Source organism: Kogia breviceps, chromosome 11 (genome assembly GCF_026419965.1).
Source record: "Kogia breviceps isolate mKogBre1 chromosome 11, mKogBre1 haplotype 1, whole genome shotgun sequence".
Lineage (NCBI taxonomy): Eukaryota > Metazoa > Chordata > Mammalia > Artiodactyla > Physeteridae > Kogia > Kogia breviceps.
In genome coordinates this window covers 88,647,031-88,717,011 of record NC_081320.1, presented here as the reverse complement: position 1 = coordinate 88,717,011, position 69,981 = coordinate 88,647,031, and the positions used below count along the sequence as shown (strand labels likewise).

Genomic DNA, 69,981 nt, shown 5'->3' with positions numbered 1-69,981 from the left:
TGTATACTGTACCTGTTGCAAATATTTTTCTTAGTTGGTTGATTGCTTTCCATCTTGTTTATGGGGTCTTTTGACGTGGTTGAATTTATTGATATCTTCTTTAATGGCTTTTGTGTTGAGTGTCTTATTTTACAAGCTTTTGCTATCATAAATCCATGAAAATATATTTTCTTCTAACTCTTTTGTAGTTGTTTTAACTGAACTTTTTATCTTGAGATAATTGTAGATTCACATTCATTTCAAAGAAATAATACAGAGAGATCTCGTGTACTTTTTAAAAAAATTTATTTAACTTATTTATTTTTGGCTGCGTTGGGTCTTCATTGCTGCATGCTGGCTTTCTCTAGTTGCAATGAGTGGGGGCTACTCTTCTTTGCAGTGCACAGGCTTCTCATTGCAGTGGCTTCTCTTGTTGTGGAGCTCAGGCTCTAGGCGCATGGGCTCAGTAGTTGTGGCACACAGGCTCAGTAGTTGTGGCTTGTGGGCCCTAGAGTGCAGGCTCAGTAGTTGTGGCACACGGGCTTAGTTGCTCCGTGGCATGTGGGATCTTCCTGGACCAGCGATCAAACCTGTGTCCTCTGCATTGACAGGCGGATTCTTAACCACTGCGCTACCAGAGAAGTCCCCACCCCACTTTGTTTAACTATACCTCTGTTGAAGGACATCTGGGTTGTTTCCAGTTTGGAGCTATTACAAATAAAGTTGTTCTGAACATTTGTGTACAGATTGTTCAAAAATGCAATTAGTTCGAATGACCATTGCATGTTCCGTTTTTTAAGAAACTGCCACACTGTTTTCTAATGGCTGTACCATTTTATATCCCCACCTGCAAGGCTTAAGTGATCCAATTTCTTCACATCCTGGTGAGCAGTTGATGTTGTCACTATTTTTCATTGTGACTATCTTGATAGGTGTGTAGTGATATCTTGTGTGGTTTTAATTGGCATTTCCCAATTAAACATATAGCTAAGTATGTTGAACATCTTTTCATGTGCTTATATTCTCTTCAGTGAAATGTCTGTTTATGTATTTTGCCCATTTTTTAATTTCATTATTTTTTTATGCTCAGTTTTGAGAGGTCTTTATATATTCTACATACTAGTCCTCTGTGAGATAAATGTTTTACAGATATTTTCTCCCAGTCTTTAGCTTATCAGCTTATCCTTTCATCCCCTTTACTGGATCTTTCACAAAGCAAGAATTCTTTTTTTTTTTTTCTATATGCGGGCCTCTCACTGTTGTGGCCTCTCCCTTTGCGGAGCGCAGGCTCCAGATGTGCAGGCTCAGCGGCCATGGCTCATGGGCCCAGCCGCTCCGTGGTATGTGGGATCTTCCCAGACCAGGGCATGAACCCATGTCCCCTGCATCGGCAGGCGGATTCTCAACCACTGCGCCACCAGGGAAGCCCCAAGAATTCTTAATTTGGGGACTTCCCTGGTTGTGCAATGGTTAAAAATCCACCTGCCAATGCAGGGGACACGGGTTCGAGCCCTGGTCCGGGAAGATCCCACATGCCTCTGAGCAGCTAAGCCCGTGAGCCACAACTACTGAGCCCACATGCCACAACTACTGAAGCCCACGCACCTAGGGCCTGTGCTCCACAACAAGAGAAGCCACCGCAATGAGAAACCTGTGCACCACGACAAAGGGTAGCCCCTGCTCGCCACAACTAAAGAGAAACCGTGCACAGCAACGAAGACTCAATGCAACTAAAAATAAATAAATAAAAATAAAATTTTTAAAAATATATTTTGTTCTGTAAGTGATCTAGAGTTTTTATTATGAATGGTGCAAAGTAGGGATCAACCTTGATTTTCATTTTTTGCAGTCATTTCTCCCAACATTTTTAATTGAATTTTTTTCATTCGTTTGAAATACCAGCTTTATCATACACTAAATTCTTATGTATTCAAGGGTCTGTTTCTGCACTCACTGTTCTATTCCATTTGTCTATTTGTCTATTCCTATGTTGTTTTAAATTCTATAAGTTCATAACATGTTTTGATATCTGGAACGATAAGTTTCCCTTCACTGTTCTTCCTTTTCAAAATAGTCTTTTCTTATGCATTTTTTCTTCCGTGGGAATAATAATAACAACACTGTAATTTTAATTAGAAATCTTAGTGAGATGGTTTATTGGGGCTGTGCTGAATTTTATAGATAATTCCCACAATATGTAGCTTCACAATATTGAGATAAGTATTTTGGGGTGCACAATACAATAGTAACTATGTATTACTATCTCTAGAACTTTTTAAATTTTTTTGCAAAACTGAAACACTGTACCCAATGAACAACTACCCATTTTCCCCTTTCCCCAGCACCTGACAACCACCACTCTACTTTCTGTTTCTAAGAGTTTGTTTTAGATACTTCATATAAATATAAGTGAAACTATGCAGTATTTGTCTTTTTGTGACCGGCTTATTTTACTTAGCATAATGTCATCCATTGAGGTTCATCCATATTGCAGCATATGACAAGATTTCCTTCTTTTTTAAGGCTGAATAATATTCTGTCACATGTATATACCACATCTTTATCCATTCGTCCTTCGGTAAGCATTTCAGTTGCTTCCAGCATTTGTTTCATATAAAGGGGAAGCAAATCTTCCTTAGAAGTTTCCAGCGGACTTCACTCCAGCGGTCACAGCGGCCACAGATGGGCCATAATCCCTTGTCCTGGCTGAAGGGAGGGTGGAGAAGGGGGCATAGCATTTCTAGCCTCTTTAGGAGGGGTTAGGCTCTTCCTTCCAGCCAGGAAGAAGGTGTAAGAGTGCTGATAAGAGTACGGAAGATAACAGTGTAGCCACAGTGAGAGTCTGAAACCTCCCATAAGTGGTTAAAATACCTATCCCGTCACCGCAGCCTACAGCAGGGAATACAATGACTGTATTTAATTTTGCATCTATTTATGACAGGTGATAGTGGATGTAAATTTTCCTTTAAAAATAAATGGATTTAAGGGAGTTTTTTAAAGTAAATTACTAAAGAAAAGAATTAAATTAAAAAAATAATACAGGTACTATAAATCAACTATTCTCCAATAAAAATTTTTTTAGAAATAGTACACGTGCTGTGCCAAAGGTATGGCAAACATCTTAAAGGTATTAGGAAAATCATCCAAGTTTGGGATATGGGGTAATGGGGAGGTTTAAAAGAAAGAACACATTCAAAGGCTCAGCCCAGTGCCTGGAACACAGAAGACTCTCTCAATGACTTTCGACAATAGCTGTGGTTCCCTTCAAGTTAAGGTTGCCAGATTCAACAAATAAAATCATAGGATGCCAAGTTAAATCTGAATTTCAGATAAACAATGAATGATTTTTTTTTTTTTTTAGTACACGTATGCCCTGTGCAATATTTGGGACATAATTATACTAAAAAAATTACTCTTTGCTTAACAAAAATTCAAATTTAACAGAGCCACCTGTGTTTGCTCTGGCAACCCTACTTTATACATACTTTCCCTGGAATGAGGAAGAGCTGGGACATAGCTTGGAGATGCTGGGACCCTCCACCACCAAGGAGTTGGGCAGAAGCTAATCAGAGAAGGTGGCAGTTCCTTGGGAGGCTGGAGAAGCCCTGCCCGGTGGCCGCCTCCACTCTTCAGCCAACCCTGAGACAGCCACCTGGACTCTCCAGCCACCTCCCCACCCCCATCTCCCCGATCCTTCCATCCCCCGCTCACACCCCGACTTCCCCATTCCCCCCTCGCACCCCATCTCCCAGTGGCTGTGATGTGGGCGGGGACCAGCAAGTGTTGCTGGGGCAACATATTACAGACAGAAAGGAACTTATGAACACACAGGAGTCTGCTATGTGACTTTAAAGGCTTACCGCAGGGACCTGGGCCCATAAACACTCAGATGAAGAGGTTTTATGAGCGTTGGGGCTACACCCATCCCTCCCTCCCCCTCCCCCCTCCCCTGCCCTCCCCCCTCCCCTCTCCCCTCCCCTCCCCTCCCCCCTCCCCTCCCCCCCTCCTTCTCTCCCCTCCCCCCTCCTTCTCTCCCCTCCCCTCCCCTCCCTCTCTCCCGCCCCCCATCTCCACTCCCCCTGTCTGCACTGAGCCGGACCAGGGAACCCCTTCTGTCCAGAGAAGGGCGGGAGCCCGGTCCATGTGCTCTGGAAGCACAGGGGCCTCGGGATGTATCCCATCCTTTCTCCATCCTTTCTGGCCATGCTGAGCAGTATCCCTACACACACGCGCGCGCACACACACACACACACACACACACACCCCACACACAGGGGCAACTACACAAAGCACACCTCCTCACCTCGATTTGCTGACTCAGTTCTTTTGGGGCAGCTGTGTGTGTGTGTGGGGGGGGTGTCCTTCAACCCAAGACTTTCAAGCAGTCGTCTACATCTCTGGGTTGACAGACCAGCTCATTGGTTATTCCCAGAAATATACCCAGCAGCGGGGCAGGGAGATGTTGTCAACTATAAAAGCCTGGGTACGTGAGTCCAGCGCCTCTGTATCTCATAGCAGACCCCACTTGAACTCTCCAGATCTCCTGATGCCGCCTGCCAGTTACCGTGAGGGTGAGTTGGATTTAAGTGGGATTCACTCCAGACGGCAGGAGAATATCACGATCTCCAGGGAGAAGAGCCTCAAAACTCCGTGGATGCTCGCGCCTGGCAAATGGCAGCCGTGGTTCACACCAAGCCAAGAAGAAAGAGATTCGTGAGTCCAGGGCGTCTTCTGCGTGTCCCATGGCATTGCTTGGCCCCATTACTCACACCGCAGACCAGGGTGACACAGCCACTGTCTCGTGCTTACTCACACTCTGAGTATCCCTTGGGTGTCTGGGGTCAGGGTGCGGGCGGGGTGTGTCTTTCCCAGACAGATTGGAACCCCTCTCCGGCAGAGAGGTCCTCTTCTTCCTTTGCGGCTCCATGGAGACCCAGTAGGTGCACAGTGCTAGCTGCCTGCCCTGCTGGGAGCTTCTGTCTGAGCATACCTCGCTCCCGCAAGGGCGCGTGTGCGTGCACACGTGCACACGCACAGACGTACACACACACCCGTGTCTGGTCCACACACCTGCTGTTAGCAGCCTTATTATTATCGCACACCTTACTGTCTGTGCATCAGGCTCATACGGGGAGCCCCGGAGCAAACCCAAGCAGCCCTTTATTTCAAGGTCACGTCTACCGGCCCAGGCAGAGGCCCCCCAGGAAAGGAGGTTCTGCTGGGGCACCTCTGCTCCATTTCATTCACCCCCCTTGTCCTCGGGGGCGCCTCACAGGACCCTACTCTTGCAGGTCACAGGGAGCAAGCCCCTCCCTCTTGGCCTCTCTCTTCTGTCCCCTCCCGAAACCACTAAGGTCCTTCTCCCTTCTTTCTGGCTGGACGCTGACCCTTTGTCCCCCGACCAGTGGCTTGTGTCGCTCCATCTGTTCTCACTCGAAATGTGCCCAGAGGGAGGGAATTGACTTCAGATCCCAGAGGTAGGTCTCCAAGATAGATGGTCCACTCACCTTGCCACCGTGGGCCACCTATCCGCGTACAGCCAGTGTGGAATTATGCTTGCTCAGTCTCTCCCTCTCTCTCTTCACCTTGAGGTCAATGCTCTATTCATGACCCTGGCATTGCTATGTGCCAGGGATACCGGTGTTTGCCAAGCCCAGAACAGGGGATGTGGGCAATGTGGGAAGAAATAAAAATTCCCATCTCACGACGTGGGGACACGTGGGCATGGTGGCCCCCAGAAGCCTGCCCGGCTCGTCTTGCTGGGTCTCCTGGGTCTGAGGATGAGTTACTGTCCCAGCTGATGGGGGGTGGGGGCTGCTCTGAGAGCGCCTGTGCCCCAGCACTGCAGCAGGGGGAGGGAGGCAGGAGCGCTGTGCTTTGTGGCCGGCATTAGACTGAGAGCTAAAGCCCTTCCCAGCTTATAAAGCCCCCTCACCCCCCCCCCCGAAAGCTCTGTGGCAGTTCCAAGCAGCAGGTGGGCCAGGAGCAGAGGGTCCGGAGGAACCAAGAAAGCCCCCTAGGGAGCTGTTCTCCTGCGATGACCCCAGATCCCACCGTCGAGTGCACGCCCCACGGGGGCGCCAGGGGGCTGATGCTCACCACCTCTGGGCACACCTGCTGTGAAGGAGGCCCTGGGAGGGCTCTCAGCCACACGGCCAGGGGATGTCATCCTCCTTGCTCCCTCACGCCCTTTGCAACGAAAAGATCCCAGAGTGAAGGGCGATTTCAGGCAATCAACTTGCACTTGGGCTGCACCAGTTACGGGCCACACCCTGTCCCACACACAGGGACAGAAGCAGCTCCTGTCTCAGGAGCACAGGGTTCCAGGGCCCTACCAGCGTGGGCGTGGACACTGAGACGCGGCTGTGACACACAGCACAAGGCTGACCTGTCTTTCCATCAGGGTAGCTCCGTGCTGTCAGGGGTCAAGACATCCTCTGGAGTCAGGAATTGGGGGGATAAAGAAAGAGAGGGGGTGTGTCATGGCCTCCGTGGTGGGGACACCCTGGCTGCTGGGCGCCCCTCCATCAGCCCAGCCTTGGGTCTGACAGGCTATTTTATGTTGATAGTTAATGTTTTATAGATATTTCTCCAGCAGCAAGTTAAATCGCATATGCTCGGGCAGACATCCAGGCCCAGGGCAGGCAGGCCGATGGAGCAACTGGGCCCTGAGGCTCTGGTGGGCAGGCCTTCCTGCGGTAGAGCTCTGTGTCTAATAGGAAACGCAGGCTGGGGGTGGGGCTCAGGGCAGCCTGGGTTGCTTCCTTTATGGTCTCAGAGCCTCGGAGGACTCAGCCTTTTCTTGGAAAGGGTCTTCACGTGGATTTTAAGTTCTGGGTCTGGGCAAACCGTCTTCTGGGAAGACAGCAGTCAGAGCTGATGTCAGACTGTGGCTCGTACGACCAGCTGGGCAGGAAGATGGAGAGTCTCACCCATCAGTTGTGACCGGGTAGGGGCTGGGGGAGGCTAGCCGCCGAGCAGGCAGCGCACGGGGGGCTGGCGGGAGCTCTGGCCATGGGACCCCATCCTAGGGGACCGGCAGGACTGGGCAGGTTATTGCCGGGGGATTGGTCATGGAATGCGGGGCACAGAACAGGCCAGGACCTCTAAACTTGGCCTGAAGGGAGGGCGCCGCCCCCGCCCCTGGCCTCTTCTCCCAGCAGGCGGAGGGGGGAAGGGGGCTGCTCCCACTCTGGTCCTTCAGCCACCAGCCCAGCAAGCGTTCGGGGGGCCACTTAAGCTCATGGCCACCCCCTGCCCCGGTTCTGGCTATTCAGCGAGATGCTCAGAGACCTTCAGCATACGTTTATTGGCCACTTAACTCGTGCCAGCCTGTGTACTGAGTTTTCTGGGGGTAACAAGATAAAGTACGAGGCCTTCCCTGAAGGCCTTCCTGGTTGTGAGGGTGCGGGAGCAAATAGCTGTGTGATGGTCCAGGCGTGACAGAGCGCACAGCCGAGGCACAGAGGAGAGGCGCCCCGCCTCGGGGTGAGGGCACAGAGCCCAGATGCTGGAAGGGCAGGCTGTGGGTCCCAAAGGGACCACCGTCACCCAGCCCAGCCTCAGCGCATTGCTCCCAGGCCCTCCTCACTGTCCCCACCCCTTCCTGGGAACCGGTGGTGGCCAACAGCCAGCAAGACAAAGAACGCCCTCCCTCTATGTGCTTTCCCCACAGGGCCTGTGTCTGGTCCAGAGGCACACACAACACCCCCTCCCCCAAGGAACCAGCTGATTGGCTGGCCTGGGGTGACTAAGCTTTTGCACCTCCAGAAACCCCGAGTGACTTAGCTTAGTTAAACAGACGTGGTAGTGACCGCACCATGACCGACAGTTGCTCACACTGGCCCGATTTTAGGTCACATGTATTCGGTTTTCTTGAGTACCCACCACGTGGAAGGTATCCTGCTAGGTGATGCCTACAACTTCCTTTGAAGGTAGGCAGGGTGTTGGCTTATCATCTAATGCTACATAACTAACCACCCCAAAACTTAGTGGCTTAAAAACAACGGCAACCTGTATTTTGCTTGTGAATTGTGCAAAGTGATCAGGGCTCAGCAAGGCCAGCTTGTCTCTGCTCCACTTGGCTTCAGCTGGGGTGGCTCCAGGGCTGCGGGGAACAGTCATCTGGAGCCGCTCACTCACCTGCCTGGCTTCCGGCCCGGGGAATACCTGGTCGCTGGGGGCAGGGCAGCTGGGACTCCTCCCTCCCACCCCAGAGTCATGCCTCCTATCTCTCCAGCATGGCCACTTCTGGGCAGCCAGACTTCTGACGTGCAGGCTCAGGGCTCCTGGGGCGTGTATCCTGGGTGAGAGAAAGCCAGGCAGACGCTATACCCCCTTTTCAAACCTAGCATCTGGAGTTACACAGCCTCGTTCCTGCCTCTGTTCATTAGAAGCATCTCAGCAAAGCCTGCCCATACTGAAGGGGAAGACAGTTAAGATTCCACCTGTTGATGTCAAAGATGTGTGAACATGACTGTGAATGTGTTTTTAACTCACCACACAAGACAAAGGCTATCGTCCCATTTTAGAGAGGGCCTAGGGTAAAGTGGCTCATCTAGTTCACGAAGTAGTTTGGAACCAGGTGAGGATTCTAAGACACATCCCCTGGCTCCAAGCCCAAGCCCTTCTTCTATCCAACACCTGGCTCTGTGACAAAGGGCTCAGAGTACCTTGGAGCATCTGACGATATCTATAGACACTCTTCCCAGAAAAAAAAAAAAAAAAATGCACATACATAAAAAAGTGTGTCTATAAAAATTTGTGGGGTTACCTCCTGTTTTCCATCCATCCAGCACACAAGAATCTAAACAAGTTGCCACTTCATTCTAACAAGTGAAAAGCTGGACAAAGTGAAAAATCAACTCTCCTTAGAATTTTCAGAGCAGTGGGGTCACTGAACAAGCCACCTTCCCCAAAGTTGGAGAGACTGACAAGCAAATCCAGGAATCCCTGCAAAGGTGGGAGCAGGCACCGGAAACGGCCCCTGGGCTGGAAGCAGTGCTGAGTAGGGAAATTGAACTGTAATTGACAAATTGCTAGAGGCTCAGTAGAAAATCTGCAGGGCGACCAGTCAGGGGAGCAGGGCCACACTTTTGTGAGATTTATCTCCAAGAGCTCTCCAAGTAAATAGCAGAGAAAAATCCCCTCGGGCTTCCGGCTGGAGGAGGGAAAAGGAACTTATTCTAAAGGTTCTTCTTGCCCTCAGGGGAAAGTGGTTGACCAGAGCCTAACTTGCTGGGTTTTAAATCAGAACCTAACTGATCTGGGGGAAGGGAAACACCCATCTCCAGTCCGCTGGAGCCGTCCTGCCCCACTTAAGAGAGAAAAAGACTAAGAAACAGAGTCCAGAGGCCTAGGCTCTCTAAAAAACTGACACCTAGTCACAGGCTATGGAACACTTTCCCATCCCCACACCTCACTGCCACATCACTAAACACCTATTTACAGCAATACTTTTTGCCCAGTACATCATGCCTGGCTAGCAAGAAAAATCATAAAACATACTAAAGGGCAAAAACCCCCACCATTTGACGAGACACAGCAAGAGCATCAGAACCAGACACGGAGGGGGTGTTGGAATTTTCAGAGCAGGCATTTAAAACAGCTAAGATTAAGATGCTAAGGCTCTAATGGATAAAGTAGACAACCTTCAAGAACAGATGGGCAATGTAAGCAGAGAAATGGAAATTCTAAGAAAGAACCAAAAGAAATATGCTAGAGATCAAAAACGCTAACAGAAATGAGGAATACCTTTGATGGGCTTATGAATAGACTGGACACGGCTGAGGGAAGAATCTCCGAGCTTGAGTTTATCTCAGGAAATTTGTGGGGTTGCAGAACAGTGTCCAAAAATATAAGGCTGTGCAAAACAATTCTGACCTCAGCCTGCTTCCAGTACAGCCACCACACCCCGAGCGGCCAGCAAGCAGGAGCAGGTTTCTGTCCCTACACGTCTGGCAGACTGGAGACCTCTCCCCTATACACCTCTTGGAGGAAAACCCGAAGTCCCTTCCTGCTCCTGATGTGGGTGTGTTAGGGGAACCACCGACTGAAACTGCCTGCCCTGGCCAGGCATGATAGCCACCACCTGCATGAGTTATCTTACAGCAGGAGGTCCTGGTAAGGAACACAGAACTGACAAGCTACCGCCAACCGGAAGAATTCGAGAAAGGTCAAAAAGAGAGAGGAGGGGCTTCCCTGGTGGCGCAGTGGTTAAGAATCCGCCTGCCAATTCAGGGGACACGGGTTCGATCCCTGGTCCTGGAAAATCCTACATGCTGCGGAGCGACTAAGCCTGTGTGCCACAATTACCGAGCCTGTGCTCTAGAGGCCACGAGCCACAACTACTGAGCCCTTGAGCCACAACTACTGAAGCCCGCACGCCTAGAGCCCATGCTCCGCAACGAGAGGCCACCGCGATGAGAAGCCCGCGCACCGCAACGAAGAGTAGCCCCCGCTCGCCGCAACTAGAGAAAGCCCGCGCGCAGCAACGAAGACCCAACGTAGCCAGAAATAAATCAAAATATTTTAAAAAATAAAAGGAGAGAGGAGATGCCAGTCCCTATGTCCTACCAACCTCCTAGAATCCTTCTTGCTAGAATCAATCTTGTCTGAGCAATGCACGTGCCACCGGGAAGGACCCTGAGCCAGAATGATTAGCCAGAGACAACCTGGAAACTAACTCTATGACCATAAAACCCAAGACTGCGAGCCACGTGGCAGAGCAGTTCTCCTGGGTTCCCTTACCCTGCTGCTCTCCGCCCGGGCACCCCCTCCCAATAAAGCCTCTTGCTTTGTCAGCGCGTGCGTCTCCTCAGAGAATTCATTTCCGAGTGTTAGACAAGAGCCCGCTCTCGAGCCCCGAAGGAGTCGCCATTCCTGCAACAGGTGGACTCCAGCGGCCTGGAAGGAGGGAACCAGAACCCAGACTCCCCTCGTGGCAGCCCCAGGGCAGCCACACAACAGAACAAGAGGCTTCCTAGGGGAGGTTTCAAGTTCTGCATTTGACACGATGAGGGGTAGTGCAGTGGGTCCCCACCCTCCTTTCCTTCTGTTTACACCTGAGGGAGGAACAGGCGCATCAGCTCTGCAGGAGGGAGGGGGGTTGCAAAGTCCTTTGGGTGATTGGCATAAATGACGCCCACCCATCCTTGAGGAAGAGAGAGCATGTGAGAGGAAGACGTAGAGGCTTTATACGTGGAAAAGTGGGGTACGCTCCCTGGCACTGACCGATGACTTTCAACAAGTCCCCCTCTGGCAATGTTCCCCTGATCTGTACTTAGAGTTGGAGTGACATGGGACCCACATGTGCAGGATGCGGAAGGGGAGGGCCCACCTAAGCAGACGTGCTGGTCAGATTGACAAGGAGTTTCCTGGGTATCCTTTTAGGCAAGTGGAGGGGGTGGTGATGAAAAAGAAAGGAAACCTCAGGTGCAAGAGACGTTTGTCTAAAGGGGGGGGGCGGGGGAGCATATGTGACTGAGCAGGACCTATGGGGCCTTCTGGGGACAGACTCCTCCCCCATATCCTCAGACTCCTCCCCCATATCCACAGACTCCTCCCCCATATCCTCTGCTGTAGCTCCTCTCTGAAGTTCCCAGATAATAGTGTCTCATGTATATTTCCTGAGTATTTCAGATGCTAAAAACCACCACCAAATGGAAGAAGTTAACTCCTTGATGATCATGAGCGTATCCCCCAGACCTACTGGCACCTAAGGATCGATAAGGTTAACCATTCTGTCTCCTCACCATCAACCAATCAGAAAGAACTGTGCACGAGCTGATCACACACCACGGGACACCCCTCTCTCACCTGGCCTTTAAAAATCCTTTGCAGAAACCCTTCGAGGAGTTCGGGGTTCTTTGAGCATAAGCCACCTGTTTTCCTTGCATAGCCCTGCAGTAAACCTTTCCCTGCTCCAAACGCTGATGTTTCCGTTTGTTTGGCCTCCCTGTGTCGTGCACACAAACTTGTGTTCGATAACACACAGGACCATGGAGGGATGTGACCACATCCGGTCCCCTGCCTGCCCCTTGGGCTAGTTTTTGAGGCTGTATGGAGAGAGGGGTTATAGACAAAAACTGAAAATAGTTTTGTTTCCTTTCATTTTCTTGAAATAAAGAGCTTTCTGAGAGCCTGGACATCAGCAGCTTAAGGCCCAGGTGACGAAATGTGACACAGTTTGGAAGGAGAGCAGAGCTGGAGGTGTGGCCCCTCCCAAGGGGGCCCGAAGGGACCGCTGCCCTGGGTTGGTGGCTCAAGCATTTGACACTTTGGAACGAGGAGCGACTAAAGTGGAAGGAGCCGGTGACAAAGGTTTCAGGGGGCAGGTAAATGCTGCCAGGCCTGCTGGGAGAGAAAGCTGCAGCGCCCAGCAGGTGTGGCTCGTTCTTGAACAGACCTGAGCCGTAGTGGGATGGGGTGACTCCGCACTGCCCTGCAGCCCTACAGTGGAAGGGGGAGCCATGCTCACGTGGCCTCCTTTGTGCCCACAGGATGGTGGGAGCTGAGAAGTTTCATCTCACTGGGGTCCTTGACAGAAGTTTAATAGAGGGATATACAGGGAGCAAGTGAAGTTGGGAAGATCGAGGTAGTAAAACATCACATTCAGTTGGGAAAGTAACATTGAACTTGGCCTTGAAGGACCAGAAGGGCTGAGGCACACAGAGATAGAAGTCAGGTCGTTCCAGGAGAAGGAAACACCTGATTTGGGGAAATGAAAATGCACCATTCTGAGTGTGGTTGTGGTAAAAGTTCCTACAGGAAGGGTACAGATCTCTGAAAGGAGGTTTTGTAGGGCTTCTCTGGGGATGCTGTGGTGTCACTGTCAGGTTGAGGTGCTGGATTACTGTTGGCCTTCTTCTGAGCATAGGAAATGCACCTGAACATTTCCTGGCTGACGCGGACATCCTCCAAAGTGTGACTTTATTCCTGGTGTCAGAAATGGGATCGTTTGTCCTTGGATCCAACGTAGCCCAGAGAGGTTCAAGTGGACAGAAAGCGAGTCAGCCTCAGCCTGGGCTGAGGGGCTATCAAAGGCCCATGGAAGAGAGGCCAGGGCTTGGGAGGGCGTGCAGCCAGCCCTCTGAGGGAGACAGTGGGTCCATGTCAGACCGGGTATGGCCTGGGCTGACCCGGGAGCCCTGGGCACCGGTTCACGCAGTGAGAGCTCACGTGTGCATACCTGTGCACTTGTCTTCAATGTACTGTGTCCCTGGGGTTCTCCCTTGGGGCTCGAAGAGGGCCTGGGAGCCTCAGCCTGACACTGCTACTAAGAAGAGCCCGAGGAAAGCCTACCTCGACTTCCTCATGACACTAAAGAATTGGTGGCGTGCCGAGGCGCTGCTGCCAGACAATCCCACGTTGCACAACATTGCTGGAAGCACCAGAACCGTAGCTCTGCCTCCCCTCTGCTTTCCGGATCTTTTGTGAGTGCATCTATATGGGGCAACCGATTCACCCCCAGAACCCTAGCTGCAAGGGAATGTATAAATGTAGTTTGATCTTTCTCACCTCTAGTGAATGGGAAGGCACGTTAGGAAGGGAGAATGGGTGCCGACAGTCCATCAAGCTGTTGGCATATTTGACATGTTAAATTTCCATTTTACAGATGGTGACACTGGGGCTTAGAGAGGAGAAGCGTTTGAATTAGTCACCCTGCTAGCAACTGGCAAAACCAGGACTTAAAGGACTTAAGACAGTAGAGAGCTGGCAAAGTTTTGAAAACCAGTTCTCCACGTGTCATTCCAACAGGAATGTTGGTTGATATTTTTCTTTCTGGTAATGAATAAAACAGAAGTGAAACAACAAAGACATATATTGGAGCTTCACCCTTTCGTCACTGACACGAGTGCCTTCTTTGCTGAATTAGATATTTCCTTAGTTTCTTATGCTATTCACAATGTAATAACTACAGACACGACACACATTTTAACCTGCATTATTAACATTTTCTCCAGTGCTTTCTTACATCTAGACAACCAACCAAACAATAAATCAAGCCATGATTTATAGTTTTTGCTACTTTCCACGGTGTAAATATTCTCACTGTGGCTGATTTCAAGCTACCAAAGTGACATTATGGGAAAAGAGTTGGTAGGAGATGTAAAGCGGGATGCTGGCTGTTATATAGGATTTCCGTCTGCAGACACAGTAGTTGTAGATGACCTCAGAGTGTAGACAATAGTAAAATAATTGGGGAGTGGTGAGTTTTGAGTGTTTGTTATCTTTGTTTTTCATACGATTTATTCAGGTTTAAGTTAATTATTAACAATGGCCACGTTTATTAACTGGCTTGCAAAATCTCCAAAAATTTCACAGTCATTCTCGTGAAGTGTCCAAGCCTGGTACAGCACACACTGATTTAAACCCAGCACCTCTGACACAGAAGCCCACGCTCTTAATCCTACCCAACACAGCTAAAGGTACCAGAGGTCCACAGGTAGTAAGTAGCGGAGTTGAGATTTGAAACCAGTCTGGCTCCAAAGCCACGTTCTTAACCACTATCACTGGGATAATTGTCTCCAATATTTTTCTTTGGCTCTGGAAAGCCATTCCATTAGCCACTGGTGGGCCTGATGGGGAAGAGGAGGAGAAACAAGGAAGGATGTCTAGCTGAACTGTACCCCTCTGGACCCCAGGCCATGGGAGAGCCATGGAACTCAGGCACTGTCAAGCCCTGTTCTGCCACGGTGGAAAGGCAGAGAAGCCCAGGGTACCACAAAGTCTGCAGTGAGTTGAGACCAGAACCCAGGTCTCCTCCATCATTCTCAGGCCAAGGCACTTCCACAGCCCCTGCGACCTGGGCCCAGTGGAGACTGGGCAACAGGAACCACCACTGCAGACAGGCGTGAACTGGGAAGAAGCTGCATGAGACACACAGAGGAGAGTCAGCCTGAGGCCTGTGGTGTGCCCAGGCCTGTGCCAGACCCTCTGTGTAGACAGCACGTGGGAGGAGAGCAGCCATGGGCCAAAGGAGGCCCTGCTCACGGTGGCACCATCCAGTCCCACTGTCACTAGCCACGTTTCACAAGTTATATTTAAATTAATTAACATTAAGTAAAACTTAAAATTCAGTTCCTTAGGTCCAAGAGCCACATTTGGTTAGAGGTGATGGGATTGGATAGTCAGATATAGGACATTTCCACTGTCACAGAAAATTCTGGGCCTCCCTGGTGGCGTAGTGGTTAAGAATCCACCTGCCAATGCAGGGGACATGGGTTCGATCCCTGGCCCGAGAAGATCCCACATACTGCGGAGCAACTAGGCCCATGTGCCACAACTACTGAGCCTGCGCTCTAGAGCCCGCGAGCCACAACTGCTGAGCCCGTGTGCCACAACTACTGAAGCCCACGCGCCTAGAGCCCGTGCTCCGCAACAAGAGAAGCCACCGCAATGAGAAGCCCGCGCACCGCAACGAAGAGTAGCCCCCGCTCGCCGCAACTAGAGAAAGCCCGCGCACAGTAACGATCACCCAATGCAGCCATAAATAAATACATAAAAGAAATCTATTAAAAAGAAAATTCTACTGACAGCTCTGGCCCTAGAAGAAAGCCTGGTGAAATGAAAAACTCTGGAATTGAGCCAGATGCGGAGGTGTGTTTCTTGGAGGAAGAAGACCTCGAAGGACCAGCTAGCTGGCAAAGGGCCCCACCCAGGGCCCAGGCCTGAGCCCCTCTCTTGGGCTGCCTAACCTGACCGGACGCCTGTCTGCTGCTCCCCACACCCACCCAGGGCGAGGAATGTGGCTGGTGGGAGCCTGCAGGCAGCTGACCAGGAGGCAGCGGTCATGGGAGCAGCCGAGCCTCCTGCGGCCCAGGGGGCTGGGGCCAGCGAGGGCCGCCGCCCACCTGCCTGCATCCCAAGCTCTGGCATCTGGAAACCCAGCACTGGGAAGAGAGCTGATTCTGTGTGCCTTTTGGAAGCCGCTCGCCTTGGTCCTAACGTGGGGGGGGGGGGGGTCCCAGGAGGGGGCGGGCACCGAGTGTTTATTTTGCGGCATCTTTGATGCTCCTGGGAGCCTTTGATGTCAGAGGATGTCCCTAGCCAAGCCAGCCATGTGCTGTTTGCTCTGGGGTTTTCCTTTTATTCGTTTATAAACTCATCTTGATTGGTTCTGTAAAGGGCAAAAGAAGGAAGCCAGCGGAAAAGCAATGCTATATAATTTATAGGGGAAGGGGAGGTGGGAGGCCATTTGTGGTGGGCTGGGTGCAGCCGAAAGCTGAGACTGTTCATCCAGCTGACGCTTCAGGGCTTCAATGCTCGACACCGTGAAATCTCTTAGAATCTTTACAGAATCTGTGTAGACTTCTTGTGGATGAACCTAAAATCCTTAGGAGATCTTAATGGAGTCCACATAGAAGATGCCCCCCTCTCCACACACTCCTGTCCTCACCAAGGGAAAGAGCAAGTCACCTTGAACTGCGCCTTCTTTCCTCAGAGAGAGGCCACTTGACAGATCTATTTCTTATGTAAAGGTCGGGGCTGGAGTCCGCCAGTGTCCAGGGTAAGGGGGTAATGCGACCTTTTGTGGCCTGACCAGGGTAGGCCTCTCTTCAGGGCCTTTGACCTGCAAACCTGGTCCCTCGGGAAGAGAGGAATCTTTTGCATAAGAATCCCAGGGCTTCCAAAAAAAGAAGGGACCCCAACCCCTGTATGAAAACTCATCGTGGTGATCTGGGTACAAATGGCCCCTGGAATAAGAGCCCCACAAGGCAGGTTTGGTTTGTATTGCTTCAATGTGTTCTAGCACCTAGTCCTGTGCCTGGCATGTGGTAGGTCCTCAGTATTTGTTTCATGAATAAATGAATGAAGCTGTGCTGGCAGGAAAGGACTCTAAGGCCCAGAAGGGTACCCACCAGGAAGACAGGGCAAACATGAGGCCAACTCAAGGCCTGGGCCAGGCACTGGGTACTAGAGTGGACTGGCTAGAGATCTGGACAGACGAGGCCTCCCTACTGGGCAGGTAGAAGGAGACCTGTCTAGGGTGGGGAAAGCCAAGGAACGGGGTTCCACAAGCACCAGGGCAAGGTCTGCCTTGATGGCATCCTGGTGGTAGGTGGCCAGGACCTGAACAGGCCAGTCTCCAGCCTGTCCTGGGCAGCATGTGGGGTAAGACAGAGCCAAGGAGTATGGCCTTGTGGGATCTGGGACAATTTTCTGGTTATTTTTAAAATTTCATCTCAGGCAGTATGGCTTGCTTTCATTCTTCAGAGTTGTGGCTCGGCGAGAAGGCCCCCAGATCAGGAGGTTTGTAGAGACGTGCAGAGATAGAAGCTCCCCCAGCAAGCCTGGCTGTGTGGAGCTTGGGTTGCCAGAGAGGAAAGAGATTCTGCCTTTTCCAGGCAGAGAGGGCAAGACTCCTTTACTGGGAGCCCTGGGCTCTGAGGAGACCCTCCTGGGAAGCAGCAGTACTGACTCTGGACAAACAAGTTGAAGTCTGTGTATGTCTGTCTGTCCATCTGTGCGGGGGAGGATGGCACCTCCACTGTTGGCAGCTCTGGCTACACACCTTGGCCGAGCCCCAGCTCTGCACCCTTCCCCGGGCATGGCTGAGGATGGGTGAGAGCCTGCATTTGGGAGTGAGTTTTTTCAGTCCTGCAAAAGCAAAGTAGGTCCTGGATATGTGTTTGGAAAAAAAAAAAAAAAAAAAGAAAGGAGGGAAGAAAACAAAATTTTTTAATAAATAAGATAAAATAAAAAATAAAATAAAATGGGAATTCCCTGGCTGTCCAGTGGTTAGGACTTGGTGCTTTCAGTGCCCAGGCCCAGGTTCCATCCCTGGTTGGGGAGCTAAGATCCCACAAGCCGAGCAGCATGACCAAAAAGTTAAAAAAAAAAAAAAAAGAAAGAAAAGAAAGAAAGAAACAAAGGAGGAAGGAAAGGGACAAAAACACCTTCAGACAAGGCTGAGCCCACACTAGCCCACAGCAGGTCTTTTACAGCAAACACCAAACTTCCTACTTCTGCCAGCAGTCAAATTCCCGTGCCTGGAATGGAGAGCTAGAACTTAAGTGAATGAAGAAACCACGTCCAGGGCACTCCCGGTGCCTCGCTGCACGCGCACACCCCCGGCCCCACGCGCCAGCATGGTCTTTGGGCAGCAGGAAGCAGGTGGATGGCCTCCTTGGGAGATTTGGTCGCCAGATGTAACCTCAGCAGCAGCAGGAGAGGATAAGGCAGAAGCAGGTAGAGCCATATCATGGGGGGCCTTGAGGGTCAGCTTGAGTTGGGATTTTGTGTTTGGGCACCGGGGAGCCTCTGGAGGTTTTTGAGCTGGGGAATGACCCTTAGGACATGTGTGTTAGGAGGGTCCTGTTTAGGGAAACCAAATGTTCCAGTGTGCCTGGCTCAGTCCTGGTTCCCCTGGACCGTCTTTATTTTTTGTGGTACGCGGGCCTCTCACTGTCGCGGCCTCTCCCGTTGCAGAGCGCAGGCTCCGGACGCGCAGGCTCAGCGGCCACGGCTCACGGGCCCAGCCGCTCCGCGGCACGTGGGATCTTCCCGGACCGGGGCACGAACCCGCGTCCCCTGCATCGGCAGGCGGACTCTCAACCACTGCGCCACCAGGGAAGCCCCCTCCTGGGCAGTCTTGATTTATATGCCTGCCATCCCCGTCCACTCCCCGTGACACTCTCAAAAGTATCCTGATCTTACTTACTGGATATTTTATGATATTAAGGAGTTAGTTTTAAGTTTTTAAGATTGGGTAAGAGCCTTGTGGTTATGTTTTAAAAAAGAGTTCTTGTCTTTTCGAGATATATGCCTCAATATTTACAGATGAATGTTGTCTGAGATTTGCTTGCAAAAAATCTGAGGGGAGGGCTGGTGGGAGGGAATGGGTGGGAGCAGAGACAAAACTGGCTGAGTTCATCATTGCTGGGGTTTTCTGTGGACACGTGGGTGCTCGTTAACTCGTCTCTATTTTTATATTTGTCAGAAATGTTCTGATATAAAAAGTTTTTAAAAAGTGTGCCAGATTGAACAGAAATATGGTCACTCTAGTTCACTCATCCGAAGGGATTTTGCCCCCAGGGGACAGTTGGCAGCGTCTGGAGACGTTTTGGGTCATTCTATCACAGCGGGGGTGGGGTGTGATTGTCATCTCGTGGTACAGGCCAGGGGTGCTGCTAGGTGCTCAGGCAGCCCTACAGCAAAGCATTACTCGGCCCAAAGCATCCGTCGCGCTGAGGCTAAGGAACCTAGGCATGTGGAATTGCCTGCAATTTACCTTAAAGCTCTGCTGTATGAACAGGAGGAACGTGTATCCCTGTGTGAGTTCACGGTAATTTATGCTCTAGGGATGACTTATTCACACTGAAAGGAATTCACACTCTAGAAGTGGCTAGCCAGGGCTTCCAATATAGTCATCTAAATCTGCTCCCCAGAATTCATTAGCTAGCATAAAAGGTGTTCTAGGGAATTCCCTGGCGGTCCAGTGGTTAGGACTCTGCGCTTCCACTGCTGGAGGCTTGGCCCGGGAAATAAGATCCCGCAAGCCGCACAGCATGGCCAAAACAAAACCAAAACCCAAACCAAAAGGTGTTCTAGATAATTTGTTATTGAAGAAATAAGTGATGTTCAAGAAACTTGTTTGGGGACGTCCCTGGCGGTCCAGTGGTTAAAACTCCGTGCTTCCAAGGCAGGGGGCACGGGTTCGATCCCTGGTCGAGGAACTAGGATGCCATATGCCACACGGCGCGGGCAGAAAGGGAAAAAAAGAAAAGAAAAGAAATGTGTTTGGCTGGAATGATTGTGCGAGCAACTTTGTCTTTGCTTAAACAAGACGGAAGGATCCAGCAAACCCACTGCCTCATGCCCCTGGACCAGTGCTCCGGGTCTATTCCCACGTGGTTCTGGGCTCTCCTCTGGGCCCAACCATCCCCAGTTCTACTAGACGTCTCTGTCTCCTGGTCCAGCTAGAAGGTGGGTTGGTCCTGATGACAGAACATAGGCTTATTTGGGGGGGGCACTGAACTTTTCATGCAAGCGCTTGACAAAGAGAGGGGACGCCTCCAAGCTTAGTGAGGGGGTCAAATGACTGTTTCGGTGCTTACTTGCTATTAAAAATATGTCACTGTGGCAGCATCTGGTCTGAAATGTGCTTTTATGTAACATATGCTCCTTTAGGGCATCGCCTAAAGACTCAGAGTCCCAGTCTAATCCTTGGGGACACCAGTGTCTACCTAAGTCCCTGATAGCCATCGAACAGCCAGATTGGCTGCAATCAGGAGGATAAAGGTGGTGGTGTGTGGAGGGGGGAGATTAGAGGGGGAGATTAGACCCCTGTCACTTCCTTCGGGAATTTTCTGACATCTTTCATGTACCTCCTTGACACCAGCACCACGTATTACACCTCTTCCCACCCCCCCAGGGTGGGTGCTCCCAACGCCTACGTCTGTGGCTTCAGCCGTGGCCGGGAAAGGTCTCTTTGTGCTCAAGGCCTCCGAGGCACGACAGTAAACGTGCAGAAGAGCTCCGTGGCCAGAATCTGGCCTCTGGGCCTGGGATTCATCATGGTGGCCAAGACTGGTTTTCGGCTTCCTTTCACCTGCTTCCAGCTGTAGCCAGGCAGGAACAGCCTGCCTCACTGTCCTGTGAAACCAGGGGCCTGGCTGCTCAGAGCCACACTCCCTGGGCTCCCTGGCCACAGGTAGTAGCCACGCATTTAGAGGCAGCACAACAGCACCCCTCCTGGCTGGAGGGGCTGGGAGGCGCCCCTCAGGAAGCCTTATTCTCAGCCATCAGCAGCTCAGGGGAAGCGAGTGAACCAGAGCATATTCCAAGGGGCTGCTTGGCTGGAGAGAGGTGCAGTGGGCTGAGGGCACTGAGTGTTTGAAGGAGCTGGGGGAGGGAGGAAAGGGGTGGGCGCCCGTGCCAACACATGGACGCAGGGAGGGTGGCAGGAGAATCCAGAGGGAGCTTTCTAGAGCTGTCATGAAATGAACTGCAGCATTCGGGAAGAGCGCTGACGCCCTAGCCAGCTCTCAACACAGGCGTGTGCGCAGACACACACACGCATGCACGCATGCATACACACCCCTGAGGTCTACGGGCTGCATTAGTTGCCCTCGTGGCCCTTCCTTTCCCAAGGTCTCAGATCACATATCGGACAGGGATTTTCCTAGCTGCTAATCCCACGGTGTGTGCTGGCTCCCATGGGGCCCCCAAATGCTCCCCCTGGCCCAGGGGCAGGCTACCCGAGTCCCAGAACTCTCCCTCAAGGTATGCCTCTGAAATAGCAGAGGAGCCCCTGCAGGGGGCAGAGTCCCTCCCTGGAGACGTGTGCTCCTCTGCTGGGGGCCATTCAGCCGGAATCTCTGGCACAATCCCGCTGCGACTGTCTTTGCCCCCCGCTGCACCGTGGGGAGGCTCGCGGTGGGCTGGAGAAGCGGTTCTAGGCCTCTCACGGCTCCCCTTCCCCAAGCCATGCCACGTCAACACAGACTGCCGAAACGCCCCAGCGTGCCTCAAGGCCCTTGTCCCTCCTGCTACAACCCAAGCCCTGCCTGTCTTGGGGTCCTGGGGCCCCCAGGCCCCAGCCCACAGTGGCGCTGGGGTTCTGCAGGCCTGTGCACGGCTCTTCCTCTCTCCTCATCTGTCTGGGGTTCTCTGAGCATACGAACTGGGCTGGGCCTTTTTCATCTCTGACTTTCTCACGGCAGAACCCGGCCTGGAACCCCTCGGCCCATTCCCACCCCCGCCCCCATGCTCCAAGGATGTCAGTGAGTGCGGGCAGAATTTAGCGCCTGACGACTTCAGATTCGCATCTCTGATCTGCAAACTTGGCAGCGCTGGGTCGCAGAGAGAACTCGGGATTCGGGCCCAGACGCACCTGGGCTTGAATCCCGGCTTTGTCACTTACACCATGTGACCATGGCAGGCACTTCACCCCCAGAGCTGGGTGTCCTCATCAGGGAAGTGGGGACAGTTGTACCTGACTCACAACGAGCCGCATGAAGGGTGATTACACAACGTGCACCAACAGCCCAGCCCAGCCCAGCACCTTGGCTTCCTCTTGGGAGTTAGCAGAGCCCAGGGATGAGTTATTTTAGGCCTGGTTCTGGGCACTGGGGTTTCTGTGTTGTTGACACAGTAAAAGCACTTTATATATATATATATATATATATATAGTAATCATCACAATGGTCCTTTGAGGAAAGTAGCAGCAGCAGCAGCAACAGCTTTTTACAGCCCAGGAAACTGAAGCACAGAGAGACTATGATTCTTGGCCAATGTCACACAGCTGGTAAGTGGCAGAGCTGTGGTTTGAACCAAAGCCTCTTGGCTTTGGGACCACCTTCCTAGCCCTGCCACTGAACTGCTCTGAGTTCACCCTAAGAGAGGAAACCGACAAGGGGACGCTCTTTGATGGGATCGAAGATGTTTGCCAAGTTCCTACGGAAGAATCAGGAGAGGTGGTCCCAGCCCCACTGTAGGATGTGGGGTCCTGGGGAGTGGCTCGAGCTTTGCTGAGAGCTGGCCGGGGGGCCGGGGGGGCTGCCCTTCCTCCGCAGCCCGCTCGCCCGCCAGGGTGTTTGAACAATGATTAACTGCAGCGGGCGGGCCGGTGCAGGCCAGGGCGGGCACGGCGGGTGAGCTCACCCCTTGCACAACGGCTGCCGCACCCGCCTGCCCAGCTTGGGGGTGACCCAGGGGGCAGGGCCGGGCAGGCTCCCAGAAGCTGGGGCAACGGCCCTGGGAAGGACAAGGGACACCCTGGCTGGACCTGCCGACATGATCACTGCCACATTCTGCTCCTCCCAAGCCCCCAAGCTCGCGGAGCCCCTTCTGGGGGTTCCTGTGCACCACGGGAGCAGACTCCAGCCCCAGTGCTCACGGGGTCCGCCTTGATGAAGATGTTCCTCGAACAGTGTCACCTGAAACAGCCCCCTTGGCTCCAGCGACAGAGCAGCACACGCCAGATTGGACTGGAGGAGGCAGGAGCTCACCCTGGGCCCTCCACCCCGGCTCCAGGCCCTGGACAGCGAGGGAGCCCCACACATTGCTCCTCTGCACCTCCCTCCCTGCTCCTTGCTAGTCGAAGAACACAGGTGCACGCGCGTCCCAGGCCCGGTGCGCCCACGCGCGCGCCAGCCCCCTGGGCCCGGGGCCAAATCTGCCTGGAGACTCACTGCCACACCCGTACCCTCGCACCCCAGCCTCGCCTGAAGCTGGGCCTCCGTTTGTTTGTTGAACGAAGCACTGAAGTCCTTTGTCCTCAGTAAACTTTGTGCCCTTTTCAGGTCCAGCTTCGCCAGTCCAGAGCCTGGAAAAGGTTGGGATGTGTGGGTAGGTGGGTGGGGAGTGGGCAGTGAGAGAGAATTTCCTCTGAAGGTGGGAGGGGGTGGAGGCCGCCTCGGACGAGGTTGCCCCTCTCCCCAGCCCCACGTGGGTTCCTCGATATTCCGGAAAGGGCCCTCAGCAGACCATCCCCCAGGCCCAGTGGTGCCCAGGATTCTGGGCCTGACTGGGCTGCCTGGCCCTTCCTCACAACCCAGGGATGTTGTGACCTCGAGGATTTCCAAAAACTTTGCTGCAACACAGGGTGGCCTCCTGCTGACCGACAGGTCGGGCCCTGTTTTGCCCCAGATTCACCTGCCCAGCCTCCGGGACCCCAGGTTCTGGGCTATGTACTCAGGGGTACCATACGCTGTTTATTCCCTCATAGGAGGACCCCCCTCTCCAACCTGGCCGGGGAAGACCTGGGCCTCAACTTCTCAGGGCCACGTGAGACCCCTGCCCTGACCCCTCCCACCTGCCTCCTTACGGGAAATCTGTGCGTTTACTGAACACCTGCTCTGGTGAAGAGAACAGAATATGCTGACTGCCCTCAGGGCGCTTGAACAAACGGCAGAGAACGAGTGAGAAGTTCCATGACGGAGGCCAGTCCTGCTGATGTGACAATTGATGGGCTGCAACTCCTAAGCAGCACCTTCTGTGTAGCAGGCCCGGTTCCAAGCAGGTCACGGGTATTTACTTGTTTCCATCACATGAGCTTCACGGCAAGATATGAAGGAGATCAATCCATGACCCTCACTGCAGGATAAGGGAAAACCCAAGGTACAGAGAAGTTGAGTAACTTGCCCAAGGACGTAAGTAGCAGGACCAGGATTCAAACCCGGGTGCCCGTGCTCTTAGCCACCATGCGACACTGCCTACAAAGCAAGGTAGATAAGAAAGGGAGGGCCAGGGAAGCTTCCCAGACGGGATGGCGACAGAGCTAGGCCTGGGTTACAGGTGCAACGTAAACACACACGCAAACACAGTGAAGATGGTAGCACATCAAAAAGCGACACTCTGGGGCTTCCCTGGTGGCGCAGTGGTTGGGAGTCCGCCTGCCGATGCAGGGGACACGGGTTCGTGCCTCGGTCCGGGAAGATCCCACATGCCGCGGAGCGGCTGGGCCCGTGAGCCATGGCCGCTGAGCCTGCGCATCCGGAGCCTGTGCTCCGCAACGGGAGAGGCCACAACAGTGAGAGGCCCGCGTACCACAAAAAAAAAAAAAAAAAAAAAAAAAAAAAAAAGCGACACTCTGAAGCAGGAATTGGCAAACTTTTCCCGTAAAGGGCCGGATGGTAAATAGTTGAGGCTTTGCAGGTCATGCCTGTCCCGTCACAACTACTCGCTCAGCCCATGGAGCCCCAGAGCAGTCCCAGATAGTATATGAACAAATGGGCCTGGCCATATGCCGATGAAACTTTATGAACAGACGTTGGATGTCACGTGATTCTCACATGCCACAGAATATTTTTCTTGTACATTTCTCCATCGTTTAAAACGTAGAATGTGTTTTTAGGTCTCAGGCTGTACAAAAGCAGGCCCGGAGGAGTGATTGGGCCACGGGCCACAGTTTGCTGACCCCCGTCCTACAGGCTCGGAGAAGTGAGAGTGTATGGAGGTTTCAGAGAACTAGACCAGAGCCCAGGAGCCCCAGGAGGGAGGACCGGGGCTGGCCAAGATGGGGGGGTGGTGCTTGAGGACCCAGAGAGGAGGTGTCATCACAGCAAGGTCAGCCCAGCCTCAGGCTCCAGTGTCACCAGGCCCTGGCTGTGAGACCCAGGCGTTTGTTTCTCTGAGCTCCTGCTGTAACATGGGAACCCGGCATTGACCTTGAAAGTCCTGTGAAAGGGGCCACCTAGGGTGAGGGGTGACTGTTATTAATTCATATGCTTCATAGGCAGGAACCTGCTCAGGTATGGGTTTTGGCAGCACTGCCCTGGTGGCTACGTGGAGAAGGGTTGGGCATCTGTGTGAACACCTGCTTGCCCTCCAGATCCTTCCTCCACCATCCTCCCCGCTGCCCTGTGCTGAGAAGACCAGCCTGTGTGGACAGAGACATGGGCTCCTCCGCTCTCCTACTGCTTGATGGGCTCAGGCAACGGGGGGCCCAGCAGCAAGTGGGAGAGAGGAGGGAGTGAGGCTAACTCCCCAACCCCTCCCTGCGGGCTGGCTGCCTCCCTTAGGGAAAGCCACAGCCTGAGGCCTGACTTACCTCACCAGTGCTAGCGCTCTCACTACCCTTGCCCACATCTTTGCCAACTCTTCTCAGTTCATCCTGAGTGCAGCTCGGCTGATTGATTCAAAGAGAGTGAGACTGGAGAGAGACACCAGTTAGGAGACCATTGCTGCGATTTTGATAAAGGAAGATGAAACAGCAAATTGGGGCAGTGGTGGTAAGGGGAAGGAAGAGCTGGAACGGAGACATATTTAGAAGCTAAACAGGCCGAAGGAGGGACATGAGAGAGCGGGAAGAAGCTCCAGGGTGAGTGGCGTTGCTGGCGTGGGTAGCTGGAGGACGGAGATGCCGAGAGAGGATCCCCAGGGAGAGAGACAGGGATTTGGAATGGAAACGATGAGTTTGTGGTGGTGCCTGAAGGATATCCAAGCGGCGAAATGCACTGGTGTACCCCGCCTTCCTGCAACCCTGATTCTCTTCCCGGCCTTTAGCCGTGACCCGTTCAGTTCTCCCAGATGAGCCACCACACTGGGAATGACCTGGGAGCCTTGGAGAACAGTCCGTGAATAGATATTGGCTGGACTTTTCCTTCTCTTTCTGATGCAGGGAAAAGGCTCTCGGATGTGTGAACTGAGCTGGCAGGAGTGATGGGAGGGCGCTGGGGTCTCCAGGAGAGGTCTAAGGGGACTCCATCCCCAGAGGGGCTGAGGGTTAGATAAAGCCAGAGCAGCCAGCTGACAGGAGATGCTCTTGCCCACCAGCCAGGGGTGCGGAAGACCATGAGGCACCTCCGTTTGGGGGGATGTTTGGTTTAAATCTTCCCTTTAAGCACTCATCTTTTGTGGCGTGCAGGAGGCAGGAGGCCAGGTCCAGGCTTTCCTCCAGGGTAGGTCCTTGTGTTAGGGCAATACTACATGGGGTGAAGGGGGCGTGGGGATCTAACTCATCAGACCTCTCCAGGGCTTCACCCCCTTCATAGCTGGACTGCCTTCTGATGACATCGTCCTTCCAAAAACAAACACTTGATTGAATATTTCCCAACTGAGTCACCGTTCAGTTTGCCTTCTCCCAGGAAATCAAACACACTCTGGTTTTGCCTGACCGCACTTATGCTTCACCCTCTCCCGGGACCGCTTCCAGGCCTCTCTGCTGGCTCTCAGCCACGGAACACCAGGCAGCTAGAGTCTCTGTCTTACACTCAATGCCTCGGAGGGGGCGGTAGTTTGCACAACGTTTCTCTCCCTTTGCCCACGGTGAATTAGCACATCGCCTTCTCCTGAGAGGCGCCCTCAAGCCCCCGCCGCCACGGCTTTGAGCCCCAGTCCTTTAATGTCTAGTCAAGGCCTGATTCAGACACATTGCTTCACAGGCAGCCCAGAGAGCAGACAGCTGATGCTGTGGGCAGCCCAGGCCTGACTGACTGCTGGTCTACGCAGCTCACAGGAACAGCCGGGTGCACTTCAGCCTCGGGAGGCTAAGACAGGGCCCACGGAACGGCCCCTTGCCCTGACTCACCAGGTGATGCCTTGAAACCTTGAAAAACTCGGGAAGGGCTTTTTTTCCCGGAGAGCCTTGCCGGCTCTGCCATCAGGCCTGGGACCTCTCCTTAGTGTGGCCCAGCAATCGCTCCTGGTCAGTTCAGTGTAGGGTGTGCTGGTCGGCTGAGCACTGCTATCTGGATCTTTCTTCTCTGACATCCCAGAGCCTGCTGAGGACTCGGGCTTTCCAAAAGACCCATCAGGTGATCAGCTAGTGAACCTACACCGTATTGGGCACGAAGGAATTAGACTGTAACGCTAGGGTTCCAGTTGTGAGGGTGGAGGATGGAATGTGATGATGTCCTCTTCCTCCTGGGACTCCCCTGGTGACTTTCGGGGCCTCAAGGCCTCTGTGGTAGCAGCTCAGATGAGCCTGTGGGGATAGAGGAGCCTGGATTCCGCTGCCCAGGGCAGGCCCAGCCTGTAAGCATCTCTGCTTAGAGAAGCGTGACTCTCGGGGCTCGTTCTAACTGTGCACGGGACACTTTCTGAGGTCAGGGGCCCCAGGGGTCATTTGAACAGGAAGTTCTCAGGTCACATCAGATGTTCCGTGTCACAAACCCCCTCCATTTAACCCTTTTTCAGGAAGTCATCCGTCTCCCTGGCAGGGTGGAGGAGGGGCATGGCACCGTAACTGTCACGAGTCCAGCGTCCAGCCACCGTCAGGGCACCTGGCTGAAGCACGGGCTCTCTGCTCCGGGCACCCAGGCTGGATTCCACAGCGATCCGCACAACAGCACAGCACAGGGAGAAGGGCCCCTCTGGGGACGGGCGCCACGGAACCATCCTGAAATCACCAGGGGCTCCAGGGGAGAGCCGAGGAGGGGCTGCCTGGCAACAGAGAGGCCGGGACGCTGATGTGAGAGCCAGGAGTGCTCCTGTGTTCAGGATGCAGGGGCACTGAGGAGAGACAGCCTCACCCGCCTCCCTCTCTCTCTGGGCTCTGAATCCTGCTGTGTCCCCGGGCAGCCCTGGACCCGGAGACCCCACCAGACAGACACGGTTCTTCGCCCGCAGCCTGAGGACCCCTCAGTCTGGTCCCACCTTCTTCCCCTCGCTCAGCCTCCCGCTGCCCCTTGTGCCGGAAGAGGATGTGTCGGTCAGAGTGAGGGTGGGGAATGAGGGGCCTGGCTGCTTGCCCTCACAGTCTCGGCCCTCCCCTGGAAGCTCCTAGAAACCCCCAGAAGTTTCTAAAGTCACAGACAGATTGTCCTTGGGCTCAAGGACCCAGCTGATGAACACTCCCTCCTGGAAGTCCTCCCCGTGGGTGCGGATGGCCTTAGAATCAGAGCAGCTGCTGAGAAAGTAATAAGGAGAAGAAGAGGCCAGGGGAGTACACTGGGTGGGAGAGGTGGGGAGGAGGGAGGAGGAGGTGGGGGAGGAGGGAGGAGGAGGTGGGGGAGGAGGGAGGAGGGGGGATGAGGAGGAAGGAGTGGGGGAAGAAGCCACACAGTGCATCCCGGGCTCTTGCCTCCCGGGAGGCTGGCTCTGTGGGTTTGGGGACCCAGCTCCTGAAGACCCCTCCTCCAGGTGGCCGCCCATGGCACAAGGGGAGCTAGGCAGAGAGGCAGCAGTGAGAGGGAGCTCTCTGGACAGGACCGAGGGAGCGTCCAGGAGGCCCAAGAGAAGCCCCTCCCCCCCACCAAGAGGAGGCGCTGGGCGGATGGGGGACACACGTATTAACTGTGCTGTCTGAGCTCCCCGCCTAGGGGCACCCACAGAGCTGACTAACCGGCACAGGAAGTGATCCTCAGCAGCGAGGGAGTTCTGGGAATCAGGGGTCGGGGGGGTGGTGGCCCCTGACTCACTGGAGCCCATGTCATCACAGTTCCACGAGACCTCATGCCCCTCGGGGGTGGCCTGGTCTGACCGCTGCTGTGGCTGCGGCAGGGCGCTGCTCCCGGAGCGCCAGTGCCCTCACCAGCACCACCCAGAGAGGCTGGGGTCCAGGCCAACTTACTTCCCCAGCCTGGACTTTAGTTTCCGATTTTTTCTTATCTCTAGACTTTTCCCATGGGGAGCTCCTACCCATCCTTGCAGGCCAGGCCGAGGACCCCTCCCTGAAAACCCCCCTTGCCTCTCCCACCCTCAGGAAGCTTCTCCCTCCTTCCTGCACTTCTGCAGGACTTAGGGTCCAGCTCACAGTTTGCCAAGTCCCCTGCTGTGTGTTTTCCCAGCAGGATCATGGGGTCCCTGAGGGCAGGGTACCTATCCCAGAGGGGAGCCCGGGCTGGGCCTCTGTGGGTGCTCAGTGGGGCTGATTCCCCGGCTCCAGCCCCTTCTGGTCTACGCCCTCTCGCCACTCTCCGAGGCCCGCGCTGGCCCTCCTGTAAGAGCCACCGGAATCCCTGCCTGCAGGCACAGCCCTTCTCCAGGAATGCGGCCAGCAGCCCAGCTTCTGGCAGCCTGCACAAACCTGGGGCCTGGGCTTAGCAACTGACGGCCCAGGGAGCTCTCAACAGCTTCTTTCCGCCGGGTCACCGGCCCCTGCTCCTCTCCCTTAGAGGAACTAAGTGCCCTCTGTGAGTCAGCAACTGGAGGCAAAGGCAGAGGGTGGTCTCATGTGACAGCTACAGTCACAGAGGGAGGTGCATTGCTTCTGCTTCTCCTGGGGTGGGGGGGGACGGCTCCTCCCGTTGGAAGGAGGCCCCCAGGCACAACACGGGCTCGATGTACCTGCAGCCTCACCAGCACGGGTTTCTAGAGCCCACCCGAGCAGCGCAAAGAGACCTGGGATGGGAGCAAAGGAGACCCAGGGCGTCTTGGTTCCCCTTCTGCCTGGCAAATCACTTCCCTTCTTTGAACCACAATGTCAAGGGTGTGGCTGCAAGAACCCTAAGAATCTTCACAACTCTGTGACTTCCAGAAGTCCGCGTCGGAGAAGAAGCATTGAGGAGCGGGCCACGTCCTGGAGGAGCCCGTGAGGGGCACGTCCCGCGGCACCGTCCGCCCCGGCTGGCAGAGCGCCACCCTGCGGTGACGCGAGGAAGCCTTGCAGCCGGCAGCCGCGGGTTCCGATCGCAGCAATGTCTCTCTCGCGCGCATTATGTAACTCTCTGACCCTGTTTTACAGATGGGAGACCGGAGAGTCCCCCAACACACACACACACACACACACACACACGGAGGGAAGAATGTGCCCACGATCTAGGGCCGGTCCCTGGGCCTGCCGCCTAGCAGCTCTGTGTCCTTCCCCTCTTTTCCCAGAGGATTTGCCCTCAAGGGTGGACAGTCAGAAGAGGGCCCACGTGCTGGGAAGGGTGTTCAACTTGCAAGGGCTGAGATGAAGGAGGCACCTCTCAGAGCCCGGGCAGCAAGATCAGTTCCTCTGTCCAGGAGGACCTGTGGCTCTGCCCCGCACGCCGCCTGTCTGGAGGTGGGGCGGGGGGGGGGGGGGGGCACCGGAGGGAAGCCCTGGAGGGGTGGCGGGGCTGCAGCTGGTCCTGTGCCTTTCACCTCCAGACGCCTGGGCCTCCCTCCCCACCTGGTGCCCAGAAGAAGCGCGGACCTTCCTCTCCTGGAAGCGGCCGCTGCAGGACTGCCAGCAGGGGGTGGGTGGTCCGAGTGGGGTGCAGAGTGGGTGAAGCTTTCTGCATTCAAGGCACCCCTCCCCACGCTCCAGGTCCCTCCGATCCTTGGCAGGGCTGCTTGTGACAAGGGCTGGGGTGGCCCGTGGTTGGGGGCAGGGCAGGGCGGGCATGGCAGCCCTAGGTGTGTGTGTGCACACAGAGCCTCTCCTCCATCCACTGGAGCGTGTGCTTGGGGCCACCGTGTGCCCGCTGGTCACCTCGGAAGGGCTGCGTCTGCTCGAAGAAAGTATCCTCCTTCCTAGCTGCAATCAAGGCCACGTCTCCTCACCAAGCCATGTGCCCAGAGGGCTGGGTCTCCCCAGAGGGGGTGCTGTTTCTAATGTACACAGAGGTGATCTGTGTGCCCCCTGAGGCCCTGAGACAGTACCTGGGAGTCACCCATCCCTGGGCGGAATATGGATGGGGAGGAAGGCTCTGAAGGTGCATAACCAGTGGGTACGGGGACTGGGAGCCCCACGGGCGCTTCTGCACCAGTCCTGGACGGTCTCGAGAAGCCAAGAGAAGTGCTGCCCAGTTGGAAGTGCCCTCCCACCCAAGGCAAGTCTTGCCCTGTCGGCGCCTCCTTCAAGAGAAGGGTGGGCGGAGGACTGGGACCCAGGCTCCTCAGTGGTCACCTTGGTTCTCCAGGCGCCAAAGCCCATGGGGCAGTTCAGATATGAAGGCCGGGCTAGGCCAGGCCAAGCCCCAGTGGGCTTGGAGATCAGCCCAGTCTCCCCTTTGGGGTCTCCGTCACTCACTGCCCCGTGCGTCCCGGGCAGTGGGAGACAGGGTGGTGGGGGAACGGGGGAGTGTCGCTCAGCCTGCATCCTTCCTGCGTTCTCACCGATCAACCCCTTAGCCCCACACAGGACTCTCTGGGAAAGTCGTGGGAGACCCAGGATCCTGCCTGTTGCGGCTCCGACACTCTGTGACCTTGACCAGAAGCTTCCATAGAATCAGCACCCACACAATCAGCACCTTGTCTCAGATGATCCCCGGGGGCCCGTGTGCAGTGATCCCATCACTGTGACTTCTTTTGCCCCTCTTCCCCCAGTACCCCATTCTTCTCCCCCAGTCCCAGGCCCTGGGAGCTGATGAACCAGCAAATGAATGCGTGGAGTACAAGGTCCTTCTCCACCTCACTCCCAGCCCGCTAATCCCCTCCGGTCCCAGCTCACAGCCTGGGCTGGGGCAGAGCCCAGGTGTTTCTCATTAAGAGTTTTATTGCAGATTCTCAGGCTCCAGCTGAGGAAGGCTGAGGGGTTACCCAAGCCTCCTCCCCACCCCCAGCCGGCCCCGACACAGCGGAGTCAGGTGACCCACGGGCTTGTCCTCTCCACTCCCTCCCTGCCCCTTACCCTTGGCGGGAGGTCACCCAAGGCCAAGCTCCAGTCTCCAAGTGCGTTGCTTTCCACCCATCCTTCACGCCAGACAGAGCATCCTTCTGAGGAACGAAGTTAATCACCCTGTGCCCTGACTTTTAAATCCGCCAAAGTCTGCCCTTTTTGATTTTTTAAACGACTGGCTCTGATTTGTAGCACTTACCAATGCCCACCATGGCCAATTTCAAACCACCGACGTGAAGTCACTGAACTCGAGCTCCCCACAAGCCAGGAGGAGGCTGCTCTGCACACCTCTTCCCTTTCCCCCGGCCTAGGGTGCAAGCCCTCCTTTAGCGGCCCCTGTTGTCCCTCCTGCCTCCTCTCCCACTGCTTTCCCTCCTGCCCCCCCTACAGATACCGCCCACTAGATAGGACCTGCGGGTCCCTGAGTGCGCCTAGCACGTGCCCCAGACACCCTTCTCCTGCTCGGCCTGGCCAGCTCCTTTAATAATACCCCGTTCATACCATACGACCCAGCAATCCCACTACTGGGCATATACCCTGAGAAAACCATAATTCAGAAAGACTCATGTACCAAAATGTTCATTGCAGCTCTATTTACAATAGCCAGGACATGGAAGCAACCTAAGTGTCCATCGACAGACGAATGGATAAAGAAGATGTGGCACATATATACAATGGAATATTACTCAGCCATAAAAAGAAATGAAACTGAGTTATTTATAATGAGGTGGATGGACCTGGAGTCTGTCATACAGAGTGAAGTAAGTCAGAAGGAGAAAAACAAATACCGTATGCTAACACATATATATGGACTCTAAGGGAAAAAAATGTCATGAAGAGATTAGTGGTAGGACGGGAATAAAACACAGACTTACTCGAGCATGGACTTGAGGATATGGGGAGGGGGAGGGGTGGGATGTGACGAAGTGGGGGAGTGGCAGGGACATATATACACTACCAAATGTAAATTAGATAGCTGGTGGGAAACTGCTGCATAGCACAGGGAGTTCACCTCTGTGCTTTGTGACCGCCTGGGGGGGTGGGATAGGGAGGGTGGGAGAGAGGGTGATGCAAGAGGGAGGAGATGTGGGAGCATGTGTGTATGTATAACTGATTCAGTTTGTTGTAGAGGGAAAACTAACACACTATTGTAAAACAATTATACTCCAATAAAGATGTTAAAAAAAAATTAAAAAATTTAAAAAATAATAATAATAATAATACCCCGTTCAGATGTTTCCCCCTCCAGGCCGTTTCTCAGACTCCCCAGGCTGGACTAGGTGCCCTTCATCTGTGTCCCTAGGATACTGCCTTGGACGTCTATATTGGTCAATAATGCGGGTCTGTCCATACCATGAAACTGTGGGCTCTGCAGAGGCTCTGACCCAGGAAAAGCCTCAGTGATTGTGTTGAGGGCGTGAGATGCATGAAGTTGCATGTTCAGGGCTCCAGAGGGAGAGCCGCCCCAGGGGCCCGAGTCGAGATGTTGGATGTTTCCCTGCAGATCCCAGAGCCACCTTCTTGGCTAGCTTCCTAGGAGAGCTACAGGACAGGGACTGGGGGAAGGGAGCCATCCCTCAGCTCCTGGATCTGAGATATGCCAGGTGTCACCCCCAGCCCACCCCCAGGGGCACAGAGCTGGCAGGGGCTGGGGCAGAAGGGAGCTGTTGTTTGTATCCTTGCGACCACGGTGTCCTGCAGGGCAGGTTATCATTGTTGACTTTGGCACCAGCACCCAGGCATTTCGGGGGGGCGGGGAGCATCTTATCCTGTGTCTGGGAATAGCCTCGGGGCTTGCTGGGGCAGCCCCAGCCTAGAAGAGCCTCCTGCATTTCCCGTCCAGGTGGTCCTATGTGACCAAAATGGATGAAACAGGAAGCAACAGTGTTCAAGGAAGTGCCATGTGCCTCCGAGTGAAAAAGGCCTGGGTTTACCTGTCAGCCTGGTCACTCAGCAGCTGTACGAAGGTGGTTTCCTCATCTGTGAAATGGGGTGGTCATGCCTGCCTCTCAGGGCTCCCGTCAACATGAGAGTAATGGCCGGTATTTATGGAGTGCTTACAAAGTGCCACAGCAAAATTCCGTTTTTGTGATGCAGTTTACTCACATTGTCGTATTTAATCCCCGCACTACCCTATGAGATAAGAGCTGTTAGCCCCATTTCACGGATGAGAAAAGCGAGGTTCTAAGGGAGTCACGCAGCAAGTAAAGTGGGGTCAAACTGCAGAGCCCCTGAATTTAGAGGGTAGGTGTGTGTCGGGCTACTATTAGTAATTATCGCAAATCCTGCTGGCTGCCATGTGTCAGGACATGGAGTTTTTAAAAAAATCTCTTCCAGGGAACTCCCTGGTGGTCCAGTGGTTAAGACTCCATGCCTCCACTGCAGGGGGCCCGGGTTCGATCCCTGGCCGGGGAACTAAAATCCCGCAAGCTTCGCGGTGTGGCCCCCCAAAAAAAATTCTCTTCCAAAGTCTCTGAACCTGAACCTAAAGGTAGGCACCGGCTTTGCTAGCTTTCAAACTAGGAAAATGAGGCCTAAGGAGGTTCAGGCTTTGGTCCCACATATAGTCCTGGTAGACCCTGGCTGATCACCGGGTCCAGGCTCCCAGGCTGCCCTCTGCGGGGTGAGCAGCTGCTCCTGGCTTATCGGAGAAACCGACTCTGTCTGTGGGTGCAGTGAGGAAGGGGGCTGGAAAGACGGAGAAGGGCTGACCGTTGGATCTGGACCGGGCATGTATGGGCAGAGACACCCTCCGCTCCCGACCGGCCCTCTCCTCTGCCCCCCACGGTGGGCCACAGAACTGAGTCGGGGGAGGGGTGACCTTCAGCAAATCTTTCTTCTCTCCAGACCTCTGTTTCCTCATCTGTAGAATGGGAACAATACCAATACCTGCACCACTGTGAGGCCCCAGGAGTTTGTGAGAACGTGAGGAGCTGATGATTGATAACACCCCGTAAACCTTGTAGCGAGGGACGGAGCCCTGTCTGGGGAGGGGTGTCCTATGAGCCTTGGGTAGCCAGCCTCGCACTGAACTGTAGCTGAAAAGCACATCTCAGGGACAGCTAAGCTCACCTAGGGAACAGTGATTATGTGGGCACTTAGGTGCACAGAGCATAATGAGGTCCCTGTGATGGAAGGAAGGAGGCTTTGCTTCTTGTCTGCATTCTCAGGCCTGAAAGCTGCTTGTCTGTCACACCAAGAAAGACTTCTTTCATAGTTTCGAGTGGTAGCACATCTGATATGGCAAAACGTCTTAAGAAGAGAAAACAGATACATATTTTATGTGGCCTTGAGAGCCTGGTGGTATAGAGAAAAGTGGTTGGTAAAATTCTTCCACCTTCTGTGGACTACGGCTAGGCAGCCATCAGCTGGAACTTGGACGAGCCCACGCAGGTTCTGTCGTGGCTCAGAGCCGCCAGGCTGGACCCATCGGGGAGGCTCAGGCCGCTTCTGCACTGGGGACGCCTGGAGCCCTGTGTGGACCCTCAGGCTGCAGGAACGCCTCCCAGAAGGGTGGGTGCTGGGAAGGCATCACTGAAGCCCCTGGACCTGGTCCTCACGGGGTCTGGTCAGCCTGCTCTGGCAGAATCCTGAACGGTGGGAGGGGTCATCTCACCTACAGCTGCATCCCACCGGGGAACAGGGCAGAGAGAACCCTAGCAAGAGAATGTCCACCTGGGGCTCCTGACACCTTGTCAGCAGGTGCTGCTGTCACTGGTTTAACCCCAAAGTCTGCCATCTGCTGAGAGGAAGCAATGATCAAAGGCTGTGTCTCTATGATACCTAGTAGTCCTCAGGACACCCCGTGAGGGCAGTCACGTGATTGGCAGGTGCAGCAACCAGGATCTGAGCACAGGCCACTGGCTCTGGGCTTCTTCTTAACCACCATGCTAGCCTGCCTTCCCCACGAGCTCTGAAGAGGTGACCACACCTCCCGCTCCCGCACAGCACCTTCACTTTGGGGGCTAACATGGGGGCCAAGAGCCCCCATTGGGGGACGCCCTTAGATCTGGGGCTGCTGGAACAGGTGTGCCAAGGGGAGGCCAATGTGGGTCCTGACAGGTTAGGCTCCTGACAGGTCAAGATGCTCGCCTGGCAAGGTCTCTGGGATCCCGACTGCCCATTGGGACCCTGAGACAACACGGGGGACACCACACAGGCCAGCTCTGAGGCTCACACGGGGTCTCATGCTTGCTTGCCTCCTGGGTCTGCAGTCTCAGCACTCTGCAGCCTTTGAGGGTGGGAGGTCCCCATCTGGGCTGCCTGTGGGCTTTGTCTGGGTCAAGGAGCAAGTCGGGGCTGAAATCCTGTTGTGCTGCTGTGAGGCTCAGCGGCCTAGAGGGAACGGTGCCTTTCTGCCTTTCTCTTAACGGATAAAGGCACCACCCGCCAAATGAGCCAGGCCCCAAATGGGGCACATTTTCCGATTCACCAGACACGCTGTGCAGGCTGGGGGTGGGCCTGCCCCTAAGGAGGTAGGGCAGTCAGTCCCACAGTCCTGGGGGAGGTGTCCCGTCCTCTGGCCCTGGTCCCTCTCTTCACAAGGGGCCAGTTTACCTCTGCAGGGTCTTGAGATTAACTTTTCACCCTCAGGCAAAAGGCACCATGCTTTCTGCATCCTAAATCGGGATTTGTACTTGGACAAAGGACGTGTTCTGACTTATGAATCTAGAAATAAGGAAATCCTTCTAGTTGAAGAGCAGTTGGGTTTTTCTAGTTTGGGGTGATTACAAATAAAGTCGCCATATCGGTACCATGGAACACTTCTCAGCGACACAAAGGAGCAGATCCTGATACAGGAGCTCGGATGAAGCTCAAATGGAGTCTTCTAAACGAAAAAGGCCCGACTCAGAAGGCTCCATGCTATATGATTCCATTTACAGGACATCTGGAGAAGGCGATACTACCAGGACAGAAACAGATCCGTGGTTGCTGGGTCTGGGGAGTGGGGTGGGAGGTTCGACTGCAAAGGGACGGGAGGAAGTTTTAGGGGAGCTGAGACTGTTGTACATCATAATTGTGATGAGTTACACAACTGTATGTGTTTGTAGAAGAACTGCACAACAGTAAGAATGAATTACTGATTGTAAATCAACTATACTTCAATTTTAAAGAACAAAAAACACTGGATTTTGATTTTTTAAATTAAAAATGAATGAATTACTGGACATAAAACAGAAGTTAATTTTTTAAAAACAGAAAAAAACCGACATTTCCTTTTCAGTCCCTTTCCCATTCATTTTGACCTTAACCTAAATTTGAATACTAGCGAATTTCACTTAGTGGATATTTCTGAAGTGCCTCCCGTGTGCCAGGCCCTCTGCGCTGCACGGAGACGGGAGTGGGACTCCCGCCCCCTCCTCAGCTGTGTCGTCAGCCCGTACCTCCCCCTACACCTCCCAACACACAGGCTCAGGCCCAGTGCACCCCTCTTTCCCTTTGGGGGGACTCTGGTTCACTTCTGCCTAACGTGGGTCAATCGATATCTACGTGCTGAAACACTGGAATTTCTGGGACATTTCCACGGTTTATGGGACCACAGTATTTGAAGGGGACACCTGGGAACCGTCCTCGACACCTCCATCCTCGTCACCTCACCCCTCTGGCGCCCCACACGGTCGGGGAAGATGAGCAGGGGGTGGTATAAACTACCAGGCAGGGCCTCTGGCCTAACTGTGTCTTATCAATATGAATCCAGTGTTACTACGTTTGGGGAGGGCAGCTGGCAATGTTTTTTTTTTCCTCACTGACCCGAGAGCGCCTGGACTATTGTGCAAAAAATCGATCCCCTGGCTAGTCCTGTTGGTGTGCCTTCCTGAATGTTTTCACAGCCCCCGTCCCCAAGGCCCCCGCTTGCTCCAGGCCAGGCACCTCTCACAGGGACCCCTGCACAGGCCTCCCTGCAAGCCAGTCCCCCATTCCCCTCACATCACAGCCAGAGGGATATTTTCAAGACCAAAGCTTGACAGGCTGTTCTCGCTCCAAATCATTAGCATGCAAGAAACCCATGCCAATCGATGAGGAAAAGACAAGGGGCCCGTTAGAAAAATGGGCCAAATAATATGAAGAAGCAGTTAGCCTATGGAAAAATTAAAATGCAAATGGCAAAAACATATGAAGAGATTCCTATCTTCATTTATAGTTAAATAAACGAAAATCAAAACCACCATGGGATACTGCCTCCATCCCCCATCCCAGGGGAGAAAAGAAGATGGAACCATTTGATGATATGTGTGGTGACATGGGAGGGGGTGGTCTCCGGGCCTTTCCCACACAGGCTGGGTGTGCTGACAGGTGTGACAAAACTGGTGGAACTTTTCATAAAGTTCTTTTCATAAAGAACGGCCCCTTCCATCCAGAACCCACTGCAAGAGAGGTGCCCGTGGTACATCCTCCCAGCATTTGCCTGTGTCTGGACCACGTGATACTCTGACAGCTGTCAGGGAAGGTTTCCTCCAGCAAGGTTTATAACGGCAAACGCCTGGAAATAAGATGCCCACCCAGCGGGAAGAGTCGGTAATGTTCATCTGCTGCATCCGTACAACCACATGCTCCACGGATGTTAAGAACAATGAGGTAGAGACTTCCCTGGCGGTCCAGGGGTTAGGACTCCGCGCTCCCAATGCAGGGAGCATGGGTTCGATCCCTGGTCGGGGAACTAAGATCCCGTAGGCCGAGCCATGAGGCTCAGCCCCCCTCGCCCCCAAAAAAGAGAACAAAGGGGTAGGACCGAATGCACATGCTGAAATGAAACCAGGTCAGAAAACGGAGCTGCAGTCTTGGCATATAGCACCATCCCTTTGGTGTAGCTCTGCGAAAGCGTAGACTTCTCCTAACAAGTATATGCACGGAAAAAATTTCTGGAAGCACACACCAAAAATCTGTTAAGTGAAATTGCCTTTGGAGAGAGAGACAGGTGGGGAGAAGGAGGCTTTAACTTTTCATGGTGTACTTTTCTGTTCTGCTTGGATTTCGAATCACGTGCACAGAGTATTTTAATGTTTAAAATGTCATCAGGAAAGATCTGGGGTGGTGGGGGATTTGAGGCCAATTTTGGTTTCTTCTTTATACTTCGCTATACCAAAAAGAATCGAAATCAGCGTGATTAAATGTTGCAAAACAAACAAAAACTTTCACTGCCCTGGGATAAAGTCCACGCTCCTGAACTCCTGCTCCCACGGCGCCAGGAGCAGCCTCCACCTTCAGTCTCCTGACTCCCAGCCACGGCCGACCCCACCCCCCGTCCACACCCCAAAGCCCCTTGGCTCTCTCTCACCTCTGGGCCTCTGACCATGCTGCCCGTCTGATCGCCCCTAACCTTTGCTTCCTCACCCCTCAGCCTGACGCCAGGTGCCCACCCATCCTCCCCGGACTGACAGCCTTGCCTGCCTACCCTGGCCCCAACTCCGTCACTCCACAGCTCCCCCTAGGCTGTCACGGCCTCCTCACCGGTCAGCCTGCCTCGCTAGCTCGCCAGAGCCTTGAGGTAAGGGCAGGGCCTGGTTCACCGACAGCGTCCAGGGCCCTGCACTGTGCCAGGCACATAGTAGGTTTCATAGCCGTCTGCTGACTGGACTGACAGATGACTGCCTGAACGGAATGAGGAATGCAGGAGCAGCTGGCACCCCAGGCCCATCCCTGAAGCAGGCCCGTCTGTGGAGTGGGGTTCCTGGGCCTGGCCCCAGACAGCGGGCCTGAGAGCCTGCGAGGAAACCTGCAGGGGCAGACAAAGCAACCGCAGCAGCGCAGCCCGCTCGACTCCAAGGTGGCTTTTATTTCCTCCTCTACGGGTGCCAAGTCCCTGAACAAATATTTTCCTGGAGTGGAGGAGCGGCTGAGCTCCCAGCCTTAAGTGCTGGAAGCACCGCTGGGTCGGGCAGGTTCCAGGAACCAGAGGAAGAGCGGGGTCTGGCTGCAGCTGGGGGAGGAGGGGGTCATTAGGGCTGCCCCCTGGGCGGTGCCCACCCCCCTGGTCGGGAAGCAGCCTCCACTCAGCAGCAGCCCTGGAAGGCTTTTGCCCTGGGCCTCTCCGCCCATAAATTAGAATCCTCCGGGATCCTGAAGAAAACGTGGGTCATGCGGGCCTCCCTCATTTTTGCTGAAAAAGCTACAGTGGGTTTAAAGGAACTAATTAGAATCTCAGAAGCCCTTTTATAAGCTGTTTTTCCCCTCCCTTTAACTTTCTTATTGCAGAATAAAATAGAGTACACGCATCTTAAGTGTATAGTTTGATGATTTATTTACAGATACGTACACCCTTGTCATCACCACCTACAAGCCAAGGAACCTTTCAGAGAAGAGTCCTTCGTGCCCCCGCCTTGTCAATACCACACCCCCAGCAGAGGTACCACAGGCTTCTATCACCCATTAGTTTTGCCTGTTCCTGAACTTTATATAAACGGAATCACGCAGTCTGGGCTCTTTTGTGTCTGGCTTCTTGCGCTTAATATATAGCCTGTGATGTCATCTATGTTGGATGCGTAGCAGTCGTTGGTTCTTTTTCATCACTGAGTAGTACTCCATTACAGGGCCGTAGCACAATTTATTTATCTGTTCTCCTGTTGGGGGACACTGGGTTGTTTCCACGTCTGGGCTGTGATGCGTGAGGCTGCTGTGGACCTTTTCACACACACACCTTTCCGCAGACACGTGCTCTCCTTCTGCCTGGAGCATAGCATAGGCATAGGTCTGGCTTTAGTTTCCCAAGTGCTCGTACAATTGGCACATTTTCCAGCAGCACAGGAGCTTCCCGGTGGCTCCACGCGCCCTCCAACAATCGTCCGATTTTAATGTCAGCCTTTCCGGGGGCGGGGGGTGTGTGGTAGTGTCTTGCACCATTAATAAGCTTCTAACAACCACCTGACTTGCAGAACAGGACAGCAGCACCAGGCGTCCACAAGGAACACCCAAAGGCAGAGGCTCCCGTATCTACAGCGGGCTCCCCTATGCCACGCCTCATGCTGGGCTCATAATAAAGCATCTACCCTCAAGAAGCACCCGAGGTAACAGGCAGCCAGTGTGGAAAGGGACACCTGAGGTGATGGGGCGAGAGGTGCCGAGAGCAGTGACCCAGAAGTTATGGGGCCACAGAGGATGCAGGGCCTCTCCCTGGAGGAGCTTTGAGCTGAGCCTTGAGGTTGAGTGGGCACTTGGGTAGCACAGCCGAGGGCCTGATTTGGGGCCACACTCACTCTCACACCTGCACACCATGAGTGGGTGCAAAGCTCTCATGGCTCAAGGATCAGTACCGGGGGTGAGGGGGTGCAGCTGTTAGGGAGGGGGAGGAAGGCAGAAAGTGAGGCAAGGGCCGTGCCTGCGGCCCGGCAGGGCTAGCAGGACCCCAAGCCCCTCTAGGCTCCCTGGGCTGCGGCCTCCTCAGCCCCTGTAGCTCCAGGAACCAGGAGCTCCCCTCCTCACAAGGTCAACTCAGCCTGACTTTCTCTCCTGCCAGGCTCCAGGGACAGTGGGTGGGAGGGGTTGATGGGGAGAGAGGTGGGAGCGTGGCCCCAGGGCGCCTCTCCGTGCAGGAGTTCCGTGCACCTGTTCAAAACTGCCTTCTCTCCCGGATGCTGTTTTGAGGTCTGCCTACCAGCAGGGTCTAACCCAGGAGGGGAGAGACCAGCCTCCTCGAGGCCCAGCTCTGGGACTAGTGTCCCTTCTGCCCCTGTTAGACCCCACCCTTGACCGCCAGCTCTGAGGACAACCTCATCACAGGTGCCTTTTCCCTCGGGCTCCATGTGAAAGTGGAAGAGCAAGGTGACGCCCAGCGAGGTGGAGACACGCCTTGCAGGTCCTGCCAGTTTTACTTCTTAACAAGCTCTCCAGTCCAGTCCCTCCTCCCCAGCCCTCCCCCACCTCAGCCCTTCCGTCCCCACCCAACCCCCATCCCTCTGCAGTTCCTAGTCTTTCCTGCATCAGCTCTGAGCCTCTCCTGCAGCCCTCGGAGGGGTCACTGCCACCTTCTCACCACATTCCAGCCCCCTCTCTTCTCACGCCTGCTTTCAATCCACATCCAGCACGAAGCCTCTCGAGTCCTTATTTTTGCTGAAGCTGTGCCTTCTACCTGGAATGCCTTCTCCCCCTTGTCTGAGAGGCTGATTTGAATGTGTCCTTCAAGACTCAGATCAAGTGCCACCTCTGGGAACCGAGGTGCCCTGACTCCCCCTCCAGCCCGCACCGAGCTCTATCACTGAAACCACTCTCTCAGCATCCGTCTCCCCCTGGACCCCAACCTCCCTGAGAGCAGGGCTGCGCGTCTGTTCTATAAGTGCTTGCTCTCCAGAGCAAACCCCAAGAGGCAAGCAAGGCAGAAAACGCAATTTCAAGCAGAAACTGGCTGCAAATTAAGAAGGCAACACAATCAATCTAAGAGAAGATGGCTTCGATTTGTTTAGAAGATTGTTTAGCTTTCTAAACAATCTAAGATAGTTTAGAAAAGAACTTGAAAGAATTCAGTGGAAATGCAGCAAGTGCCCCATCCCCATACAACGTACAAACTGTCATACGCGGACATAGACACACACACACACACACACACACACACACACACACACACACACAGAGGCCACATGGGCGTGATCTAAAGATGAGGGGAAAAGGAAATAGTGCTCAGTGCTCAATTGCTCTGTTCTCAGGCATGGGGGTGGGGGGCGAGAGGGCAGAATCTTGGAGAAGCAGAAAAGAGAGGAGGAGAGGGGGGTCAAGGTCGTGGGAAGTAGGGCAGCAAGCTGACGTCTGAGGATAGCTGGGCAGAGAGAAATTGCTTGAGGCCAGGACGCTAGAGGAAGCCCGTCACATTTTCATTTCTTCACTGTTCGTCTCAAACACTCGGGAAAGCCTGTTTTGCGGCACCACCCCGCGCTGGCGGTGCCCTGGGCTGGGGGTGACCCGGGGCAGGCACAGAGCAAGCAGTAGGGTTATCAGCAGAGTGAGAGGAGAGTGGTAGGCGGGGAGCGGTTTAGCCCATTTGAATACGAGGAAAGCGAGTGGCCCAGGAGGCTGCGGTCTAGGGACTGTGCAGGCCCCCCACGGAGGGCACGTCCTCCCCAGTCCTACCGTCACCCAGGGTCACCACTGTGGGCTCAGGGGTCGTTGTGAGCTCCACTGGCCTGCAATCACGGGCAGGGGACTTACCCTCCATACTGCAGGTTTGGCCTGCAAAGCGAGGACAAGTCACAGAAGTGTGGCTCCAACAAGGCTGAAGTTTTTCCGAGCGAATGAAATCACCCAGGTGCTATGTCGAGCAGTGTCCAGCCCACAGTGAAAGTATTAATATTCAGGTGGCCAGTTCTGCAACTGTGCCCTCACTGTCCAGTGCAGGGACAGGCAGAAAATAGACACAGTGTTTGCTGAATGAATGATCTGAGGCCCTCATCTCTGCCTCTGAACCCTTCAAGCACAATGTGTCAGGGAGAACAGGACTCACTCTGCAAAGCCGCCCTGAACCCGCAGTGCCCAACCCACCAGCAGGTGCAGGGCCCTGGGAGCAACAGTCCCTCCCGCTCTGTGTTCCCAGGACACACTCGGGCTCTGGTGTCAGGGGCTGGCCTGCACCCAGGGCCAGAGAGCAGGTCTGCTGCCAAGGGCCCCAGGTGGGGAGACCTGCCATGGAGGGGCACCCGAGGGGCTGGGAGGGGGTCAGCAGCCTGGGAGGGTGGCTAGATGCCCTTAGAACACTGGGGTTCCTGCAGTGCACTGCTTTTTCTCAACCCCCAAATTTTCATTATAGTTTTCCCCTAACATGCAGACTCTTTTAGACCTTTGGCACTGAGACCGTTTGGTCATGAGTTTCCAGGAGCTGTACGACAATGAGCAAACAGAATAGGTAGCAAACTTTGAGTCAGCAGGGAGCCTTGTGTCCTTGAGGAAGGGAATGATCTAGAAGGAGAGGCTGGGCAGGACAGAGTAAGGCAGAGAGTAAGGCCTAGGAGGAGGTGAGATGAAGATCTGACACAGGGCTTGGGGGTGGGGGGCAGAGGTGGACACGGATTCCCTTACAGCAAACGGGACTGGCCCCCATCCGGCCAGAGCACAGAGCCAGGCTCCCCACAAGAAGGTGACAGGCAAGGACATCACCAGGCCAAGAGGAGATTCAACCACACCACAGCCCGAATGACAAGTACCGTTTATTAGCTACATGAATGGGCCCAGCCATGGGTTGAGCGCCGTCCCATGGACCAGCAGAGATGAGCACAGTCACAGCCCCTTCTCCACCCAGGAGTCGTGTCCAGACATGCACTCCGGCAGAAAGTCTCTGTATGAAACACAGGGCACAAGTTCCCTTCGCTGGGCAGGGCGTCTCTCCGAATCACAGACGGTCCCCTCTCAGAGCGGCCAACAGAGCGGCTGGAACGTTGTCAAATTAAATAAGCAAACACAGGAGTTCCCAGGAGCCAGGGCTGGGGGTCTCTGGTCCCAGCAAAGGTGTCTGAGAGGCAGGCCTTGGCTCCAGGCCTCCATGGGGCGCACGGCCTCGGATCAATCTGGACTGGGGCCGACACAGCTTCATCACCATATAGGAGACTGTCCTTCGAACTTGGCAACGCGGAAATTTACATCAGGCCTTGTATAACCTTGAATGAACCTACCCATCTCCAGAATAATTTCAACAAAGACAAAAAACAAAAAAACAAACAAACCAGAGGGACTCTGGCCCCAGAATCCCTCCCCACGGGAAAGATGAAGGCACAGAGCTTTTAGCCAGGTTTCCCAATATCATTGGCGTTTAGAGAAAAGGCTGGTCACGGCCACAAGACCAGCTCAGAAAGAAGCAAAGGCAGTAGAGTTCACGTGACTACTTTATATTAAAGTTTATTACATTTGGAAAATCTACTGTACAGGGAAAAACCCATTGGATTAAGCAGAGTTTTGCCAAAAGCAAAAGACTAACAACTCTTTGGAACATTCCTGATTCCAGCCCAAAGTCGGGCCACAGGAGCTAATCAAAGTGAACCTGGTCCTTCATGGGGCAGCTCAGTGGCAGGTAGGGCCAAGAGCCCTCTCGTCCCCTTCCAGGAGAAAGTGTCCCCCAGAGACGGCATCAAAGGAAGGGCTTGGTCCTCTCTCCTTGATCCCCAAGCCTGAGGCTCCAGGATTCAATTCTCACACAGGCTCCCCAGCATCCCAGCCGCTTGGGCCCCGGCCCCGAGTTCACGGACACAGCATGACTGCTCCAGGAGGTGACCACCCACGGCAGCCGGGATGGGCCAGCCCACCGACAGGGCCACCCACCAGACATCCCATACCCTGTTGTACACGTGAGCGACAAACTCAAGAGACAACACACGAACTAAGCCTATACGTTGGCTTCTGGATTTGGTTCTCCTAGTCCCCGCCCCCCCCCCCCCAAAAAAAAAGTCTTCTTAACCCTGATGCTGTCTGCTGACCATATAGATTAGGGAAGCAGGATGGGGGACAACCAAATCAACTTACTTAACTTACCTCTGAAGTAACAAAGTCTACTGGGCTATAAACAAAGAAACTAGAGGAAACATGTGCAAAAACAAATTGACATCTAAATTAGACCTCTCCACAAAACAAAGTGAATTCCGACAGAGCCCTGACCTCCTGTCCCCACCACTCAGCGGGACACACCCCCCAGCCAGGCCCGCTGGTCTCTACCAGTAAGTGCTACAGACGTGTCAGCCCTCAGCCACAGCATCTTCCAGACATCCGGGTCCCGAGCAGCGGGGTCCCCTTCTCTCCAGAGTTGGGCCTGGGGACGGGCTGCTCCGGTTTGGAGAAAATGAGTCAGCGCGGTGGGCTGCCAGGTGTCGGCTGTGATGGAAAGGTCGGTCATATGCGCGAGAAAGCCCTTGTGCCCAAGTCTCCAGGCAGAAGTCAGAGAAGCGGAGACGAGCCCTCTCCCCGGCACGCCCAGGACTCCGCGGGAAGGGAGCCGCCGGCGGGGCTGGGTGCGCCAGGAAGGTGGCGCGGTGGAGGAGCGCAGGGTCTGCAGTTCTTCACAGAAAAGGCAAGTGGGGGCCTAGCGAGCGCAGGGGGAGGGGAGAGGCATCCCCCCCATCAGGCGTAGAACTCCTCCTGCTTGCTGGGCTTCTGGTAGGCCCCACCATTGGCTTGTTTCGGCTCCTCCAAGGAGTAGCTGCCCTCGTCCTTCTTCTTCATCCGGTACAGCATGAAACCCACCAGGCACACAGCAAAGATGAGTCCCACGAGGCCCCCGGCAATGATCCCTGGGGCGGGCGGGGAGGACAGAGGCCAGTTGAGCTCGGCTGCTCCCTGGGCTGAGTGGCGGCCCCGCCAGGGCTAAAGACAGCCCCCCGCCGCCCAGAGCAGCAGTTTGCCCCCCATCCTACCCACTGGATAGAAAACTCACCTCCCAGCACTTCCTTCCTGTCCAGGAGGCCCTGCGAGGCCCCCGTGGCCCCAGGATCCCCTGGGGGCCCATTCCGCTGGCCAGGTTCCACAGTGGCCCCGTCCGAGTTCTCCACGGACACGTCAAAGGTGAAGTCCTAGGGGAGGGCAGGTGTGGGGTCAGGTTTGGGCTACCACAGTGAAGGCCGCATCCAGGTCCGCTCCCAGCTTCCCCGGTCGCCTCTGCCATCGGCTCAGATGGCAGAGACACACCCCAACCCAGGCCCCTCGCCACATTGCACTGGACCCTGCGGGACTGTGGCAAAGGTATCCCATCAGTGATATAAAGCCCACGTTTTTATGTGAAAATAAACAGGCGCATTTTAGTGTAACGTGTAACATTGCCACGATGCTGTAAGACGAAAAACAAGACCTGGTAGAACTTGCACACTCGCCGCAGAGGCGTGCGTTTCAGGAAGGCCTCTCTTCGGAGATCCTGAAGGGCTCTTTTGCACCCGTCTCGTACTTAGTCTGTCCCACCCTGGGCTCACCCCTGGGGTGGGGGAGGGTGGGACCTTGGGACCCTGCCTCCACTGTGGGGATTACGATGTGCTCACAGGGCGTTAGGGGGTTGGGTGTGCCGGGTGTCCAGGCCAGTGCCCCCCACCCAATGCACTGTGCCCCACCAGGCACTAAGGGCCACCCTACCCACTGGCCACCCGGCGTCCCAGGAAATGGAGAGGACGATGGCGGGCCGACACCCACCTGCTCCCCAGAGCCCTCTCCTTCTGGGAGCTGGGTGGGGGCTTCATCTTCAGCAGCCTTCTCGGTGGCAGAAGGACCTCCATCCTCCGCGCTGGGAGCCTGAGTCTCGAGCTGGCCGTGACCTGCAGGAGCTGAGGTCTCACGGTGGTCAGGCTGCACGTTCCTGTGGGGATGGGAAGTGGCAGGCCCCTGGGCCGTGGTGACTCTGGCTGTCGATGCCCGGTGGGTGGTTGGGTGCAGCGTGGTCCCATTGGGTGGGTGGGTGGCCTCCTTCTCCTGGGCGGTGAGGCCAGGTTCCAGCTTTGCTAGGAGCACCAGCCCTCCCTCCTCAGGCTGCTCTCCGGTCGGCAGGATGGAGGTGGAGGTGAGGGTGGTATCCGGGCGGCTGGGCTCTGGAGCCGTGGGCGTGGCCGTCAGGAGCCCTTTGTCCTTCCAGGTGGAGGGGGTGGAGGGGGTCTGCTGTGACAAGGTGACATCTGGCAGAGCGCCTGCAGGGCCAGAAGCACAGCGTGTGGGGTGAGGGAGGCCCCTGGACATCAAGACCAGCCAAGCTCAGGCCGTGAGGAAGGCCTGGCGGAGGACCCAAGGCTTTGACTTCCAGGCCAGCACAGCAAACCCTTCCCTCCCGTGAGAAGCTGTGTTTCCTGGGGCAGAGCCAGCTAAGGCGAAACTCAACTCTGGAAAATGAACCAGCAAAGCTGCCCTTTTCTGCTGCACGTGCCTGGGGACAGCCTGGTCTCCGGAGCCATCTGGGAAGGGATCTTGCCTGCGACTGCTAAAGCTTCTGAGGTCTAGTTCAAGAGCACCTCCACAGAGAGCCTCCCCGACCACCTCTAGGCTCAAGGATTTCATTCCCCCAGGGAAAGAGGAAATAGGGAAGATAAAGGGACATTTATAACCCACTAGGCTCTGTGCAGCCTAATAGCTCCCAACAGCCTCATGAGGTCAAGATGTTATTCTCATTGCACAGATGAAGAAATAGAGGCTTGGAGAAGTCAAACCACCTTCCAAAGGTTGCCCAGCAGTGAGTTAAAAAGGAGAACACGAGCCCAAGTCTGTCTGCAGCAGGCAGCCCCCAGGACCTCGTGGGATCCACACCCTTCCCACCTCAACCCACACACGTTTTCTCCTTGCAGCACGGTCCCCATTTTCTTCCCTAGCATCACCCTTCTGGCCCAGCTAGGAGGGCTGTCTGACCGCCACCCCCAGCCCACGGCCTGCTGCCGTCTTGGGGTGGAGCCCTCGTGCCCACTCACCTGCGCCCGAGCCAGAGAAGTTGTCAGAGTCATCTCCAGAGCCATCCTGATCTTCGGGGGGCACATTTATAGCCACAGTTTGCTGGAAAATGATCAGAAAAGGGTATGAGTGGAGGTTTGGCTGGGGCCCTGCTATTCTGGGGTCCCCATCCTAGGTAGCTGAGTAAATCATGCAGCCCCCTGCTCCCAAAACACACACACCACTACACACAGCACAGGAAGGAAGCCCTCGTGTGTGGCTCTGGAACCCTCGGTTCCGGGCTGCCCCTTGGTTCCCCGCCAACACCCCCCCCCCAACCCAGAAGCTGAGTCTGCTCAGGGCGCCCCAGACCTCTCACAGGAGCGGACAGACAACACCATTGGTGGGACCAGAGACTGTGGCCCCCCTGGGACCAAAGCCCACCCTACACCGAGAATCAGGTCCCAGGCGCCACTGACTGGGGAGCTTCCGGGTCCAAGAGTGGGGCTTTCAAGGGCCCCCCCGGAACAACATCACAACCACCTGGCTCCAGGAAGGCCGCCTCCAGGCATGCTGAGCACCAGGGCGCGGACACCGAGGGCCCCATGGCAGGGAGGGGCAGGGGTGAGCCAGGGTGGATTGTCTGTGCTGAGGTAGGCCTGGCCACGACGCTCCTTCCCACCCTCAGCCCGTTTTCTCATCCACTGGAAAAACTGGGTCCAGACCCACTTGGGGAAGGAAGGACAGGACATCCATCAGCCTGGGGATAGATGAGGCTGATCTAGAAGGGACCCTGCACTAAGGAGGCAAAGGTTCTGCGAGCCTGGGATGGGCCCTGTGTGCAAAGAGCCGCCCCAGGAATGCTGCCTGCCTGGCCGAGCCTAAGAGGCTGCAGGTGCCAGAGTGCAAACATGTACCCAGGCCCTGGAGCAGGGGCTGTGCCAGTAGGGCCAGGGAGTGGGACCAGGAGGAGGGCAGGACACACCACACACAGCTGAGCCGGGCTGCGCGGAAACCCAGGGGTCGGGGGGACCACCCCCACCCCTAACACAGGCTCCAGGACAGCAGATGGGGAAGGGAGGACCCAGCAGCCAGGAGGCAGGAAGAGTGGCCATAAGTATCCTGTTCAGCAACAAGACTTTGACCCAAGTGACCCCGTGCTACAGTCCCAATGTCAAGGGCCAGAGCAAAGAGCGAATGAAGGAGCAGGACAGCATAGTTCAGAGCACATGGGCTCTGCAAGCCCCCCCTGACCTCTGCCACTTACTAGCTGAATGGCCCTGAGGACATCATGAAACCTCTTACGGCCTCAGTCTTCCCATCTGTAAAATGGGGATGGCAGTAATATCTACACCCCAGGACTGTTGCAGAAGTTTAATGAGGCTATTCATGACAAGAACCTAACAGAGCCTGGTTCGCAGTAAGGGTCCCACCAACAGTGGTGGCTGCTCTAAGTTGGGGAAGCAAGAGCAACTCAGCCTGGGGAAGAGGATTCTGGGGCCTGTCTAGGAAGAGGGCGGGGGGTGGAGGTTGGTAGGGTTTCAGGAGAAGAGGGCGCAGAAGGGAGCCAGTTCACGGGCAGCTCTGTGCAGACTTGTCAGAGGGCAGGCCCTACCCAAGGCTGGGCTCCAGGAAATGGCCTCCTCAGCCCAAGAGGCCTCGCCAGGCCCTGGCCACGGGCCACGGGGCCTCCCTCTTGCGTAGAGCAGAGCAGGGAGGGACAGGCAAGACCTTTGGCCTCCTGAGGCAGAGCTGGATCAGGTGGAGGCTCCATCCAAGGGCCCAGGTCAGAGGGAAGCTTCAGAAACGTGTAGAAACCGTGAGGCTAGAAATACCACTGAGCTTCCTTTGAAAGTACAAAGCCCACACTGTACCTCCTCCTCCCCTCTCCACCGCCACCCTGCCCCCCAAGAGAAAAGTTTTGGCTGCAGCAGGGCCTGTATGAGCTGCCACGGCCCATCCACGATGCACAGTCACGGTCCCTGGCCTCCACCTGCACCTCAGGCCACATCCTGTCTGTACTGTTCCCAGGTGGCACTTCAAACACCTGTCCTGCCTCCACGGAGCTTCGGTCGAAGCTGACCCTTGCCTCCCCAAAGCTTATCCCCTCCAGTAACAAAGAACACTGTCCCCCAGGCAGGCGCAGATTGGGTACCCACACCCTAACATACCCCCGCCGCCCCAGGCCCACGGCAGATGCTTCCAACAGGGCAGCTTGAGGGGGACACGCATTCGGGGACACGCCCCACCCACACTCACCAAGACCCGCTTCACTTCGCCCAGCACCCTCGCAGCTCGGGAGGAGACCCTAGGTGGCAGTGCTCCAGTTCCCAGCCTTGGACAGAAAGCTGGACCTGGAGCAGGGGGCCAGGGCCGCAGCCATACCAGCCTCGGCCGTACACTGTGAAGCAGAAGCCAGGGTCCCCGGGCCCAGGTCCTGTTTCACAGGCGGGGGCACTGAGGCCTGCAGAGAACACAATGCACCAGGACCCCGTCCACCTTGGAGGCACCGCCCAAGATGCCGGCAAAACCGGGGAGGCCCAGGCTCTCAACTACACAGAGAGGCCCCAACAGTTTAGCAGTTTCCCAAGAGAAGGGCTTCTCTCAGGACTAGGTAAGACTTTGGATCTGCCCAGTCCTTAAAAACAATTTGTTCCCTCATCTTATCGTGATCTTGTTTATACAACAAGCTCTTGAGCAAACACTTTCTCCCCTGAAACCAGCTCCCAGGCCTCAGGGCAGCCTCTCCCCTTTGGGGCTGGGTTTCCACCAAGGGGATAGGCTGTAGTGATCTCCCAGACCTCCAGCTTGAACCTCCAGTGACAGCCTCAGCTCCCTGGGGAGGAGGTTAGCAGAAACTGCTGAGGTTGAACTTGGATCACCAGGTGCCAGCTGACTCTGGAGTTTGGGGTGAGACTTCCGGTTTCACCAGCAGACCTGCTGTGCTACGAGCCTGTGGTCAGCTGCCTCCAAGGCCCCATATGGGGCTCTCCTCGGCACGGCCTCTGACACTGTTCTGAGACCACACGGCCACAACTCAGGGATGCCAGGGGCGGGTTGGCCCAGTTTGGAACCCACTGCAAACAGCCTGGGAAGACAAAGGCGAGCCAGCTGTATCTTTAATGGGGCCCTTTAACCTCTGTAAGGCCCAGGAAAATCAGTTTCTTCTACAGCAAATCAAAAGCCGTATGAGGGGGTCTAGACGTTCACACCTTTGGTCTGCTCAAGGCAGAGGCCAATTGGGTCCTTCCCACACACAGCACAGACCCTGGAAGCCCAGGGCCTGAAAGGCCAAAGTCAAATTGTCCCAAATTGTTTTTACGGACCGGGCAGATCCAAAGTCTTGCCTAGTCCTGAGAGAAGCCCTTCTCTTGGGAAACTGCTAAACTGTTGGGGCCTCTCTGTGTAGGTGAGAGCCTGGGCCTCCCCGGTTTTGCTGGCATCTTTCGCTCACGTCGGGGGGCAGACACGTGGAGGCTGGGGGACAAGGAACACGAGAGGAACGGCCAGCCCATCTCATCTCAGCCACACTGGTCTCCGGGCCACACCTGGGGCGGCGTGAGGAGGACCCCGCGAGAGAGGGACCTGGGGTCAGGGGTCTGGCGGAGCAGGAGAGGGAGTGTGAAAGGAGGGAGGCCTTCTCTGACGCAGGAAGCATTTTCCATCCCTTTCCCACCATTATGCCTTGATTTGAGGCAGGCAGGGCTGAGATCAGCATCTCCCAGAGATAAGGGTAAGGGTCTTGCCAACGGTCCCCGGGCAGTGAAGTATCTGCAGACTTGCAGGCAGTCTTGCTCCCTTCACCTGCCATCTCTCTCCCTCCCCTGCCCCGAAAGACCACCTTCCCTGACGGTCCAGCTGTTTTAAGGGAAACTTGCCTAAATCTCCTCAATGCACCGCAGGCCCCAGGAGCCATGGGATGAGCATGTCATCCTCACCAAGTAAGAGTTCCTGGGCTTCCCTGGTGGTTAAGAATCCGCCTGCCGATGCAGGGGACACAGGTTCGAGCCCTGGTCCGGGAAGATCCCACATGCCGCTGAGCAACTAAGCCCGTGCACCACAACTACTGAGCCTGTGCTCTAGAGCCCACGAGCCACAACTACCGAAGCCCGTGAGCCTAGAGCCAGTGCTCTACAACGAGAAGCCACCCACGCACCACAACGAAGGGTGGCCCCCACTCGGCGCAACTCGAGAAAGGCCCGCGCACAGCAACGAAGACCCAATGAAGCCCAAAATAAATAAATAAATAAATAATTTTTTTAAAAAGGCAAACCATTAAAAAAAAAAAAAAAAGAGTTCCTGACCCCTGCCAGCAGTTGAGACCAAGATGCCAGCCCAGCTTCAGAGGTGGAGACAGGATGGCACGGACAGGCAGGGTCAGGGCTACCAGGGGCTAAGGGTCTCCATCAGCAGGTCGTCAGCCATTCCCAAGAGCCTGTCGGTAGTCTGTGGGCAGAGGGCTGGCAGAGAAAGCTTCTAGAAGGCAGCCTCCAGCCCACTCCTGCCATCTCTCACCTAACACTGGCCACAGGAGGGCCACCTCCATCTGAGCAGACCTCTGCCCGGGCTGGCCCAGGGGGCCTGGGGCTGTGTTGCAGCATCCCTCCAAGACACCTTGGGCATGAGCGTGGAAGTTCCTCGGGAGGATCACAAGTCAGGATACCAAGGGGGCATCTCAGAGATGTTCAGGTGAAGGGCTTCTAACTCCAGGCTGACTGAAGAGGTTGCCTGTCTGACCCCTGACCCCAGCACCCCATCAACCCGCAGCCGTCAGATCCAAAGACCTGTGGTTTCCAACCCACACCCTGAATCACTGATGTGTTACCCGCTGCTTGATCTAAGTGACGGATAAGCACAAATCCTTTAAAAAGCATCACTGAAGGGACTTCCCTGGTGGCGAAGAGGTTAACCGTCCGCGCTTCCGATGCAGGGGGCCTGGGTTCGATCTCTGGTCAGGGAACTAGATCCCACATGCCGCAACTAACAGTTCACATGCCACAACTAAGGAGACCACCTGGCACAACCAAATAAATAAATTTTTTTTTTTTTTTTAAAAGCATTACTGGGCTTCCCTGGTGGCGCAGTGGCTGAGCGTCCGCCTGCCGATGCAGGGGACACAGGTTCGTGTCCTGGTCTAGGAAGATCCCACATGCCGTGGAGCGGCTGGGCCGCTGAGCCTGCGTGTCCGGAACCTCTGCCCCTCAACGGGAGAGGCCACAGCAGTGAGAGGCCCGCGTACCGAAAAAAAAAAAAAAAAAAAAAAAGCATTACTGAGGTCACATGTCAAAAGTACAATATCATGCAAGGTCCTTTGATGGTAAAGAGGGTCTTCAACTTCAAAACTCAGGGGACCATCATTCAGGGGTTTTGGGGAGAAGAGAGGGGAAGAAATGGTCTCGTCTTGGCCTTGGTGAGCTCCCAGGTATAGCCCCCACTCCGGGACGCTTCTGGAAGGGGGAGCTGCACAGGAGAGGGTACAGAGGGTCACCCCGCTGGGGACGCTAGGGCCGGCAGATGAAGCCTCCAGCCAGACCCCGGAGAGGTTAGGACAACGTTCAGCCCCGAGTCACAACTTGGGCGATGCTGGGGCCTCACTGGTGTGGCAGAGGCTCTGCAGCAAAGTGGGAAAGGGAGGTTGAGGTATCTGTTGGTTGTAAGGCTTGGGTGCGGCGAGAGAAGCGCTGGCTGCCGTGGTGGGAGCTCAGTCACTGACTCCACAAGGATAAAGAGCTGCCCCTTGTCACGGTGCCCAGGTCAGAGCCGTTCCCAAGCAGCCAGCCTTGGTGCCCGTGCTGGGGCTGAAGACAGCGGGTGGACGGTAGGGGCCCAATTTGTTCGATGAGCCCAGGCTGAGGAGTCTAAAGGCAGGCGGGTCACACAATCACACCAGGATAAACACCCCTCGTTCCCATCCCACCAAAATCCCACCCAACAGCAGGCATCCTCGGGAGGCTTAAATGAGATTCACGGTTTTTAAAAATCTTTTTCACCGCCCTCGGTTTCCTGGTCAGACCTACGGATCTAAGGGGAAAGAGCTGATTCCCCCAACCCCACACAACTCTCGGGGGCTGAGGTGTCTGGGCTACAGAACCTCAGCCTTTGCCCCTGACCTGTGTATCAAGATGCCAAACTGGCCAAGGTGACATTCACACCATCACCTGCCACCAGGCCAGGGACTCTCTTCTTTGGGGTCCCTAAGCATTACCAGGAGACTGTTGGAGATGAAGTCTTCCAAGCTCCATCCCTGAGGCTGATTCAGTGGCTTTGGGGCAAAGGCCTTGGACTCTGCACATTGCAAGCTCCAGCTCCTGTAGGTGGTCTGCAGACTGCACGTGGAGAACGACAGTCTGGACAGGAGAAGGCCTCACCCAGAGTGGCCTGGGGGCTGGGGGAGGCAAGACCCCCCCCCCAGCCCCACTCAGGTCCAGTGTTCAAAGAAGAGGTACCAAGTAGCCCCGAAAACAAGTCCTAGGGACAAAGTGATCCGAGAAAGTTGTAGAACATTCTCTCTATATTTCTGATACATTTATTCTCTACAGTCAGTACACCGCGGTGCCTGCCCGGTCTGAGGAAGAGGCCTCACCGCAGAGCTGGGAGAACCCCTCAATTCCCGATAGTGCTAGAAACAGGAAACAAAGAAAAGCAACACTCGACTGTCCTGAAGCTGAGCTGAGCCTCCATCCTGCCTGCCCGGGGCTGAGCAGGACCTCCTCGATTCTCCGGGCAACTCTCATCCCGTCAGCCGGCCTGATGCAGTGACCAGGCTGAAACCAACAGGAGCCACACAGAGCTGCTGATGCCCTCTCTGGGGGGTGGGGGGGTGGGGTACCACCAACGAGGCCAAGGAGCCGAGAGGGGATGGGGAGCTGCAGAGCCTCGGTGCCATCGTCCCGGGGTACCTGCCACCTAGGTGTGCCGGGGGAAGAGAAAGTTACGAATACCCAGCCCCCTCCCGTGGCCCACCAAACGCCCTGGTGCCCGGCAGCAGTGGGGTTTGTGACTCTGCTTTCCCTCATCAGGCGGATCATTTGCATTCCCTCCCTCAGCCCTTGCTAACAGGGCCTAAGCACGGACCTGAGGGGCCAAGCGGGCCAAAGCATCTTGGATCAAGGGTCTCCGGGAAAGGACCAGAGCTAAGGATGCCGGGGGAAGAGCCCTGACCAGGGGGGACCACCCCAGGCGGAAGTCCTGCTCTACTGTTCCCTTGCTGGGGGACCTGGGCAGCTCTGTGCCTCTCACTGGACCAGGTTCCCGCCCGCACAACACAAGGGGCTTGGCTGAAGAGCCCTAAACCCTCTCAGGGTTCTGACAGGCTAGGCTGGGCCCTGTGGCCCCAATTCCTTACCAGTGAGGCCAGAGTGGCGTGGGGCTGATAAACTGGCCACGGACGGCCATGGCGGGGTGGGTGGGAGGGCAGGACCACAGCCCAGGGCCCAGGAACACGCTGGGCTCCCCGTAGCCCAGGAGATCACGGCGCTGGCGGAGAAATCACTTCCTCTCCGAACGCCGCTTTCCTCACTTGGGAGCTGCCAGGGAGGCCTGCGGAGGCCACTGAGGAGGCCCAGATCTCCTGGCTTTGGCCTCGAGACCCTGAAACCGTCCCCCCACCCCCTCTACTTCCAGGAGGGAGGGGCCCCACCGGTGCCTCCGGGCAGCACCAGCATTTCCTGGCCTGACAGGCATGGTGATTTATCAGCTCACCAAGAACTAAGTCAGGCTGGGACCTGCAGAGGGGTGATGGGTACAGCTCAAGGCGGGTGGGGCCCGGGAACAGACAGGCAGGGAAGAGGGGGCTTCTCCTGCCCTCACCCTGAGAACGTGCATGGGTGAGGGCACCCGCAGGGCCCACTGAGGAGGAGGACCTTTCAGGGGACCTCCTGGGCATGCACCCTTCCCCCCATACACACACACAACCCCACCTCGGCTGTTCCCACCCTGCCCCTTGGAGACAGACTTCACTGCTCTGGGGGATCCCAGGGCAGGGCCGGGGTGCAGGGCTCCATCCACACTTGGCTGAAAGACCCTTTGCAGTAGCATTTCCCAGGGCACTGCACGTCAGGGCTTTCACAAGGGAAACCCGAGGTCAAGGTCATAGAGCCTTTCTCCCTTGGAGTACCCCCGGGGTCAGGCTTGTGTTGAAGGAGGGGGGATCCTGGCAGCCAGCTCCAGCCCCGATGCCCGAGCCAGGTCAGAGCTGCCACCAGCACCCCGGTACCCACCCCTCCGGAGAGCTGGCGCCTGCCTCACTGCCCGCGTGCCGAGGCTCGTCTTAGAACAGGCCCAGCTGAGGGCTGGGTGTGAGGCCAGGAGCTGGAAGACCAGTTCCTCTGCTTTTCCCCACCTGCCAGAACCTGGGCCAGGCAGGGTAGGATTCCACTTGGGCATTGAGCAAGGCCTCCTGGCCCGGCCCAGCCAGTCTCTGTGCCCAGCACTGTCCTGGGAGCCAGACAAGGGCTGGACAGGGGAGAGTGACCAGACCTGGTACTGGAAAACCTGGGCTCTATTTCCAACTTACTGGATGACCTTGAGGAGACCTTGTCTCAGGCTGCCCTTCTACACGACAGGGCCTTGGCCAAGAGGTCACAAAGGGGTTCCGAGTCCCAAGTCTGTGGGTGGCGACCCAAGGCCCGCCCTGGAGGGGCAGCCAACCACCAACACGGCACTCAGCAGGGGGAGGACCCGCGATGGCAAGTGGGGGGAGGGGTACCTGATCACAGTGACTCAGGGCCACCGCGCTCCGCTTCCCAAGGGCATGACGGCCTAGGCAGGATGCTGGAGATGTCCCACATCCAAGTGACTCTGGAGGCGGCAACCGTCAATCCACGGGGACAGAACGAGCAGCCAAAGCCCCCAGAGCCTCTCCCCCCACCCCCAGCCCTGGCCGTCCCAACGAGATAGCTAAGGCCAGAAGCTCACGGCAGGATCCCCGAGTCGGACCCCGTGAGGGCCCCTGGAGCTGCTCTCTCGCTGATTAATCCCCAAACTCCGTCTGGCATACGGGCTTCTAGAGACGTCCTCCCCCTGATCTGGCTAAATAAAGTGTCTTCAAGTTTCAAGGAGGCAGAAACTTGCAGCTTTTGACACACCTGCAGCCTCTGGTCGGGGTGCCAGCTGTGTGTATGTGGGGGCAGGGGGAGCACTTTATCCTCCACATCTCCCCAGCAGTGTCCGTGCAGTTACAGAGTATCCCTTTTAAGATGAAATTGCCTCTGGGGGGGGCTAAGGGGTGCCCAGCACTCACGCTAGAGCAGAAACCAGCTCTACGGGGGAAGGGTAGTTTTGGAGATGGGGCACTGGGGATGGGTAGGGGCTTTGGAAGATGGGAAAGGATTGCAAAAAGGAGGCTGAAAGATGCCAAGAGCCAATTTTTTAACCTGTGTCAGAATGTGGCTGCCAGCCAACCCCATACCCAAGGAAGAACCATGAAATTCCCTTTGCCCCTGCTTAAGCCACAGGTGTACATGGCTTCTCCCACGTCCAGAAGAATAATGCGCTAGTCTGGGAACCTGCCTCTGGGATAAAGTACGAGTCAGACCAAGTAGGCACCGAGGCTGCTGGAGCCCCGACAAAGACAAAGGAAGGTCAGAGTGTCCTTGAAGGGGTCCAGCGGCAGAGCAGAGCTGGTACTTCCCGGCCTGAGTAATGGAAGGCAGAATTTCCTGTGAAGGCCACATCTGAATAGGCTGGGCCTGTTCCCCAGATTACTGGTGGGACCCCCGCCAATAAGGAGCAAAGCAGCCTGGGCCCCTTCACCATCAGGCTGCCCTCCTCCAGTGGCTTCCTGATGGCTAGAAGGTTTGCACAGCTTCAAATGCCCAGCACCGAGTTCCCAGGCCCTGGAAGCCTCTGCACACAGTAGGTGCTATGGCAGTTAAAAGGAGGACTGTGGATGCAGCCCCAGTCTTATGAACTCAGAGAAACCCCAGGAAGGGGAAGAAGCCCTAACACCTGCCCAGGACTCACAACAGTCATGGGGCGGAAGGAAGAACCCAAGGATCTGACCTGGGCTGGGGGGGGGGGTCACTTGAAAAATAGAAATATCAGAATTAGGTCTTGGGGGGAAAAAATAGTAATCCCGGCTAATATGTCTTGAGTACTATGTGCCAGGTACTAGTCTAGACACTTTACCTGAATGAATTCATTTATACCTCATGATAACCTTAGATTCTAGTGTAAACCCATCTTACAGATGAGAAAATTGAGGCAAAGGGGACAAGTCATCTGTCCCAGGGCACACAGCCCCTGAAGTGCTTAGAGAGTGGGTCTGGGGCCAGGCAGTCTTGCTCCAGCAGGCATGCAGTCAGCTACCCCATCACACAGAGGACTGTGGGCTCTCTGACCCTCAGGGAGAAAACAGCCATCATTTCCACTGGAGGCGGCACAGGAGAAAGTGCAGAAGGAAGGAGGACCCAGGGGTGGGGGCCCTCCCCCTCCACCCTGCAGCCTAGCCCCGCTCCCACTCCAGGGCACCCCTCAGCCTGCAGTTCGGGGGGAAAAGGCCATGGGTCCTCCACAGCCAGGGGGCCCTGCTCAGCTGGCCTGAGAAGCCTCCCCCCAGGTGCCCCGGCATCTGGCTTCACCGGGCCTCTTCCCACTGCTTACCAGCCTAGCCCACACCTCCTCGGGGCAGGAGCCAGCCCCTGGCAAAGGCTCAGGCAGAGGCGAGCAAAGTCTGGCCTGACAGGGAAAGCTCATATTTCTGAGAAGGGGCAAAAGCCGTGTTTGTAGGTCCTGCTACATCAGCACCCTGGGGTAAGACCAGCTGGTCACTCGCACCCAGTGATGACTGCACAGGTCAGGTCAGACTGTGCCCCTCCCCCCAGTCACAGCCACAGGCGGCTCTCCCCAGGGGACTCCCTAAACAGCATCGGCCCCAGAGCTCTCCCAGACTTGCTCCTCTGACCCCAGACAAGGAAGAGGCTCCCAATCACACCACACAGGCTATTTCACAGGATCTTTTCAAAAGCCCTCCGAAACAGGACTTAAAAAAAAATCCCATTTTACGTGTAAAGAAACTGAAGCTTCAAGGCAGGTGACGAAACCTGCCCAGGATGCTTCGGGGAGGAAGCGGTGGAGCCTGGTAATGATGTGGGTTGGCCAGACTCCACGTCCTGTGCTCTTCCGGCCTCCGCACGACACCTCTCTCTCTGCGCCAGCCCCAGGTGGGACTGACCAGCCAGTTCTGGGTCCCACCTCGCCTGCCCAGGCCCAAGGTTTCAGGACCCCAGACGGGGCCCCAAATCCACTCGACATGCAGGCAGACTCAGACATTCAGGCTCAGGCTGCCGCCACTACCCCGGGAGGAGAGCTGGACCAGGGCATCCACTGGACGCCCAGCCCCTAGATGAGGCTCTGGAAGGATGATCTTGTTCCACAGAGGGGTGGGAGGGAGAGGGCGTTAGGTTGGGGGCTTTCTGCTATTCACACAATTCCCAGAACCCAGGTGGCCTCGGCCACTCCTTCAGAGTCACCGTGAAGACCTCAGGGCCGACTTCCTGGCCTGAGCCCTCCCGGGACTTTACAGCAAGGAGGCCTGCCCCAGGGAAACTCTGCACCTATGCTCACCCTCCGACCCCTGTCCTCTGCTCCCCAGTGCCTGTGGGGGGCAGGGAGGAGAGGCAGGGGCAGCACCCGAGGATCTCAGCTCAGCCCCAGCGGGCCCATTCTCCCAGCCCGGCAGGCCCAGGCCAGCCTGGAGGTCGTGCTGCCCAGGCCCTCCCCCCATGGCATCCTGGAGGAGTGTGGTCACCATGGACAGCAGTATGGCCCCCAGCGGTTTTCTCCGGGAGAAGCTGGAGTGACCTCAGCCTCTACTATAGTCTCAGAGATTCCTGAAACACCCTGCGAGCCCAAACCTGACCGCATGTCCATCTGGGGCACTCCCCAGAGACGGGACTCCAAGGCCCCGGACAGTGCTGTGGGCGGCCGGGATGTTGAGAAGCTACTGGAAAGAAGAGCCAATGCACTCTGTGCCCCGGCAACGGGACTGACACAGTCAAGTCCCCAAACAGGTCAGACGTGGCCAGGGCATCGGCTGTGACATGGGAACAGCAGTGCAAGCCCTCAGGTCCTCCTGAGGCCTCCCGGGGCCCAGCATGTGCTAGGAGCTGGGGTGGACAAGCCACCTCGGCCCTCCAGAAGCTCCCCCTCACCTCCCCACGCCCCACCCACCTGGGCCAGGCCCCAGAACCCTGTCTCCTAAGCCTGCTGGGTGCAGAAGGCACCCAACGAGGGCCAGTATGGCCACAGGAAGCGTCCGGTAGCCCAAGCGGCAAAGGTGAATTCAACGTCCCGTGGTGAGACAAGTCTCTGCGCTGCTCTGGAGACAAAGGGAGCCCAAGAGGGGTCCCAGAGCAAGACTGGCAGTCTCCGCCACTCCTGCTGCCTCCATCGGGGGGCCCCCTGCCCTAACACAGGAAATGCCCTGCCTTACGGCCTGGGTTCCGGATTTGAGGGGCTCTGGGATGAACCCTTTCTCAGGCTGAGTGACCTTCGGTTGTCACTGCCCCCCTGGCCTGTCTGCACAGACCGACCCTGCTGTCTGGTCCCAGTAACGGCCACCCTCTCTTACAGGCGGCCCCGGACCAGGCGTGGACCCTTCCCCACCTGCGCAGGGCTGTGCGCATGGCAGGCAGCCAGGCTCTGGGCTTTCGATCCGGTCAAGCCAGGCAGGCTTCCCAACCCCCCACGCTTGCGGCAGAACTGTCCTGAGGCGGCAGGAGCTGAGGTGGGTCCCACCCAGACGCCACCAGCCCGGTGACACAGCCACGAGACGTCAGCAACATCCAAATGCGTGACCTCGCCTCTGCCTCTCAGCCGCACTCCCATTTCACACGTGGACTCACTGAGCCCAAGAGAGGCCCCCGTGCCCAGAGTCACTCAGCAGTAAAACGGGCCGGGCCGGAAGCCAGGCTCCCGAGCCCTAGTGTTGCCTCACACACAGCGGGCTCAGGGACAAGCTGGTTGGAGGAGTCTCAGGGGAGGATCCGTGGGCCTGGCACCGTGACTCAGCCGGTGAGCGGACCGATAAGCACGCCTGCCCGCGCCAGTGCCGCAACCTGCCCGCCACGGCTTCCGTCCCCGCGGAGGAGCGGACCTGCGGCAGGTGGCCAGGAGGCCTGGGCGTGTGCAGAGAGCATCACCCAGGCCTCACCCCCAGCCTGACCTTGCCCAGGGCCCTCCATCCACCTCTGGTTCCCACACTGAGCCTAAGTCCCCCTCTTCCAAGAGCAGCCGCGACCTGCACCCCACAGGTGAGGCCTCAGGCAGGCAGTGTTCCCTCGAGTCCCCAGAGGAATAATGTTGGAGGATTCTGAGCCCCCGCTAGGTGCCCCAGTGCCACCTTCACCCTCCCCAGGGTTAAGGTCTCTTTGCAACCACATGGCTGTTAGAGCTGAAGCAGGTAAGAGGGGCCCCTTGAGTGCATAGGGGAACTGAGACGCAGAGGGGTGCGGACCTGCCCGAGTCATACCGTGGAGGATTAAACTGAGACTAGGTGGGACAGGGATCCTGGCCACCCTTGTCTGTAGGAATAACTTCTGCAGACTCTTCTAAAGCCAGGGATAGAGGAAGAACTGCAGTTAAAAAGGGAGGGAGGGGGCTTCCCTGGTGGCGCAGTGGTTGAGAGTCCGCCTGCCGATGCGGGGGACGCGGGTTCGTGCCCCGGTCCGGGAGGATCCCACGTGCCGCGGAGCGGCTGGGCCCGTGAGCCGTGGCCGCTGCGCCTGCGCGTCCGGAGCCTGTGCTCCGCAACCGGAGAGGCCGCAGGGGTGAGAGGCCCGCGTACCGCAAAAAAATAATAATAATAAAAAGGGGAGGGAAGGAGGAAGACAGCTTCCTTGTTTCTGAGGAGGAAGTTGAAGACAGGTGGTGACCAGGTTTCCCAAAATCTCAGACTGCAGCCTAACCTGCGGGGAAGGCCAGTGGGGAAATCGACGAGCCCAGCCCAGCCATAGCTGCAACCCATACAGTGTGCACACACACACATGGCCTCTCGTGGGGCTGCAACCCTCAGGTGAGTCACTGGGCAGAGGAGTTTCTTCCCAGGGCTGAAAGCCAGAGGAAGAGCGGCCTCTCCACATAATTAGGCAGCACCACAGAGCCATAAACGCGCGAGAGAGACCCTCAAGCCTTCCCCCTCCTGATCCGACGGCCCCGAGCCCCACGACTGCCCAGTGCCTCCACAGCCTTGAGGCCCTGCCAGACCCCCTGGCTCCCCAAACCCACAACGGCATGACAGGCAGCAGGACCCTTTCCAGAAAAAGCTTAGACCACCCTGGGCCGTGCCACCCCTCCTCTGCACCGCTCCCCTGCAGGCTACCAAGCCCCAGGGAGCTGACCAGGTGCCCCTGCCCGGAAATGCAGGGGACTTTCTAGTGCTGACTCCCCACCCAATGTCAGCATCCCAAGGACAGGCCGAGGTGGTAACACCACACAGATAAAGGTATGGCCCTTCTGGGGGCCAGTGGAGGGGGCTCCCCACATCCACCTGGAGCTGGGAGTTGCACAGTTGCTGCAGTGACCCCGAGTGCAGGGTCGTGCCTCCGTGGGTGAGGGGGTGCCCACACGCCTGCCCTCTCTCCGCACCGCCAGGGCACTCATGGCCGCTCAGAGGGAGGTTCCAGAATGCATGCCCAAGCTCTGCCGGAACAGCTGAGAGGGAAATGACACCGCACTGAATCTGTTCCAGGGTGCAGGATCCTGGCGCCAAAAGCCCTCTTTCCGCAGACTCCGTTAATCCCCTTCCCTCTCTCTAGACACACTTACGCAGGCCCTCAAGGGGCGGCTTTCAACCCAAGACTCCGAAATTCCTAGTTGAAAAGGAGGAAATCAGGAAATCGTTTGTTCTGTAAAAATCCCAGGGTTCCAGGACTAGAAATCATTTAATGACAATTCCTCATGTGGCTGCTCTTGCAGCGGCGGCGGGACCTGGCATTGAAGGAGCCGGGAGGTGAGCCCAGCGCAGGAGCCACGGGTCCTGGGTTCTGGTCGCCCCACTGAGGCCACGGTGCCCGGCTTCCAGGCTTAAAAAAAAGATCTATTAATTCCACAAATGTCTCCCCGGTGTCCACGATGAAAGTCAGTGCAGGCTGGTTGTTGCCCTGGGGACAAGCACAAGGGCAAACCTTGCTGGTTTCAGCCAGTGTCCTATGCCGAGTTTGTGGGGGAGACTTGCCAGTCCTTCAATTTCTTCACGCCACACACATATGCACACACGTATGTACAAATCCTGTTTCTCCCACGTCGGCCCCTTGTAGGGGCTCACCTCCGCAGGCCTCATCCACAAAATGGGGACAATGACATACATGGTAAAGGTTTGGGGTAAATACGAAATAGGGATGCAGGAAAAGCATCGAGCACCCAATAGCAGGCACTCAATTAAAGATGATCCTAATTCTATCGACAGCTAACCTTCCTCTGGCGTTTTCATTACCAAACACTTTCACACCTTCATTATGAAATGAATACGCAAATGACAGAATGAGGACAAGGAGAACAGGTATGATGTTCTCTTTACACAGGACATCAAGACTTGGCTGTGAAGTGACTCGCCTGAGACTACGTGGTAAATTAGTGGCTGAGCAAAGACCCAATACTGGGGGCTCTACCTCACCCAAAGCTGTTTCTGGCCTGCCAAACAGTATGGGTGCATTGCCACCCGAATAAAACACAGTGTGAAAAATAGAGACAGGGCCCAAGCTAAGAAAGAGGGCCCTTTGCAGTGGTTGAGAATCCGCCTGCCAATGCAGGGGACACAGGTTCGAGCCCTGGTCCGGGAAGATCCCACATGCCGCAGAGCAACTAAGCCGTGTGCCACAACTACTGAGCCTGCGCTCTAAAGCCCACAAGCCACAACTACTGAGCCCACATGCCACAACTACTGAGCCCACATGCCACAACTACTGAAGCCTGCGTGCCTAGAGCCCGTGTTCCACAACAAGAGAAGCCACTGCAATGAGAAGCCCGTGCACTGCAACGAAGTGTAGCCCCCGCTCGCTACAACTAGAGAAAGCCCGCACGCAGCAACAAAGACCCAACGCAGCCAAAAATAAATAAATTAAATAAATAAATTTTTTTAAAAAGGAATGAGGGCCCTTGCCAGCCAGGATTTAGACGGAGTTAGCCTTACTGGGTCCAGGCTACCCTTGACTGGCAAGTCATTTACAACTTCAGCCACAGGTGGAAGAACTTGGAATATGGGGTCATCATCAGGCGCTTACTCCAGAGGTCACTGACATCTGTTCCCTTAGGGAGCCCATAAGCACCTCCCTCGACAGCCTCTTTGTTATTCTAGGTACTGTCAGGACCCCACAGAGGTCATTGCTCACTGGTGAGACACTTACTCAGCGCTGAAAACTCTTGTCTTAGAAATAATTCTAACAAATCTGACTAGTTTCTTAGTACTGCTGGAGAAACGTGCCAGTTAGAACTGAACTGAAGAGCCGCTTGCTATACTTGGGCCCACAAGTGTCCCTTTTGACTGCTATCAGACAGGGATGGAAGAGGAAAAAGAGCAAACCAGAATTCCAAGTGCACCAACAGAAGGGCACCAGGCCCAGGGGCAAAGTGCTCTTCGGAGCTCAATAAACCCGGGAGACAAACGTCATAACCTAACATGGTGACAGCTATGAGGACCCTGGCATCCAGAGATTAAACTATGCTTAGTACTCTTTTGCTAGTAAAGGAAGGGAAATAAATATTTCAGAGTCCCGCCCAAAGTAAGAATATTTTTGAGGGTAATAAGGATTCTTAGCTTCCTGAAAAAACCTGGATACCAAGGATACCTCACTCTCAAGAGACTTCAGAATCCAAAATTCTGCGGCAATAAAAAAGATTCCTCTATAAACTACTCCAAAATTCAAGCTTTTCATTAATTCTTTCCAGGCTCCTCTCCCTCCCTTTCTTATCCCTCTCCCCACGAATCTGGGTTAATGAGGTTTTATTGGAACCCACTATGAGCCACAGGTAGAGACTTAAACCAGCCCCACCCTCCCTGTGGTGCTCAAGCCAGGAGTGACATCACCTCCAGAAGGCTCTGAGCCCAGGCGAAGGAAATAAATGCCTCCCCCAGCCCCACCCACTCCGCCAGGCCGTCGGGAAATGTCTCTACTAGCCCCCATAATTAAGGCAAAAAGGGATTTTCTGCCTTTCAAGAAAGAGAAGAGAGAAAGAGAGGAAACAGCAAATAACTTTCCAGAACAAGCAATTTTTCTTGCATGGCAGAAACAAAAGACCATGGGAATCTCACACACACACAACCACACGGAAACCTTTTTAGACAAACCTGTTCTCGTCTCTTGGGAGTGGTTTTGAGCAACCTCCTGCCCTAGCAGCCTTCCCTTGTCCAAAGTCAGGTGTCCAGGATCATACCCTACCTCACTGATCCCCAGGGGATTCTGACCTGCTTCCCACTGGGGCCAAAGTGAACCCTGGGAGAAGCCAGATCTCTGCAACCGGTGGACACCTTCTCCTATTTCAGCAAATCCCACTGCCTTATTTCTTTTAGTAAGAGGGTAGAAGAGGGCTCTGGGAAGGTACTTTATGCCCCCACTTTGAACTAAATATGGACAGCCACTATAAAAGGGAGAGGACAGGGCTGGGAAAGAGAAAACAAACTACACTTAATAAACAAATAATCAAACAAACAAAAACCTAAGTTCTGAGCCAGTGTCTGACCCCAAAGCTTAGTGCTTTCAGGCTCAGCTCAAACACCCCCTCCAGGAAGCCCTCTCACCACTGCAGCTCTAATGAGCCTCCCTCCCTTCCTCATTTCCCCCTTGAAACTCAACTGCCCTGCCTTTCCATAATGTATCACATTTTCTAGGGTAGAAAAAAAAAAGGCAGCATCTGCTCCTTCCCAGCACACAGAAAAAGTCCGGGAAATGTGGCCCACGGAGAATATCTAATCCCATCTGCCTCCCCGTGTTAAAAGGCGCTCTGGGATCCCCACTCAGGAATGTCAGCCTCACCTCAGGCAAGCAAGGGAACCACCACCAGCACTCCTGATTCTGGCTGGAAATAGATGGAGTACTGCTGAGGCCCCATCTTGTGCCTGCCGAGTGGGGCAGCCAGGAAAGGCCAGGTGGGCCAGGGAGGTAAGCCAAACACCTTCACCCTCTTCTCCAGAGTATTAACTATTGGTTCAAGGTGCAGTCTGAATCCCACAGAAGCCATGCTCTTCAAGAGTGAAGGAGAAGCCAGATGCCAACTTCTTGGACCTAAAAGCCAGGCGTGCTATGGGGAGACCCAGCTCAGAAACCCTGTCCTTCCCCATGGCTCCCACAGATAGGGCACCCCACATGAACACTCCAACTCATCAGCAATTCAAGTGGCATTAGGGACCCTTTCCTGGACTCCAAAATGTTTCCGAGCGTAACAGTCACCTGGGAAGCAAGGAGGGCACTTCACGGATCAGCCTGAAAAGCACCTCACCTGAGCCAGACCCTGCAAAATACCGCAAGGCTCTCAATAACTGGGAGCTACTATTATTATGGAGGGACCCGCTTTCAGAGGGCTGGCGTTGCTGAGAGACTTGTCCAGATAATACATTATAAGTGGAGGACCTGAGTACCCGCTCCCGGCAGCCGCTTCTTCCCCTCCCACGTGCCTCCTTTTGCCAGAGCTAGGGAAGTCGAGCCGTCCAGATGTGGTGGCCAAAGACTGCCACTTCCGGCACGGGAAGAGCCCCTCGGTCCGCACCTCCCCTCTCCATCCCGGGGGATGGCCGCCCGGCCCGCGGAGAGGACCCCGGGACCCTAGCAATGGGTGTGGGGACTTGGGGGTGGACATGACCACCCGGCGGCCAGGGCTGACACCTGGCGGCAGCCCAGGTCCCAGCCCATATTAGGGACGGCGCTGCGGGGCGGTTCCCAGGAAAGGGTTACAGGGGCCGAGAACAAAGCGCCCCCTTTGGGGAAGGCGGGCCAGCGGACTGCGGCTGAGGCGGGAGATCACTTTCTGGGGACCCTCGGGATGCTCTTTGTCGGCCAGGTCCCTCTTCAGAGGAGACTCACCCCCCGCCAAAGGTGGATGCTGGAGTCCTACCCAAAGGCCTCCCCCCCCAGCCTCGGGCTCCACATTTGTCCCCCTTTTCCTCCAGCTCCACTGGGCGGGCCAAGGGACCCGCCTTCCCTCGGCACGGCTCCAGCACAAAGCCAGGCCGGGGGAGGGGAAGAGCCATTCGCGGGTCCACTCTCGGGGAAGCAGCCCGCGCGCCGCGGCGGTGCCCAGCGCCGGCTCGCGTCCCTCCCCGGGCAGCACAACTTCAGCAGCCCAGAAGTTGGGTTCTTGCGGGTCTCTAGCATTCCGGGGCCAACTTCCCGGAACCTTCCTCTACCAGCTCGGCCCGGCTTTTCTCGGGCAGCCAACGGACAGCCGAGGACCCCGCCTCCGCCCGCCCGCCCGCCCCAGTCCCCCTCGCAGCCCTGGCTGGGGCTCCTTAGCGAACACGCCCGCCTGCTCCCGCGCCGACACCGCTGCGCCCAAACTTGCCTCCGCCCGAGGGGCCAGGAGCCGGGGCTCGGCGAGTCTGGTTTGAATTAGGGTCCGCGGACGGGGCGTAGTTGCCGCGATCACCGCATCCTCCCGGGTCACAGGCGGGGGAGCCGGCCGCCGCGGCGCCCGGGGTGACCGGGTGGGAGCCGGCGACCCCAGGCGCCGCCGCAGGCTGGCGGGCTCCTTCGCCTGTGGAACCGTTTTACCTAATTGAGCGCGGAGCCCCGGCGCAGGTTCCGCTCCGCTGGGCGCCGCGGGCCCCGGGTCCCCGCCCCGAGCGGCGGAACCCATGCGGCGCCCCCCGACGGCGGAGGTAATTGGGCCGGGAGCCCTGATTTCGGGGCTCCGGGTACCGGGGCCCTCCGGGCTAGCGCGGGAAGAAGGGAAGTCCCCGCTTCCCCTCCCCCTCCACGTGCAGCCGCCGACATCGGCGGCTCTGCCAACCCCGGCTTCCCGCCGCCTCCCAGCCCGGCTCCGGGCCGCACTCACCGGGAGGGCCGGCTGCAGGCGCAGCGCCAGCGCGCAGAGCCAGAGCCAGAGCGCCGGGCGCCTCATGCTGCCCGGACCGGCGACTGGAGAGCGGCGAGCTGCGCGGGTCAGGGCTGCGCTGCGCTGCCCAGACTGCACGGGGCTCCGGGTCGGCTCCGCGGGTTGCGCTGCGCGCAGCTCCTTGGAGCGATGTCCAGCGCGCGGCTGGCTGTCCTAGGCGAGGGCTGCGGGGTCCGCCGGCTGCAATCCGCTTTCTACGGCTGGATTCCTCCCCGCTCAGCTCGGCTCCCGCCTGCACCTCTCCCGCCGAGCTCCGCCTTATAATAAAGCCACAGGCCCTTAGCCGTTGCAAAAACTAGCCCCCCCACCCCCAGCTCTCCAGGTCCTCGGGCCAGCCCCAGTCCCCACCCCCTAGGACCCCGCCCCCTGAGTGGCCCGGCCCCTCAGGAACGCCCCGCCCCCGGCCCGCGGTGCGTGGGCAGAGCCTCGCCTACCTCCGGAGCCACCTTCCCAGCTGGCCGTGGTTCCGGCGTTGCAGCTCAGCTGCTCCAAGGTTCCCGGGTGGTGGGGGCGGAGCGCACTCCTTTGCGCCCCGGCCCAGGGTATTGAGGCTCTGCCCGAGAGAGTGGCGGGAGGGGCGGCAGTTGGTTGTCGACTGTGGGCGATGGTCTGCAGCGCCCTCTGGGAGTGGACACCGAGCGCCCTCCAGGTGCGTGGGACTCCCAGATCCGGGCAGGAACACCTCGAGGCTGTGTGGGGCCCCGAGGTGATGGGGCGTTAAACGGATGGACCCTTCCCTGGCTGCGGATGGGGCTGTCAGCTCCCCCCTCGCCTCCCCCCAGCACAGGTTCCCACATGCGCTCGCCTTCTGCCAGGATTGGGAACGCGGGGCCTTACTTTAAACAGCTAGACAACGCTCAGGAGGGGCTGTTAAAACATAAAAAAATTTAAGAATCTCCGGTCACCTCCGCCTGCCGAGGCGGAATGGGGAATTAAGAAAGGACTTTTCGGTGTCTCTGTAGAAAACAGTGCCCTGTCTCTTCATCCTCCGAGCTAAAAGGAAAACTGAACGGCTTTGTGTCCAGGTGATCTCAGGCCTGGAGGTCTGAGAAGCACCACTGAGGTTCCTGCTCCTTCATGATTCCCAGAGAGGCCCCAGACCTCAGTGTTTCCATCACCAATCTGGAACCTCGGTGCAAAGACTATGGAAAACTTGGCGGGTGTAGTGCAAAAGGCCCCAAAAGAAAAGAGGGGGAGACTTCTCTGGCGGTCCAGTGGTTAAGACTCCATGCTTCCACTGCAGGGAAAGAAAAGGGGAAGAACCGGCGGAGCCCTGCCGGCAATCTGGTTAGGCAGGAGAGATGGTGCCAAACGACCTTGGACCTGGAGACCAAAGATGGCGTCTTCACCACCCACCCTCCCCAGGCAGAGGACAAGGCACGCCCGGTTGGCCGGAACTAGGAACCAAAAAGCCTCCTGAGGCGTCTTGGCCTCTTGGGCAGTCTCCCGTGTTTCTCTTTAAACGGATTAAACGTTCCTGGGTCCTGGGTTTTGCAAGTAGGGACAATTGGCTGCGGGCCCCTGGATTCTTCTCCACGCACCCTGCAGGTTTGCCGTGAGCTAAGCAACCTCCTGCGTCCCCATCTTAGCCGCTCCTCCATCAGGCCACTAAAAAGTGATGCCCGCCCCCACCCCCAAACAGCACTCAGCCCTGGTTTTGCCTCTGCTCCTGTATACTTGTTTAACCTCAGGCAGCTCTCCCTTCCTGGGTCTCAGTGTCCCCGGCTCTATGAGGGACGACAGATCCTCAT

At 55.9% G+C, this 69,981-nt stretch overlaps 1 protein-coding gene and 1 non-coding gene across 2 annotated transcripts; one reads left to right on the top strand and one right to left on the bottom strand.

The window, feature by feature from the left end:
• The first annotated feature begins 34,236 nt into the window (after positions 1 to 34,236).
• On the top strand, positions 34,237 to 34,309 carry TRNAW-CCA (transfer RNA tryptophan (anticodon CCA)). Its single transcript has one exon. It is a non-coding gene; the product is annotated as a tRNA-Trp (tRNA).
• Positions 34,310 to 44,006: 9,697 nt separating this feature from the next.
• SDC1 (syndecan 1) lies at positions 44,007 to 68,733 on the bottom strand. The gene is made up of 6 exons (XM_059079006.2): positions 68,665 to 68,733; positions 68,171 to 68,487; positions 48,229 to 48,310; positions 46,973 to 47,460; positions 46,230 to 46,365; positions 44,007 to 46,086 (listed from the first exon to the last, which is right to left on the bottom strand). The coding sequence occupies exons 2-6, from the start codon at positions 68,234 to 68,236 to the stop codon at positions 45,917 to 45,919; spliced, it is 942 nt and encodes a 313-aa protein (XP_058934989.1). The 5' UTR covers positions 68,237 to 68,487; positions 68,665 to 68,733; the 3' UTR covers positions 44,007 to 45,916.
• Positions 68,734 to 69,981: the final 1,248 nt, after the last annotated feature.

Excerpts from the sequence above, each read along its gene's own strand:
- SDC1 (XM_059079006.2), bottom strand. The coding sequence starts at position 68,236 with ATGAGGCGCCCGGCGCTCTGGCTCTGGCTCTGCGCGCTGGCGCTGCGC. Across the intron at positions 47,461-48,228 it reads CTTCTCTGGCTCGGGCGCAG|GCGCTCTGCCAGATGTCACC; the intron begins GTGAGTGGGCAC and ends CTGGCCCTGCAG. Across the intron at positions 46,087-46,229 it reads CAGGAAGGAAGTGCTGGGAG|GGATCATTGCCGGGGGCCTC; the intron begins GTGAGTTTTCTA and ends CGCCCGCCCCAG.